At 35.9% G+C, this 60,948-nt stretch overlaps 2 protein-coding genes and 1 pseudogene across 2 annotated transcripts; 2 read left to right on the forward strand and 1 right to left on the reverse strand.

Moving 5' to 3' along the window:
- Positions 1-3,297: 3,297 nt before the first annotated feature.
- Positions 3,298-6,041, reverse strand: LOC100926522 (olfactory receptor 5A1). Its single transcript, XM_031943673.1, has 2 exons — positions 5,124-6,041; positions 3,298-3,378 (listed from the first exon to the last, which is right to left on the reverse strand). Exons 1-2 carry the CDS (start codon positions 6,039-6,041, stop codon positions 3,298-3,300), a joined length of 999 nt encoding a protein of 332 aa, XP_031799533.1.
- A 24,200-nt stretch (positions 6,042-30,241) lies between these two features.
- LOC100928327 (olfactory receptor 5A2) lies at positions 30,242-31,201 on the forward strand. Its single transcript, XM_003774605.1, has one exon. It carries the CDS (start codon positions 30,242-30,244, stop codon positions 31,199-31,201), a length of 960 nt encoding a protein of 319 aa, XP_003774653.1.
- A 7,926-nt stretch (positions 31,202-39,127) lies between these two features.
- LOC100928586 lies at positions 39,128-54,969 on the forward strand (annotated as a pseudogene).
- The last annotated feature ends 5,979 nt before the right edge of the window (positions 54,970-60,948 follow it).

Here is a 60,948-nt window from a genome sequence, read left to right on the forward strand (position 1 = left end):
TTTATACAAGCCTACTATTTACCAGGCACTATGCTACTAAAATTCTTCAATTATTTCCTTTTTCCCCCACTGGACTTCCAATAAATTTTATTATTATTTTATTTGGTAATTATTCGAAATGGTGTTTACCAATTTTTCAAGTCTTTGTAGTGACATAGTGCTCTCTAATATTTGATAAGGCCGGGTTGTTCACTTCCTATGATGTGTGATCATACTGTGTGATCCTGGACAAATCATTAAACCTATATCTAAATGCTTTAGGTAACTAAGATAGAAATTACACTCATCTGAATTAGGAGGATTTCCTCATCTGGAAGCTCCCTATACCACTATAATCTCAGATTCAGTATTTATTTTTAATAATCTTGAGAATAGATATTTTTCTTCATATTCCATGTATGAAAGGTTCTACTCCTTCTCCATTATAAATGACTCAGCTAGTGTAATGGGCTGAGGTTTGAGTTGATGCACTGAGGTCCCTATACTCTTAATATACATGATTGGCTAAAGAATGGCCCCCGCCCACTCTCTGTGCAAGTCCTGATGTGTTGTATAGGAAATGACGATTTTGGTGGGTGGAGGCAGAGAGGGAGACAGGAAGAGAAGCTGGGAAAGATTGAGCCTGAGTTCCATACTCCTAGCAGCTGGTCGTGTGGTTTCTGGTCTAACTAGCTTCTTGACTCAGCTGCACACATTGCTATCGCCGATTCCCTTCCACCTCTGATCTTTCTTCACTGAGAATAAAGACTGACAATTTTCTCCTAACCTGAATTCCTGACTCCGGCTGATTTTAAAATACCCGGTCTTCACAAGCTAGAATAAGTCATGAAAGCCTACCTGACTCAAGACAACTTTCTAACTATGACCCCCAGTCAAATCATTTAATTTCTTCCACCTCCTAGTTTTTAATCTTTTTTCTGTCTTATCTTTTCCTAATTTGCATGCCAAAGATTTTTCCTGAGTAGAGTATCATCTTTATCTCTCTTTGAAAACAGTTGATAAAGGAAGAATTACTTTTTGTTTGTGTCAAAGGAATTTCTTCACCATGAATTCCCTACATCAGTGGAATCATAGGTCCAGAAAAGTTAGCCCAGGGATGCTTCTATTTCTGCCCATTCCAGCCTCCAATCCCACATGACTGAAGATACTAATACCCTTGTGCTATGTATTTAAGATGCAAATCTTAATGCCCAACTCGGAGTGAGTAAAACTAAAAAAACTTCAATTGTTTGTCAAGAGATTTTGACTTAGGTCTCTTTTCTAGTACACCTATTCTATTCCTTCTTTCCTCTACTTTCATAGTTCCCATGCTCCTTTCAGAGGCAGAATTTCAGACTGAAACCTGAATTTTAATCACAAGGATAAGATTATATGCTTCTTGATAAGATAATTCTACTCTAGTATGCACATAAACTGTGATCCAGAGCCCAGGCTGAATTTACAACAAATGGGTTCAATCTTGGATGACATTTGCACAAACTCATCAGCTTGAGTCCTTTCACTGTATTTCCTCTCAAGAAAATAAGTATTTATTTAATATATTTAACATTTATTGGTCTACCTGCCATCTGGAGGAGAGGGTGGGGAGAAGGAGTTTGATAACTTTTTGAGCATAGTTCCAAACTGTGCATACCCTTTGATCCAGCAGTGTTACTACTGGGATTATATCCCAAAGAGATTATAAAGAAGGGAAAGGGACCTGTATGTGCACGAATGTTTGTGGCAGCCCTTTTTGTAGTGGCTAAAAACTGGAAACTGAATGGATGTCCATCAGTTGGAGAATGGTTGAATCAGAACAAAAGGGTTTGCAATTGTCAATGCTGAAAAATTACCCATGCATATAACTTGTAAATAAAAAACTATAATAATAAAAAAATAAGTATTTTTCTCATATTGCTATACAAAATTGGAAATGGGTCCTCAGTTACCATGCTGGTATTCAACGAGACTTTGAATATGACATTTCATTTCATCTAAAATTTAAAAAGGAAATGACTCATCCTCCATCCCATCTTGCTACACTCCAGCTAAATTAGTTGACTTGATGTTCCTCATAATGATATTCCTATATCTCTTGTATATTTGTATAGAATATACTTGAATTATTCTCTCATCTTGCCTCTTAGAATCCTTATATCCATTCAAAGCTCAAATCAAGGTCATTTCTCCATCCAAGGCCTTTGCAGATTTTGTTTAGTTGTTTGAATTTCCCCCTGAAATATTGTATATATAGTGCTTATATATAAGTACTTAATATTTGGATGTATATCTCCCTGAAAGACTATAAGCTTTTTGAGGTCAGGGACTTTCATTTTCCTCTGTATTTTTGGATCTAGCAAAGTGTGAAGTTCTTAATACAGCAGGTTTTTAATGAATTATTTTTGGTTTATTGATTAATTAATTGTTCCAGAATTCCTCCAACAGCTCAGTTAGTTTTGGTTCCAAAGTTTTTGCTTATTCCTCTTCATTTGAGACTGGTTTATCAATGAATTTGTTTCTCCAGAGAGGCTACATGGATATGCAGTTCTCCCTTCAGGTAAGCATGTCCCCATCTTTGTGAAATCCATCTCCTCTTTGAGCTTTTCTGGTTCTTACTCTTCATCCATTAGCCAGTGGAGTCAGAGGACCTGAATTCGTATTTTAAATGTGCTGTTATCTGTGTGATCCTGGGTAAGCCACTTCACTTTTATGGGTCCCAGCTTCTTCATCCATAAAGTGAGGGAGTTTTATAATATGATCTCCAACTATAAATCTATGATCCTCTTTTGCAGAGGAGGAAATTGAGGCACATAAAGGTGACAAATCTCGTAAGTGTGGCACTTTCTCCACTGGAGCATATAACCTTTCTATTGCTTTTCATTCCAAGCTGTTGCTCTCCTTGACTTCCAAACTATGCAAATCAATCATCTCAACTTGTTCTATGTCCTTCTAGTCCTTTAAATATCCCAGGACTTCCAACATCATATTGAAGCTGACTGTCTATTGTTTTTCTTTCTTGCTACATATATGCCCTCCATCTTTCCTTCTCACATGTATGGTAAATAATGGCTTTTATGATGCGTTTCCCAGTAAATTTATTACTATTACTATGCTATAGACCACTTGTTCTCACTTTACATCTTTTGTTCAGTGAAACTGACTCTTCCATATGCCATGATCTACAGTCACAACCTCAGAAAAGAGAAAAACAATTTTTTTCTTTAAGGAAGTGGGCATTGGAAGTACTGTGTGGCAGTCTTCAAAATCTCTGATCTCATCATCAGGGGGATTCTTTCCACAGTGATATTTGCCACTCGTTCATCCTTGCCCACACAGTAAACTTCTGTGTGTATCCAACATGTCTAGAGTCATTATATTAAGTTTTTTTTTTTTTTTTAACTTGGGATTCAAAAGACATAGATGGATAAATATGAGGTCTAAACTTGTTTTTAAGTTTATAAGCATATCTCAATATAATTTGTTTCCTTTGTGATTCTATGCTCTTTATTTTATTATAAAACATTATTCTGAGGAGGGTAGTCTATAGATATTATAGAATTTCACAATGAATTTATGACAAAGTAAAAAAAAAAAAACCTATTCAAAGAGTTTCATTATTTTCTCCTCTGAGAAACTGGTAGGACTGCTGGACAGATGGTTCTAGAAATTCATTATCCTATTCCTCACCTACATACCTGTCTGATAAGAGGAAGAGCTCAGAACTTCTGGAACTATATCTTGGCTCCTCAGTGTCTCAGCAACACATTGAAATACATTGTTTTGCTGAGAGTCTAATATTTGCCTATTGTCACGATGTCCCCAATCTGGATATCTTACAAATGGCAAGTTATTGCATCAAAATACTCTTGTGACACTTGAAGCAATTTTACTTGCGTGTGTAATATGAGTTATCTCTATCTTGATCTTGATCCATTGATATGCTAGGTAAGATCCATTGATGAAGACATCCCTAGTAGAGGGTTTCTTCTTGGGGATGTGTCCTCCACTCTATGGGTATCTTAATGCTGAGTTTCTTAGTTAATTTTCTTTGACTGTGTTCTTGATTCTTGATCTGAAAGACCACTGGGTTTTTTCAGTAGGTACTGTCTGGATGTTCACCATGATATTTCTGCTTTGCTTATTGCTTACTCCTTGCTTTCAGACAGATGGCTAGGCTTTTGTCACCTATTCTTATGGATAGACATTTATATAAATGATTTATTATTCTTGATCCCATTATATAACTGGATTACCTTTTCAGGTTATTCTCTTGGATGTCATTAGACTGTTTCTTGCATCCTTGAGCAAATTGGTGAATGGTCAGAATCCTGGGTTTGGAGACAGGAGGACTTAGCTTGAGGTCAAATTTGAAATTATGTGACCCTAGTCAAGTTACTTAACCTGTCTAGCTCAGCTTTCTTATCTGTTAAATGAGAATGATAATAACACCTACATCTCATGGTTGTCAAAAGGGTCAAGAGATATTTGTAACATGCCTTGAAAACCTATTTTTATGTTACTTTTTGAATATTAGAGTTTTCTAAATGATCTACATAAAGTAAAGATCCAATGAAGTTGTCCACAATTATTTCAAAGAGTGTGACACAAATATTCACACTGGAAGAAAGCTACAAAAGTGAATGTAGAATTCCTCTTTAGATTATGAAATATAGTTGGACAGACACCAATTACAGCTGATACAGCAGTACATTTATCTTGGTCAAATTTGGCAAATGGATGATAAACTGGGCCCCAAATGAAGAAGATCATATTATTTTAGGAAATTATCTAGTGCTTTTAATAATCCTAATTTCTTCCTTAAACAAAAACCCATGTGTTTAAAGTCAATATTGTTCCAAAGATATTATGTGGTTGTAATCATGGAATCCCATAATCTCAAAAAAAATAAAATCTGTGGGTCACCCAAAGCCCAAGGGAGAAACACAAAGGAGAGGCTACAACTTACTTCCAAAGATTAAACTACATACTCTTTGAATGCTAGTCTACATTCGCCAACACACATATGAATAATTTTTGTGTCTAGTTCACAAAGAATCATTGGATTTAGCCCCAGGTACCTATGGGAAAATGTTTCAGTTTGCTAATACACAAAGTTTCTGTTAAAACCTTTTTTCCCCTAGTACCTTTTTCAGAGCAGCTTTGATTTCACTGTTTCTCAGGCTGTAGATGAGGGGATTCAACATGGGGATCACCACTGAATAGAACACAGATACAACTTTATCTCGGCTTAGTGAGTAGCTAGAGCTGGGTCGAAGATACATGAAAAGGGCGGTGCCATAGAGAAGGGTGACTACAGTTAAGTGGGAGGCACAAGTGTTGAAAGCTTTGTATCTGCCTTCAGTAGAATTGATCTTCAGGACAGCAGCGACAATGTACCCATAGGAAATGAGGAGGATGAGGAAAGATGTTCCCCCAACAGTAATCACTACGAGGAAATTAATCATTTGACTGAGAAAGGTATCTGAACAGGAGAGAGCTAGGACTGGGGGGAGATCACAAAAGAAGTGATTGATAAGGTTTGGGCCACAGAAGTAGAGTTGAAATATAGAGCTTGTTTGAGTTAGAGAGCTCAGGAAACCTCCCACATAAGCTCCAACTACCATCTTGGCACAGAGATCTGGAGACATGATGGCTGTGTAGAGCAGTGGATTTGAGATGGCAGCATAGCGGTCATATGCCATAGCAGCCAGAAGGCAGCATTCAGTCAAGCCTGTGCCAACAAAGAAAAAAAACTGGGTGGCACAGCCCACAAAGGAGATGGACTTCTGCTCCTTGAAGAAGTCTGAAAGCATCTTGGGGGCAACGGAGGAAGAGTAGCAGATGTCTATGAAGGACAGGTTGCTGAGAAAGAAGTACATGGGTGTGTGGAGATGGGAGTCAATTTTGATCAGGATTATAAGACTCAGGTTCCAGGCTAAAGTCACCAGATAAATTGCCAAGAAGGTCACAAAGAGGATGATTTGAAGTTCTGGATGATCTGAGAATCCCAGGAGAAAGAAAATAGTCACCGATGTGCTATTCTTTTCCTTGGCTATGGGCATATTCCCCAGGAACCAAAAGATAGGAGGATTCCTAGGATAATGATTAAATCAGGTGTTTTCAGCATGGGATTGTGGTACTTGCTGAAATTTATAATCTCCCAGTTTCATGTAAGGTGTTGTTGGACATCCTTTTCTGTTTTGATGATGACCTTTTTTCCATTGGGCAAGGGAAGAAAAAAATATTGATACAGGTCAAGTTTATATGACTAAGGAAATCAAAGGCTCATAGATGCAAGAGTTGGAAGTTACTTTACAAGTGATATAATCCAATCCCATTATTTCACATATTTTATAACTGAGACCCATATTGGCTATCTTTGATGTATTTGATTCATGCAATTAATTAAAAATTGGGCCTTTTGGGCAAAGAGAATAATATTATAAGGGTTTTATTGATTGGCACAGTTGATACACAGCTTACCTTTGCTTTACTCGTGCAAATTCTTACCTGTAAATTCAAACCTAGAAATTACCAGCTGGGCCAGATGGTCATAGGAATTTCTTAGATCCTCACATTTGGTATTTTTTCTCTCCTGATTCCATCCATGTCTCTTTGAGTCTGTCCCTTCTCTTCTCTGGGACCCTGCATCACTGCCATTTAAATCAGCTCCTTGCTTCTGAGTTCAGGGTTCTATTCCCTGCCTCACTCCCTTGGAGGGAACACAAAAAAAAAAATCCCTCCATTAAATATTTAGGGGAAATTCTACAATTACTCCAAGCTGTCCATAGACCAAGAGAGGTTTGTTGTGTTTTGTAAAGGATACCAGAAGGGGGATTCACTTCATGTAAAAGGAAACTGGCTTGCAGATTCAGCCACCGTGCTGCTGCCCACGTGCCCCCAATGACACTTTTGATTCCCCCAACTCCTATACTCCCTCATAGCTCTCTGAAACAGCCCTTTGCTAAAGAAAGGGGGCACACCTTCTCCTTCTGGGTGGTTTCAAACACCCTTAGGCCAACTTCTAATCCCAGAGGCCAAACAGTGGAAATTTCTTTTTTGCTTATACCAAGTACTCACTTGGGAAAGAATTGCCTCCAATCCCTTGGAAAACCTATTTTCACTGATCAAACAATTATACAGGTCTGCCTCATTCTAGCTTTCTTTTTGTTATTGGCATTATCCTCTATTTTCTCCAAGATAACTGTTTTCTCCCTCACTTTCAGACGCCAGGCCATGAATTTCCCAATTCAATACCACCGGTTACCTAATTCTAAGACTCAACACCTGCTGCATCCATCTTTAAGTTTCCCCTCCTCAGTCCGAACTTGGCTAGGAAACATCAGTTATACATCCCTTGTCAGCCTGAAGCAGCTCCAGAAGATGAGTTCATCACCCTTTGCCTCAAATGAATTTGAGTTTCGATTGCTTGAGGGGGAGAACAATGAGGTGTGAGTAGCAATTCCTGAGAAATCCCAAGGCTTTGGGAATACCACAAGCCATGCTGGCCAATCTGTTGGTCAGTTAAACAATAGAACTCAATGATATGACCCCACCCCATAACCCCTCGATTATACCTCTAAGCCATCATATTAGCATATCAACCTAATCTTTGTTTCTCTTTCCTATAAAATTATCTCCTTGATTCTGACTCTTTGCTAGATTCTCTTGGAACTTTAGCTTGCTTCAATTAGTGTGACAATTATAATAAATCTTTCCCCCTTAACTTGGAGACTGTGTGTGAATTTTTTTTTTCACCAATCCATGACACTGACCATGGGGACCTTATTCTTGTTGGGTGTCTTTTATTTCAAGGTACTAGACGCCAGGTACCAGGGAGAAAAGGCATTGTATAAGTTCTGTAGATGGTATAGGACAAACTTCTATACCAATCATTGTCATCTGCTTGTAAAGAGACATCTGTTTTAATAAAGCAGCTTGAATCCTAGTTTCACTTTTTTAAAAGAAGCTTATTAAATGCCCATTGCATATAAAACTGTACTAGTCAAAATCGAGTGTTGGAGAAATTAAATGCCATTCATCTATTATAGAGAAATCTTATGAAAGTAATTGCCATGGAAAACCTTGAGGTTGAAATATGCTCCTTATGAGGAAATTCATAAAATTGCCTTAACCTCATTTTAAGAAGAAGGAAAGGGAAAAAAGAAAGGAAAGGGGGAGAATGAGGAAAATAGCAACATGCCCCACCTAGAATTGGCCAGATGGTTCTCCAGGGGGCAGTTACTACTAATAGCAAATTGCTTCTATTCAGTTGATTCAGTCATGTCCAGCTTTTTTGTGACCCCATTAGGGGTTTCCTTGGCAAAAATAAAGGCTTTGCCATTTCCCTCGACTCATTTTATGGATGAGGAAACCGAGACAAGGTGAAGTGAATTGTCCAGGGTCATGCAGCTAGCAAGTGTTAATGATGGATTTCAAATTATGTCCTCCTGACTCTATGCCTGATATTTTATTTACTTCACCAACTAGCTGACACATAATAGGTGCTTAATAAGTGACTGTTGCACTGAAACAAATCATAATGCCTTATACTTCTTTCTTCTCTCCCCATTTTAAATATATAACATTTGAATATTCTGCTCTCATCTTTAAGTCACCAAGTACATAACCTCTGGATAGCCTACATATCCTCGAATCTTGTATATCATTTAGAATTATGTGTTCCCTAGCCAACCTTCCTTTAAAGATTTATGAAAAGATGAAAGTGCTCACCATTGGTTCTTTAGAGTCGGGAGAAAATAGCCACCTGCCAAGTTTGAGTTCGACAAGTGGCAGAGGGGATTGATCTGAAGGGGGACCAGCATGAGAAGAGGGATCTGAAAACCAGAAACTAATCCTATGAGGATTAGTTAAAAGAACTGAATGTACTGAACCATGAGAAGGAAATGTTCCATAGGGCTCCTTAATTAGAAGGAACCTCAGAAGTCATCTGAACTAATACCTACCAAATCCTTTTACATCATCTTGAGCAAATAGTCATCCAAGCTCTCCTTAAAGGCCTGTTGGAATGAGAATCTCTTGTCTTCCGAAGCCTGTTCCATACTGGCAGAATTCTCATGATAAGGAACATTTGTTTTCTCTTTTGACATTAGGCTCATCAGCTACTTCTCTCCAGATCCCACTTAGAGTCCTACGACTCCAAGAAGAGCAAGTAGAATCCCTTTTCTCATGACAACTCTTCATGTTCAAAGAATGTTATTCTGAAGTCCCATCCTTCCATCCCTAACTAATCTTCTTTTCTTCCCTAGAGAACAATTAAAATAATTGGAGATGCTCAAATTGGAGAAAATACTTTAGAAAACAGTGGATCTTACCTTGGAGTTTAGACTCTGAAGAGATCCATGCATAGATTTCCAGTGATCTCTAAATTTGGATAAGAAAAATTGCACCTTTATTTTCACCTATCTCTAAATGACATTTAACTTTCTCCAATTATTTGAAAATATTCTTCTGAGAAAGGGTCCATTGGTTTTCCCAGACTGCTGAAAGGAAGCAGGACACAAATTGAAGAACTTTGATTTGCTAGATCATGGGATTTCAGGATTAAAAGGGCCCTCAGATGTTTTCTCTAAGATTATGGTATGATTCCTAGTCCTCTCAATTTATTATTGCCCCTCTCTGGATACTCCCCAGTTGGTCAATTTTTCTTCCAATGTGATCCCCAGAACTGCACATAGTGTTTCATATATTTTCTGACTAGAGTATGATGGGACAATCATCTCTCTATATTTGGACACGAAACTTCTCCAAATGCAGTTTAAGATTACATTTACTTTTTCCAGCTGTCATGATATACTGTCCTATATTGAGGTTTGGTTAACTAAAACCTCAAATCATTTTCAGAAAAAAACTGATACCCAACCATAATTTTACAGTTTCATGATTTAAAAAACCAAGTTACAGTTCACAGATGGTTCCATGAATATAAGACTGAATCTGGAGTCAGGAAAATGAGTTCAAATCTGACTTTAGGAACTTACTAGATCTGTAACCCTGGGCAAGTTATTTAACTGCTTCCTGCTTCAGTTTCCCCATTTGTAAAATGGGGTTGTTGTGAGGATAAAATGAGATAATATTTGTAAAGCACTTTGTAAGCCTTGAAGTAATATATAAATACTAGGTATTATTAGATTTGCCTCTTTTTGTAACTTATCCAAGGCTTTTTGTAGTTTACCATTCTCTCCCAGCTGATGAATGACTCAGATGAAGAACTAAGGCAGGCAGAGTTTAAGTGACTTGTCCAGAGTCACAGAACTAGCAAGTGTCTAAAGCTGCAAGTATGGTAAACTTGCCCCATGCTTTCATTTGAGTCACTGATAAGTGTTGAATAACACAGGACAGACTCGGGGTATTCCATTAGAGACCTTGTTATAATGCTTGTTGATTAGGGGAGAAATGATCACTGTGAAAAGAGCCCAAGTTGGCATCAGACCTACATTCAGCCCCTGATCTGACACTAGCCTGTATTTTGGCTAGAATCAGAGTCTTAAGCCTTGATGGTAAAAACTTTTAGGCATCAGATAAGACTTTCCTGATGTTCCCACAATCACATTTTATAGATTGTGTATTGCCTCAACAATCACAAGAAAGTCACATACTGTCTCCAGACCTCTTGATCTTTATTTGTTAAATAGTAAGAATAATACTTAGTCTATCTCTCTCAGTTGTTTTGAAAAAAGAATCTTGCAAACCTTCAAATGTCATATGTTCAAAGGATGAGTATTTCATGGGGCTTTAGACAATGGAATTGGTTTTGTTGGGTGAACCCTAAAAGGAGGTGGGATGTGGCCATTTGGAAGGAAGAGATAACAGGTTCTTCTGTGAATTTTCTGGGGCAACTAGGGGAAAATATGAATAGAGAGCTCAACCTGGACTCATCTTCCTGAATTCAAATCTGGCTCCAGATACTTCTTAGCTGTATGATCCTGGGCAAGTCCTGTTTACCTCAGTTTCTTCATCTGTAAGATGAACTGGAGAACTAAATGCAAATCTCTCCAATATCTTTGCCAGAAGAACCCAAATGGGGTCATAAAGAATCAAACATGACTGAATTGACTGAACAATAAAAATGAATTTCCTACCACTTAAGCAAAAGCTTAATGACTATGTGCCAGTGATGTAGTAGAGATGTGTGTTAAACTGTGTAGCATCTTCCTGTTCAGAGATTCTGTGTTTCTATGATTTTCAGTCCCTTTGCTAAATTGTGAAGCAATTGAATTTGAAACGGGTATCCACAATCCCTTTGTCCTGGACTTTTATCCCCACCCGGTGGTATCATCCTCTTTATTTTCAGGTACCCGGTGCCCTCAGACTTCTCCCAAATGGATCCTCGCTCATATTGGCAAATTCATATGGTAAATTCCAACTTAGAATGGTTTTATTTTTTCCATATCTATACATCAATATTTGTATTTTGGCTAGAATCAGAGTCTTAAGCCTTGATGGTAAAATTTTTAGGCATCAGATAAAAGTTGTAGAGGGATTTGGGGGAAAAGACTTTCCTGATGTTCCCAGAATCATATTTTATAGAATGTGTATTGCCTCAACAACCATTTCTCATTGGTTCCCTTGTCCACCCGTGGCAAAGCAACTTCAGGTAAAAACCTTTTGAGGAGCCACTTCCATTCTTAAGTTTCTTTTGAATGCAAAAAGGCCAAAGCAATTTGGAAAAGCAATCAGAAGAACAGAAACAGAACCTAGAAGATGCATTGATTTTTGGGAAAAGATGATTTGAATTGAGCAATAAGCAAGGAAGAAAAGTGGGAACAAAGGAAACAGATCTTTATAAGTATTTACTACCTGCCTAGCACTGTGCTAAGCACTTTACAAATGTTATCTCATTTAATATTCACAAAAATCCTGTGAAATAGGTGCTAATATTAACCCTATTTTTCAGTTGAGAAAAGTGAGACAGATAGAAGTAAATGATTTGCTGAAGTCATAATTAGAAAACATGAGTAACCTACTCCCTGTATCTGTTTTCTTTTCCATACAATTAGAAGGTTAGACTGTTTAAGTTAGAACAAAAATATCAGAATTATAATATATGTTCAAAGATCTTTTCTATCTCTAAATTTTTACAGTCTATTTTCTAAAGCCCCTTCCAATTCTAATATTTCATATTATTTGTCTTAAGATCTTTTGAGGATTGATATTCTATGTTCTAAGATCCCTTTCAATTGTGATATTCTATGTTCTAGGATACACTCCATTTTTAAAATTCTGTATTCTGTGTCTCATGATCAGCTTCCAATTTACCATTCAATGTTCCATATTACAAGATTCTTTCTAATTCTGGTCTTGTTTTTATTTAAGGTTCCTTCCAAGTACATTTTTAAAATCTATAATTCTATGAAATTCTTTGCCAAAGCCTTTCCTTGGAGATAGTAGAGGGGTTAGAAGGGTTAAAAAAAAGGGGGGGGGGGAAGCAAGAAGGTTCATAAAGAAAAATAGATTGGCTACACTCACCCTATTATTCTCGGTAATTGGAAGCCATTGTCTTGATTTATTCTAATTCACAAATTGACTAATTCAGTGTCCTTAGCTACTTTTCGCCCTAATGAGCTTTGATGGATCTTCTTATTCATTTATTTATCTACTACTCAAAGTGACTAAATCTGGGTAGGGGAGGGGTCCCCTTCCAAGATTTAATCTTTGCTTATTCCTTCCTATTATCTATAGAAACCTATCACTGAGGTCATTGTGGAAGGGTGGTTTAAAGCAGTTATGCAGGCAAGTTAGTTGTTCACCTTCTCCTTAGAGATGTTCCATTATCCTTGGAGACTTTTTTTAAAAAAGAGACCCAGAGAACACAGGCATTCAAACAGATAAATTTTTAATTGTTCTCAGGGGTGAAAAAGACTCATCTCCTGTACTTTTACAAGTGTGTGGGGTTATTCACCTCTGTCCCAATGGTCAGGTCCCAGACTCAAGATTCCCCTGAACTGAGATCAAATATGTATTGCCTTTTTAGTGTAATAGCATTTTATTTTTTCAAATTATAATAAAGACAATTTTTTGTTGGAATCTTTACAAAGTGTTAAGCCATTAGAGTTGACAGAGGCAATAATTATCTAATTTAGCATGGTTCAATATGATTGATTTGATCTTAGAAGGAGATATTTTGGGCCAGAACTTGAAACAAGGTACTAAGTACAACTGATAGAAACCATGCTTATGTTCACATCTTAAGTTCTTAGAGCCAGAGAGCACTCTGGGAGATAACCCATAATCCCTCTCTCTCAGAGGAGGAGTTAACCTTTGGGAGATCATATATATGGAGGAAGCTCTTAGAGCTTAATAGAATTTCTCCAGAACATTGACTGGGGTCAGAGAGGAGCACTCTGGGAGGAAGCCTACAAGCCTCTCTTGAAGGCAAGAGAGATTCATTGCATCTTCCACTTTGGTGCTGGCTGGAGTCTGAAGAAAGCAGAGGCAGAAGCCAAGGACAAAGCTGCAAGAGCTCTTGGAACCAAGCAGAGAGATAGGCCTCTGAGCTAACTGGGCTATATTGAAGGACACAATAAAAGATCTGAACTTGTATCAGCTGGCTGTGATTTTGGGTGATTATTTACTTGTAACTGAAACTAAAGCTGCCTCCAGAAAACGTCCCCAAGAAACCCTCTCTCCCAGAGAGAACCATCTATTATTTTAAAGAAGAAAAACACCAACAATTTTTAGCATTTGTTTTTATAAAATTGAGTTCCAAATTTTTCCTTTATCCCTCTTATTTTCCTAAACATATTTCCATATTAGTCGCAGTTGTGAAAGAAGAAACAGACTAAAGAGGGAAAAAAAAAACACACAGAAAAATTAAGAAAGCAAATATAGTGTTCCATTTGCAAACAATCCATCAGTTTTTTTCCTCTGGATGTGGATAGTATTTTCCATCATGAGTCCTTTGTAACTGTGTTAGAACATCATATTACTTAGAAGAGCTGACATTCATAGTTAATCATTACACAACATTGTTGTTTACTGTGTATAGTAGTCTCCTGGTTCTGCTCACTTCCCTTTGCATCAGTTCATACATCTCTTTCCAAGTTTTTTCTAAAATTTGCCTGCTTACCATTTCTTATCACACCACAGTATTTTATTACATTTATATATCGCAGCTTGTTCAGCCATTTCTCAGATGATGGGTATCTCCTCAATTTCCACTTATTTGTCATCCCCAAACAAGCTAAATATTTTTTGTGATGATAGGCATCCCCCCTTTTACGATGTCTTTGGGATGTGGACCTAGTAGTAGTATTGCTGGATGAAAGGGTATGTACAGTTTGGTTGCCCTTTGGACATAGTTCCAAATTTCTCTCTAGAAAGGTTAGATCAATTCACAACTCCACCAATTGTCCTTTAGTGTTCCAATTTTCTAACACCCTCTCTGATGTTAATCATTTTCCTTTTCTATCATGTTAGTAAATGTAATATGTATAAGGTGGTACCTCACAGTTATTTTAATTTGCATTTCTCTAATCAAAAATTATTCACAGCATTTCTTCATATGACTATAGATAGCCTTGATTTTCTCATCTGAAAACTGACTATTCATATTCATATTCAATTGATAAATTGAAGAATGTTTTATATTCTTATAAATTTGACTCAATTCTCTCTGTATTTGAAAAGTGAGTTCTTCATTGTAGACACTTAATGTAGATTGTTTTTCAGCTTTCTGATTTCCTTCTACTATCGATTGCATTGATTTTGTTTGTGCAAAAACTTTTTTAAAAAATATAATAAAAATGATCTATTTTACTTTTTATAATGCTCTCTATCTCTTGTTTCTTTCCTTCTCCATGTATCTGACAGGTAGACTATTGTGTTTCTAATTTGATTATGATATCACCCTTTGTGTCCAAATCAAGTTCTCATTTTGATCCTATCTTGGTACAGAGTGTAACATGTTGGTTAATATCTAGTTTCTGTCATATTTGCCTGTTTCTCTAATAGTTTTTTGTCAGATAGTAAGTTCTTATGCCAGAGGCTGAGGTCTTTGGATCTATCAAACACTAGTTTACTTTGATCATTTACTACTGTCTTTTTTTTTTCTAATATTTATTTTTTATTGAACAATCATACTCCAATCCATTCATATAAGGAGTTGTTCAGCCATTTCCAAATCACTAGCCATATACAGTTTTCTTTTTAAAAATTTGTGTATTGGTTTTCAACATTTGCTTTTATAATATTTTGCTTTACATTTTTCTCCTACTCTCCCTACCTTCTCCCCTCCCCAAGATGGTAAAAAATCTGGTATAGGTTATGCATGTACAATTGTGTTAAATATATTTCCACATTGGTCATGTTATGAAAGAGAAAATCATGAGAAAGAAAAATTAACAAAAAGTGAAACTATTAAGCTTTGACATGCATTCAGATTCCATAGTTCTTTCTTTGGAAGTGAATAGCATTTTCCATCATGAGTCTTTTGTTATTGTCTTAGATCACCGTATTGCTGAGGAAAACAAAGTCTCTAAAAATTGATCATCTATATAATGTTGATGTTACTATGTACAATGTTCTTACTTCACTTGGCATTAGTTCATGTAACTCAGGTTTTTCTGAAATCTGCTTGCACATCATTTCTTTTTATGCTTCTCTTGGGCCTTCTATTTAAAGATTGAATTATCTGTTTAGTTTTGGCCTTTTCATCAGAAATTACTGAAAGTCTTCTATTGCATTGAATATCCATCTTTTTCCTAAAAGAAATATGTTCAATTTTGCTGTGCAGTTATGGTTGTAATATAAGTTCCTTTACCTTTTGAAATATCATATTCCAAGCCCTCTGATACTTTAATGTAAAGGCTGCTAAGTCCTAGATAATTCTGACTATGATTCCTCTATATTTGAATTCTTTCTTTCTAGTCACTTGCAGTATAATATCCTCGACCTGCTAAGTCTGGAATTTAGCTACAATATTCCTTGGAGTTTTAATTTTGGGATCTCTTTCAGGGGATAATAGGTGAATTCTTTCAATGACTATTTTACCCTCTAGATTCTATGCTATCAAGGCAGTTTTGTTTAATTGTTCCCTGAAATATAATGCCCACACCCTTTTTTTGATCATGACTTTTAAGTAGTCAAGTGATTTTTAAATTATTTCTCCTGGATCTGTTTTCAAGATTGCTTGATTCCCCCCCACCCCATGGTTTTTTATGTTTTCTTCAATTTTTTCATCCTTTTTATTTTTTATTTTTTTGTTTCTTAATGTCTGATAGTCATTAGCTCAATTAGCTCATTAACTGCTCAATTCTAGTTTTTAAAGGTATGATTTTCTTCAATAAGCTTTGTACCTTCTTTTATATTTGGCTAATTCTATTTTTATTTTTTTTTATTATAGCTTTTTATTTACAAGATATAACATTTTCCAGAGTTCTTTTGCTGGGCGTAATTGATTCTATTCATCATTAAACAAATGGAACTGATTTGGTTCATCTCATTGTTGAAGAGAACCATGTCCATCAGAATTGATCATCATCTAGTATTGTTGTTGAAGTATATAATGATCTCCTGGTCCTGCTCATTTCACTCAGCATCCGTTCATGTCAGTCTCTCCAGGCCTTTCTGAAATCATCCTGTTGGTCATTTCTTACAGAAAGATAACAGTCCATAACATTCATATACCACAATTTGTTCAACTATTCTTCAATTGATGGGCATCCACTCAGTTTCCAGTTTCTGGCCACTACAAAGAGGGCTGCCACAAACATTCTTGTACGTATAGGTCCCTTTCCTTTCTTTAAAATCTCTTTGGGATATAAGCCCAGTAGTAACACTATTGGATCAAAGGGTATGCACAGTTTGATACCTTTTTGAGCATAGTTCCAAATCACTCTCCAGAATGGCTGGATATATTCACAATTCCACCAACAATGTATCAGTGACCCAGTTTTCCCACATCCCCTCCAACATTCATTGGAACATTATCTTTTCCTGTCATCTTAACCAATCTGAGAAGTGTGTAGTGGTATCTCAGAGTTGCCTTAATCTGTACTTCTCTGATTAGTAATGACTTGGAGCATCTTTTCATATAGTTAGAAATAGTTTCAATTTCTTCATCTGAAAATTGTCTATTCATATCCTTTGACCATTTATGAATTGGAGAATGGCTTGATTTCTTATAATTAGAGTCAATAAAAGAGTCAATTCTCTATATATTTTGGAAATGAGGCCTTTATTAGAACCTTTGATTGTAAAAATGTTTTCCCAGTTTGTTTTCCTTCTAATCTTGTCTGCATTAGTTTTGCTTGTACAACATTGTTTTAACTTAATATAATCAAAATTATCTATTTTGTGATCAATAATGATCTCTAGTTCTTCTTTGGTCACAAATTCCTTTGTGACTTCCTCCACAGGTCCAAGAGGTAAACTATGCTATGTTCTTCTAATTTATTCATAATCTCATTATTTATGCCTAGATCATGAATCCATTTTTGACCTTATCTTGGTGTAATGGTGTTAAATGTGGGTCAATGCCTAATTTCTGCCATACTAATTTCCAATTTTCCCAGAAGTTTTTGTCAAACAGTGAATTCTTATCCCAAAAGCTGGGGACTTTGGGTTTCTCAAACACTAGATTATTAAAGTTATTGACTATTTTGTCCTATGAACCTAATCTATTCCACTGATCAACTAGTCTATTTCTTAGCCAATACCAAATGGTTTCAGTGACTGCTGCTTTATAATATAGTTTTAGATATGGTACAACTAGGCCACCTTCATTTGATTTTTTTTTTTCATTAGTTCCTTTGAAAGTCTTGAGGTTTTATTCTTCCAGATGAATTTTGTTGTTATTTTTTCTAGGTCATTAAAATAGTTTTTTGGGAGTCTGATTGGTATAGCATTAATGAATAGATTAGTTTAGGTAGTGTGTCATCTTTATTATATTTGCTCAACCTATCTAAGAGCACTTAATATTTTTCTATTTGGTTAGATCTGACTTTATTTGTGTGGAAAGTGTTTTGTAGTTTTGCTCATATGGTTCCTGACTTTCCCTGGCAGATAGATTCCCAAATATTTTATACTATCAGCAGTTACTTTAAATTGAATTTCTCTTTGTATCTCTAATTGTTGGATTTTGTTAGTGATATATAAGAATGCTGATGACTTATGTGGGTTTATTTTTTATCCTGCAACTTTGCTAAAGGTGTGGATTATTTCTAATAGCTTTTTAGTAGTATCTCTGGGGTTCTCTAAGTATATCATCATATCATCTTCAAAGAGTGATAATTTGGTTTCCTTGTTACCTACTCTAATTCCTTTAATCTCTCTCTCAACTCTTATTGCCGAAGCTAGCATTTCTAATACAATATTGAATAGTAATGGTGGGCAACCTTGTTTCACTCCTGATCTTACTGGGAATGGTTCCAGTTTATCCCCATTACATATGATGCTTACTGATGGTTTTGAATAGATGCTATTGATTATTTTAAAGAAAAGACCATTTACTCCTATACTCTCAAGTGTTTTTAATAGGAATGGATGTTGGATGTTATCAAATGCTTTTTCTGCACCTATTGAGCTAATCATATGGTTTTTGTTAATTTGGCTATTAATATAGTAAATTATGCTAATAGTTTTCCTAATATGAGCCAGCTCTACATTCCTGGTATAAATCCGACTTGGGCATGGTGTATTATCCTGGGGATGATTTTCTGTAATCTTTTTGCTAATATTTATTTAAGTTTTTAGCATCAATATTCATTAGGGAGATTGTTCTATAATTTCATTTCTCTATTTTTAACCTACCTGGTTTAGGTATCAGTACCATGTCTGTGTCATAAAAGGAATTTGGTAGGCGTCCTTCATTCCCTATTTTTTCAAATAGTTTACCTAACATTGGAGTTAATTGTTCTTTAAATGTTTGCTAGAATTCACATGTAAATCTATCTGGTCCTGGGGATTTTTTCTTAGGTAGTTGATTAATAGCTTGTTCTATTTCTTTTTCTAAAAGGGGACTATTTAAGCAAACTAATTCTATTTTTAAATGAATTGTTTTCTTCAGTCATTTTTTGTCATTTCTTTTCCAAGTTGTTAATTTTATCTTGTATACCTATCATTCCTTTCCAAGTTTTCTTCTACTTCTCTTATTTAACTTTTAAAATACTTGTTGAGTTCTTTCAAGAAGACTTTTAGGCCCTGAGATCAATTCATATCTCCCTTTGATGTTTCAGATGTAGGCCTTTGGAAATCGGAAAATAATATCTACAAATTTCTGTTTTCTCAAATAGCAAATGAGGTCATTAGATTAGATAGTCACTTTGGTCACTTCCATATTTAAATTGATGATACCTTTGTAATAAAAGACTTATTTGATACCTTATTTTTTAGTTATTTCTCATTTATTGAATTTTATAAAACTTAGATTTTTGAAAATGTCAAATTGTTATTACAAAGTATTTTGTAAAACAAACACTGCTTTAATGAGTATGGGCTGTGTGCCAAGCAGTATGCTAGGCAAAAATTAAAGACTCCCTTCCCTCAAAAAAGCTTATTTTCAACTGGGAGAAAATTGTGCAAACCCCCAATTGTGCAATTGGTGCAAATCATCAGTAATTTTCAAATTAATGAGGGGAAGAGAAACATTAACAACTAGAGGGAGATCAGAAAGACCTCTTAGAAGAGGAAGTATTTGAGTTGAACCTTGATGGATCTAAGAATTCCAAGAGATGGGAAATAAAGAGGGAAAGAATTCCAGGGATAGCATACAATTATTTATACAATGGCATGGAGGTGAAAGGTAGATGGAAGAGTAAGTGTAAGGAACATCAAGTAAACCACCTTGCTGGAAAGAAACATGAAAGAAATTAATGTGCAATCAGGCTCAATAAAGATCTAAGAAATGATGCATAAAACAATGGTTCACTTGCAGAGTACTGTGGAAGCAATATATCAGACTTATAGATAAACAAAATTGAATAATGAATGAGTTTTAGTTAGTTTTCTTAAACCTCTACATTTCTAAGCTATAAGGTGATGAAACAAAATAGCTAAGTGCAAATTGTAGTAAACACTGTAAAATGCCAGAAAGCATTTAACATTTACATCATAGGTTAGCATTCATTTTATTCTTATAAAGTTTCTTTTGTTTGAGTTCCTATTTAGAGGTTTTAGAAACTATATAAAATGACATTTTGATATAACAAAATATTGTTTTCCCTTCTATTTAATAAACACTCTAAGTTGAACTACTGTAAAACTCTTCAGTATGAGATTATTTCTATAGATTTCCATGAAGATTCCTACAAGATCATCACACCCAAACTTCTTGTGTAAAATGTAGGGCACTTACTGGTAAAGAAGATCAGTGTTGAACAACTATCCTCCAAAGTGGTTTGAATATGTTTTTCTAATTCTATTCTTTCATAATCTATAGATCTGATTGTTGAACACAACACAGAATGAACCAGTCTGTGTGTTTCAATAGGGCATAGAACATGTCTCAGAACACAGAGACTAGGAAGGGCTTTACAAGGAATAATTTTCTATGGAGGGACCTGACAATGAAACAAGAATGTCAGAGCTGGCTGTGTGAGACATTTAGAATGTTGAACACAGAATGTCAGAACTGGGTAGAGACTTTAGAAATTGCCTAGTATATCTTGTACATTTTATAGATGACAAAAATGAGACCCAAAGAGGTTGGTTAGAAAAATCCCTTGATATTTTTTTTCTGTTAGTAGACAGATCATGGAGAAGGGAGAGAACCACTTTTTAGTCATATCTTCTCATTTATTCCAAATCCAAGAAATGAAAGTCAGAAAAGAAATGGTGCAGGAGGGTATGTAAATCCATGCATTTGCAATTTCCCTAAAGAAGGGATGCTCTAAAAAATAACTTGTATTTGAATCTTTCATAGCTTTCCCCTTCTTCTCAGTCTAGGACAATCATTAACCTTTATCTAATTAACATTATAATGAGCACTATTCATTAAGGAACATTCTGGGAATCCTACATCTGGAAATCATCTGCTTGTCACTTGTAAATAGTGGAGGATATCTGGGAATTACTAGACCAGACTTCAATCTGAAATGAATCATTAGAAAACTTCAAAGCATTTTTCATAAACAAAAGGAAATTACTAAATGAAGCTAATGAGTCATGAAATCTTTTAGGACTGAAATGTAAACATGAAACATACTTGATTTTTTCAAAAGGCATTAAAGATTACATTTGGACTCTATATAATGTTATTAACATTCCAAGAGATTCTTGCCTATTCCCAAACTGAAAACTCTTTTTAAAGTTCTGAATGTTCTCATGCCTGTTATAACAATCTACATCAAAATTAGAGATCATAGATTTGCAGTTAGAAGGAAGAGGCCCTCCTGATTGAACTTAAAGACATTGTTCTTTTCACTAGTTGCTGCTCATACATGATGCTGATGATGTATGTTCTTTAGTTGATTTTCTAAGACCAGGGAGAAAGCTTCTGTCTTTTATCTGATCTCTCCTCAGATAAGGATGTGCACTAGAGTGATGGCTGATGGTATCAGAATCACATTTTGACTGCATTAAAGAGAAAACATCAGATTCCAGTAAGGGATCTGGATCTCATCTTGTCTTCCTTCCAACACCCTTCTTGCTAATTTAATTATCCAACCATCTACTCTCTAGATAGAGATTTACTTCTGTACATCTCTGAGCAAGACATTTAATTTCATTGTGACTCAGGTTCTTCTGCTGTAAAATATAGGGTTTGAACTCCAGGATTCTTTCTAGCTCTTCTGAGTTTCCTTTTAGCTTTTCTAAAAGTTTCATTTTTCTTTTCAAAAAATTGATTTCTGAATGGTCTTCAACATTGGGACTTCACTAAACTAATAAAAATAAAGGTCTGTAACAAAAAAAACCCAATGCATGTACATCACTATTATTTGTCATAAATATTTCACCCAATGAGATGCTGAGCTCCATTGGTTTGGGGAGGTCATTGTGGTACAATGCAAAGGACACTGAATGTAGTGGTAGAGGAGTTGGCTTTGAATCCCCAACCAAGATGCTTCCCACCTGTGTGATCTTGCCTAAATCATTTAACCTCATTAAGTCTCAATTTGTCCATTAAAAAATGGGTGAGGGGAGAAATACATGGCTCTTGGGGTCTCTTCCAGCTCCAAGTCTATGATTTTGTGATCCTGTGAACAGTGTTTCATTAACTCTCTGTTGGAAAATAGAGAAGTGATGGGCAGAATTCTAGTCTGGGAATTAAAAGAGAAGGGTAATACAAAGGTTAAGGTGTCAGGAAAGAGGACTTCTAATTCTCACTCCTGTAGCCACCACTCCTGAGAACAATTAATTTCCAAGATTACACAGCATTAAGGAGTTCCTTGTCTGGGGCCAGAAATGAGAGGCTAGTTATCCCTGAGGAATAGCTTGGCTACCTGTCACATTAAAACTAACTCTGGCAGAGCCTGATCTAAGAGCAGCAGCCAAGTCTTTGTGAGGAGACTCTATTATCCATTGGCTGGTAGTTTATGAGAAAATGAAATAACTAAAAATCACCTACATGTTTTAGGAATTGCATCTAAGTCACTGTCAGAAGATGTGAATTGAAAAATCTCACTAGTATCTCCACTCCTTTGGAAGGAAGGACAGCAAGATATTCTTGACCCAGAATAAGGGGGTGAGTCCAACTGGTTCCTTCTTTCCTAACTCCCTTCTCCTTTTCTTTCCTCTGCCTCCTTTTCTTCCTTTCTTCTTCCTTCTCTCTTTTCCTTTCTCCTTCCCTCCCTTCCTTTCTTCCTTCCTTATTTCCTCTCCTCTCCTCTCAGCTCTCCTCTCCTCTCAGCTCTTCTCTCCTCTCAGCTCTCCTCTCCTCTCAGCTCTCCTCTCCTCTCAGCTCTCCTCTCTCCTCCTTTTCTCTCTCTTCCTTTTCTCTCTCTTCCTTCTTCTTTTCTTTTCTCTTTCTTTTCCTTTTCTTTTCCTGCCTCTTATCTCTCTGGCTCTCTCTCCCTCCTTTCCTCCTTCCCACTTTGCTTCCTTCTTTTCCTTTCACTGCCTTTTGTCACTCTGGCTCCTTCACTCTTTTTCCTTCCTGACTTCTTGCTTTTCTCTTTCCTCTCTTGACAAGGATTAAAATCAAATAAACTACAGTTTATAGTTTAAGAAAAATAAAATATAAATCCAGCCCACTGAGTTCTAAACACCACAGAATCAGTGTGGCTAGACAGAAACTTGTCTGAAAAAAATCTGGAGTTTTTATTGTACTATAAATTCAATGTGTCAATGGAATAAGATGGTCAAAAATCTAATATGGTTTTAGACTCCATTAATATAGTCCAGAAAGAGAAAGATTAGAGTTAATTTTCCTCTGCTCTAGTCAAATTGATGGTGATGATGATGATGTTGCTGCTATCTGATATGCTTCTGGTCTTTTAAGGTTTGCAAAGCCTTTTACTCACATTATCTCATCAATATCTTTAAGGATATTGTTGAAAATATTGATGCGCAGGTCCATTTTAAACTAAATGGCCTCTAAGCTCTTTTTCAATTCTGAGTCTGTAATTCTATTTAACTTTATTATATTTCTAACAGTGATTCCTACGATCCCTTCCATCTATCTATTGCCACAATTCCTTCCTTATTTACTGATCCCCAAGATCAGAGGATGAAGCTCTCCTCCATGGGGAAAGATTGATTTTAAGATGCAAATAATTCTTCAGAAAGGGAACAAGGGCCTGGTTATCACAATGTCTTTGACATCATGTCAAAGACTCTTAATTTCCTAAGGCTGTTTTCTTAACTAACCATACAAGGGTATGAGGGTCTAAGCTAGAGAAAAAAGAAGAGAGAGGAAAAACAGAGTAGGAAGAAAGCACAAAAAAATAGATTAGGGACTTTGGGGCATAGTCACTGAGCCTTAGAGAAGAGGCTTGGTCCAGTGACAATCCTATATAAGCTCTCAACTGATGATTTCATTCCACACTGTCTTTTGTCTTGCACATTGGAAAAGATTTGACATGATTCAATCAAGCAATTCAAGTCACTTATTATTTTACTTGTGTCATATGATCTCTGGAAGTGCTGAATGCATTCCTTACCATTTCCTTTACAAAGTTCTGTTTTCTATTTTAGTGGTCACAAACTTTAGAATTAAAAGAGACCTTAGAACATAAACTGTCAGAGCTAGGATGACCCTTAGAAAAAAGAAAATAGAAAATCACAGCAGAGGGGCCTAAAATATAGACTATAAGTTCTAGAAATGGCCTTATAATCTAGAATGTGGAAGGAACCTTAAATCAGAAGATAAAAATTTCTTGAATTAGAGTGCTTAAAACAGAATGTTGTAACTGGAAAGGATGGGCAGTTAGGTGGCTTAGTGGAGAGTACTCCACCAGGTCTGGAGTTAAGAAGATCCTATTCTGGAATTCAAAAATGGTCAGAGATACTCCCTGTGTGACTCTAAGCAAGACTATTTGGCTCAGTTTCCTCATCTATCAAATGACCTTGAGAAGAAAATGGCAAATCCTTACAATGTTTTTACCAAGAAAGTTCCAAATAGGAGCATTAAGAGTTGAACACAACTGAAAAATGATTGAACAAAAACTTGAGTCTTAATTATGTTCTCTGACAGTCATACAAACATAGAATTTTCAAGTTAGAAGGGACCTCAGTGTCCATCATGAAGCAAGACCTAAAAAAGAGTTTTCCTCCCAATAGACCAAATATAAATATGATAATTAGACCTCTCATTAAAGATGCCCAGTGAAGGGAAACACTGCCTTGGAGGCAGTGCATCCCATTTTTGGACAGTTCTAATTGATGGCAAGTTTCTTTTGAAAGTAAGCCTAAATTTTGGCCATTGCAACTTGGACTCATTGTTTCTGGCTCTTTGGTGAGCCAAGTGTAATTCCTATTCTACATCACCTCCTTTTGAATGCTTAAAAATGGCTATCTAGTCACACATACCACCCACCCTTCCAACTTCCCAATTCCTATTTTTTCAAAACAATAATAACTAACATTTGTATAATGTTGTAAAATTGAAAAGCACTTTAAAAGTATTTAGCTAATTTGATCCTCATAAAATCCCAAATAGGCAGGTATTATTATTCTCTCCTTTTACAAAGGGGAAAACTAAAGCAAATAGAGAAGAAGAGGAAAGAGTGAAAAAGAATAAAGTGCAAAGCAGAGAACAAAAGAAAACCTATAGGGAATAAAAGATGGACAGCTCCAAGAACAATGTATAAGATTTATTATATAGACATTCTTGAAATGGATGTTTATTGTCATATTTTGAATACTCTCTCTTGTTTTGTGCACATGGCATTTTTTTTATTTTTCTATTTTGAATTTAAATTCTAAATTAATCATTCTTTTAAATTGATTTGCCCAAGATCATTGAGCTTAATTATCTGAGGCAAGATTTGAATTCAGTCTTTCCTGATTCTAAGTCTAGTACTCTATGCATTGTACCACCTGGCTACCAATCCTCATATGACTAAAACCCTGCACTATCCTGCATATTCTCTAGCTTCTTAACATCTTACTTAAAATGTGTTGAAGGACTGAAAAGGCAGTAAATCCCTTATTTTCTGGATGGAGAAACTGAGGGCCAGAGAAGGGAATTTACTTGAGATGGGTTATGCATATGATTAGTAGTAGAACAGAAATTGGAATCCAGATCTTTTTATTCCTCATCCTGTGATTTTTTTCCTGTATTTTTTTTTTTACCCAGAGCTATTGAAGGTGGCAGTTGAAGGGTAAATGGAGAAGATGAGACCACTACCTTTATTTTGTGGTGGTTCTGGACTACTAGAATGCAGGCCATTTTATTTGCCCTTTCATTAAGGAGAGTTAATAATTCAAGAGAGACTGATAACAGGAATGAGATCTTCATCAAGAAGACCTTGGGGGATTCCTTCCCCTCCATTCTTCTGGGCAAGCTTGATTAACTAATTCAGCGGGCTCTGAGATCACAAAGAATACCCCATATCTCATGCAAATGTGGTAGCAAATCGGTAAAATCCCTTAACCATTTCCCTCTCTGGATTTTTCCATGCTAATGGGATGTTAACAGAGTTCCAATTCTGTAACTCCAAAGATTAAAGAAGGAAAAGTAGAAAGTCAAAGAATATACTTTAAGGCACAGGTAGCCTTTCAATTGAGGCACTGTGACATAGTAAAACATAACAGTGCTAGGCTTGCAAGCAGGAGATTTTAGATGGCCTCCTGCCTCAAACATGATTCCTGATCTTCTTGACTTCAAAGAGAACTTCAGTCCATTATAGACATATCACAGTGTTGACATGACATTGATAGTCTACCTCAGAGCTGCTATGGTGAAAATATTTTGCATACCTGGCAACCCAACTTCTTAAAACTATGATTCTCAACCTAATATGAGGTCATATACCAGAATGTTGGGGTTGCGAAATTTTAACTTATCAGTAAATATTTGACTTTGTATACTTATTTGATATACTTATATACCTGGAGGCTTATGGAAATTTCTCAGATAAAAAAAGGGTAACAAGTAGAAGTTTGAGAAGTCTTACCTTAAAACTCTATATCAAAGTGAATTTTTCTATTTCAAAGACTCCATCAGTAGCATTTTTGCTGACATAATGGAGATTTGGTGGCAAATTTCCCATCCTCTAAATAAGTACACTTTATACAAATCACAGAGATACAGAATGTTTCAGAGGTAAACTAGTTCAATCCCCTAACAGGTAAGGAAATTGAGGTACTGGGAAATGAAGTGATTTGCCCCAAATAATATAGGAAACAAAAGATCCTAAAATTTGATGCTCATATTTTGTTTAGCTCAGAATTAGTCTACCAAATAGTGACAATCACATCAAGAAACGGAACAATTCTCCTACTACAATGATCAAACCCAATATTATTGCTAAATACACCTGCCTATGTGAAAATTCCCAAATGAGATTTTGGTTGGATATAATAGAACTCAGACCAAAGTATCCAAACAGGCGCCACACTCCCAGAGTAATGGAAAAATAATGAATTTCAATCTAGACTCGCTTACTTTCTATCTATGTAACCAAGGGCAAACCAAAACTTTCTGAATTTCCTTTTCCATGTCTGTTAGATAAGAGGTTGAGCTAAATGACTTTCAGGATTCCATCCAACTCTAAATCTATGATCTAAAAGCTTATTTTATGATTAAACTCTACTTCCCCCACTCCCTTTTGTTTTCTCTACTTTCCAAAGTTAGGCTATTAAAAACCATGCTTTAAATTTAAGATCTGAATACATAGTGCGACAAAAAGGAAACTGGACTTAGAATCAGCAGCTTGAAATTCAGCTTTAACATGTAATAGCCATGTGACAAAGAAAGAAGGAATATCCTCTTCTCTGAACCTCAAGGTAGAAGGGATATGGAGAAACTTTTCTTTAAGGTTGTTGGAAAATAGAATGAACTACCTCATGGGACAGAGGTGAAAGGGGAATCCCAAGAAGGAGAGAGTAACCTCAGAGGCTTATGGGATAGAACGTAGGAACTGGGAGGCAGCTAAACTTGATCTAAGGCCATTATCACTTACAAGATAAGGATAGAGACTATTATAGCCAACAGACCTTGAAGCAAGATTTCCAGAGAGGTTAATTTTGTTGAAGTTTCTCTTAGGAATTGCCAAATGAGATCTCCTAAGAATTCCTGTAAATCTACAGTTTCACTGAATCTCAGGGTCAGGCTAGAAGTGTCTTTTGAGTCCAACTAGTCCAATTCCTACCTCAACCTAGAACTATAAGGTTATAAATTTAAAAGTGGGAGGGGCTTTCAGAGATCATCTTCTTCAACACCCTCATTTTACAGATGAGGAAACTGAGGCCCATAGAAGGTAAACGATTTAGCTAACATCATGCAGGCAATGGATAGAAGACCTATGATCCAGTATCTTCTGCCTCCATATTTAGTATCCTGCTCACTGTACCACACTGCCTTAAAAATTCACTCAACAATATATATTCCCAGAAGACTGTTTCTCTAACCTTCAATTAAAATCTGCCACTGATAGAAAATTTGCTTTCATAAATTAATGACTTAGATCTGAGTCAGGATCTCAGAGGCCATCTGGTCTAATTCATCTATTTTCGGTTCAGGAAACTGAGACCAGAAGTAAGTCAATTATCTACAGTTGCATAGTAAATGGAGGAGCTGGGATCCAAAATCAGACCTTCTGCTTCCAAATCAAGTGTTTTTTCCACTTTACTGTGCTGCCTCTCTCAATATCACCCTCCCAAAAGTAGCCTGTCTCTCTTCAAATTAAACAATTGTTTATTAAATGGCTACTATGTGCCAGACACTGTGCTAAGATCTGGAAATACAAAAAGAGACAAGACAGTCTCTTTCCTCAAAGAATTTAAAATCTAACTTTGGGCTAACTCTCCTTTTTTAGAAAGTCTTCCCTTATGTTGAGCCTAAATTTGTTTCTCTGCAGCTCTAGGCTAGGGGTTATCCTTTTGAGTATTAAACAGGTGATACAGTGATTTTTTTTGGGGGGGGAGCACCATGGAATCTATATTTGGTGAGTTTCTCAACTAATAGCCAGATTGACTATTAGTTGGTTTTTCAATGTGCTAGTTGTCCCACATTGGAAACATTTCAAGTTTGGTAGGACTTTCCATAGTTTGTACTGAAAGAGTACAGCCCTGCAGAGCCCCGAACCCTATACACTATCAAGAAGCATCAGGGGAAGGTCTTTGTGCGATACATTTATATGTAGATATGTTTGCATGCACTCAACAAAAACAGCAAATGCCCACAATATGCTTGATGAGATCGAAGGGGAGTAATAACAATAACTCCCATTTCTACAGCCACTTATGTTATGATCTATCTTTTGTTTATGACTCCAAAAAAGTATGTGGAACAAATATGATTGTTCCCATTTTGAAGATAAGCAAACTGAGGCTCTCAGGTGTGAACCTACTCAGAGTTGCAGAGCTAGGTTGTGTCTGCAGTATGATTTGAAGCCATAGAGATGACTTTCCCATCGGCACTTTTTCTCCTATGTCCCTACAACTCTCAAGAATAGAAGACCCAGTCCCTATTCTTAAGGAGATAACACACTCATTGTAAGAGGCAACCTAGGAATCTGGAAAATGCTCAAGACTTTGAGTCAGAATCCTGATGTTGTAGTCTCAGCTCCACTATTTATTTGGCATTTCTGCAACATTAGGCAATATTAAAATAATATTCTGGGTCTCAGGTTATTCATCTATGAAATGGGAATAATACCTGCAAGTATTGTGATTGTGAAGCTCAAGAAAAATTATCTGCAACTTGTCATAATGTGAAGAGTTGTGTTATCTGTCACCTAGAAGTGGGGGCCTCCAAAAATGTAATACAAAGTGTAAAGCTGTGTAATGTATTGGGTTCCTATGGATAAACTCAGATTGGCAGAGAATTTCTGAAGGCATAGGAATGAAGGTCTTTGGACATCTACATGAAGGAAAAGTCATCTCTCTCCAGGAAATGTGGATCCTATTGTAAGATGTCACACGGGAGCCCAAGTATGGCCCTATCCTACCTATGGCTCTGGTGAAAAACTGTGGGATTTGAAATTAGAAGACTAGAATTCTAATAGAATGTAAGCTCTTTGAGGGAAGGTATTATTTTTTTTGCTTTGTTTTTGTATCTTTAGCACTTAGCACTCTTCCTGGCACGTGGTAAGTACCCAATAAGTAACTTCAACGGCTTTCATCCCTGTGACTGAACAACGGGAAGGTGGATCAAAAAATTCTTCCATAAGGACCTGAGTTCAAATCTGGCTTCAAACACTTAACCCTCCTAGCTGTGTGACCCTAGGCAAATCACTTAACCCTAATTGCCTCAGCAAAATAAAAAAAAATAATAATTCTTCCATTGATTCCTTTTTCAGCAGGCTCAGAATGCCAGCTATCTCTTCATTTATTACCAACTGTTCTGCGTAGTTTGGTTCTTCTATGATTGTATATTTTTATGTTTTCATTCCTTTTCAGCTTTCTTTTAAAGTTTAAGTTCCTGAAGGGCAAGAATTGTCTTTCTTTTCCTTACTTGTGTTCCCCAGTTCTTATCACAGTTCCTGGAAAATAGTAAGTGTTTAATAAATGTCAATCATATTGTAAGTGGTTTATAAATGTTTGTTGGTTGATTGATTACATGACCCTCACAGAGAGGGCAGGATTAGATTTGCCCCTTAGATTCATATGTCTTCTCAAAAAAGGCTAAATCAGGAGAAATACAAAGAACTTCCCAGGAATAGCTCTTTGTGTCTCTATAATTTCAGGGATCAGGGCAATGGCTGGGAACAGAAATACCACCACTGTGACTGTATTTATCTTCCTGGGCTTTTCTGATCATCCCCAAATACAAATGATCCTCTTTGTGCTATTTCTGGGGATCTACCTCCTGACTCTGACCTGGAATCTGGGGCTCATCACCCTGATCCGGATGGACTCCCACCTCCAGACACCTATGTATTTCTTCCTCAGCAACCTATCCTTTCTGGACATCTGCTACAGCTCCTCTACCACTCCCAAGATGCTGGCCTGTACCATTGCAGATCAGAAAACCATTTCCTTCCTGGGTTGTGCTGTTCAATATTTTGTCTTTTGTGCCATGGGGCTGACTGAGTGCTTTCTCCTGGCTGCCATGGCTTACGACCGCTATGCTGCTGTGTGTAATCCATTGCTCTACACGGCCATCATGTCCCCCACACTCTGTATCAAAATGGTGGCAGGCGCATTTATGAGTGGGTTTTTTAGCTCTCTGATTGAAACCTACTCTATCTACAATCATCAGTTCTGTGGACCGAATATCATCAATCATTTCTTCTGTGACCTTCCTCCCGTTCTAGCTTTAGTTTGCTCTGACACCTCCGCAAGTCAGATCGTGATCTTTCTTGTGGGGGTCGTTGTCGGGATAATGTCTGTCCTTGTGATCCTCATCTCTTATGTTTATATTGCTGCTGCTGTGCTGAAGATCAGCTCCACCAAAGGTAGGTCTAAGGCCTTTAGCACCTGTGCATCTCACCTGACTGCAGTGACATTGTTCTATGGTTCTGGCCTTTTCATGTACATGCGTCCCAGCTCCAGCTACTCCCCGAGTAGGGATAAGATGGTGTCGGTCTTCTATGCACTGGTGATCCCTATGGTGAATCCTATGATATATAGTCTTCGAAACAAGGAGATTAAAAATGCCATGAAGAAAATAATTGAGAGGAAATGGGGAATTTCTCATCACCCTATCTACTTTTGAACCAGTCAGGGTTAGCATTTGAGCTGTGAACTGAAAATGCCATGCAGAAGATGACGAGTAGTGGGCAAAACCATCCACAGGTTATTAAATTTAAGAAATAAGCACCAGCCCTGAAGTCAGGAGGATCTGAGTTCAAATCTGGTCTTAGACACTTAATACTTCCTAACTGTGATCCTGGGCAAGTCACTTAATCCCAATTGCTTTAGCAAAAAAAAAAAAAAAAAAAAAAAAAAGAAATTTAGGAAACAATTATTAAATGTCTATTGTCCAAAGAGTACTCTACTAAAGTCAGAGGAAATACAAAGTTTAAGACATAGTCCCTGACTTCATGGAACTTACAGATGGCATCAATTAAACTCTTTCCTTCCCTGAATCTCCCTCATTCCACTTGCTTCACTGGTAGGGAAGACTACTGTGTAATTAGAATTGCCTTTATTTGATTTTTTATTTATTATTATTTATTTATAACATTTATTATTATTATTATTTATTAATGAATATATAGGGTATTCTATATTCTGAGAGCTCTTTGCCCTCCAAGACAATGAACTAGAAATTGCTTCATGAGATCAGTGTTGCAGAACATTTAAATGTTTCTGATAAATTAGAATGAGGAAAAGGAAAGGGAACATTGAAAGGATCAAGAAATAGCCAAGACTAATGACAAACAAAGGCCACATGGACAGCAATGTTTATAACAGCAGAAAAGTCATAATAAGGATATAAAGCAGAGGCAATGTGGTATACTGGGAAAAGGGCTGGACTTGGAAGCAAGAAAATGTGAGATCTTACCTCAGATACATGTTAATTTGGTAATTCTGGGTAAGAGACTGGACTTCTCTGGACCCCAGGAAAGGGGTGATGAGACAAGTCCTGTGGATGAGATTGAATTTGATGGTCTTTAACTTCTTTTAACTTTAACTTCTCTTCCATCTCTAAATCTATGGAAATTAAAGAAATCACACATGAGCAGGAAATCCTTCCAAAGCTAAAATCCAAGAAGAACAACAATGGTCCATTATAAAAACAATATTTTCTTGCTAATGTATGAAGACTACAAATCTCTCTGTCTCTGTCTCTGTCTCTCTCTCTCTCTCTCTCTCTCTCTCTGTATCTTTGTGTCTGTCTGTCTGTCTGTCTCTCTCTCTTTCTGTGTGTGTGTGTGTGTGTGTGTGTGTGTGTGTTAGGGAGTTGGGTATATCTATATATAACACAAGGTTGAAAAATGACCATAGAGACATTAGTTACCCACAAACCCAAAGCTAGAGATGAAACATGTGCTTTAAGTTTATGGCTCACTGTTATGTGTCTATGCTCATTTTTAGCCAGTTTCTTAGTCAAACAAGCATGCCTTTATTCAATATCTTTCTAGAAGAAAGTGCTTCTTTCCATAAATCCTTCATGGAGCTTTCACCCAGCATATGAACTTTCATCTTTAAAAAAAGCATATATATATATATATATATATATATATATATATATATATATATATATATATATATATTGCCTTTTGAAATTTCATTCTTCCAATGTAACTTATGTTGTCTGTCATAGTATGCTTCTCTCCATCTCTGTGGTCAGACCACCTCCTTTTTTTGGCCATGAATTAATTAATTAATCTAGCACTAATTTATTAAGAACATATTTGTATCAACACTACATGTGGCTCAAGGTCACAGAGAATAAATGAAAATTAGTCCTGCCTTTAAGGATTTTATATTATCCTGGGAAGGATATAGTATTTTTGCAGATATATATGAAAATAATTTGAGAAAGGTGAGAGCATTGACACTGTCATTTATGTCTAGGCCATTGTTGATAAGATGTTAGAAGCCATTTATACTCACTAAGCTTCTTTTTGCAGCCTTCTGAGTCATCTGTAACTTGTAATTCTTCTGAGGTCATGGCATTATGTCATTTCAGCCTTGAAAGGTATTTCCAAAGACATTTAATCTGATCCGTACCTGAGCAAAAATCCCTCCACAACAGTGCCAACAAGGGGTCAATTCAGCCCCTATCAGAAGATCTTTAGTGAAGAGAAATTCTCTACTTCCTGAAGCATTTGGACAGCTCCACTTGAAAGGAAGTTTGTCTAACATCTAGCCAAAATCTATTTCTTATGGCCACCCTCTGTTTTTCCTCCTTCTTTACTTTGGGGCCAAGTAGAGCACATCTAATTATTTTCATGCCAATTTTTTTGAAGTCTCTTCAAAAATTTATTTATTTATTTATTTACTTGTTTGTCTTAAATTTATTTATTTAATTTATTTTAAATTATTAATTTTAAAATTATTTTAAATGCTATATACTTTTTTTTTATTTAATAGCCTTTTATTTACAGGATATGTACATGGGTAACTTTACAGCATTAACAATTGCCAAACCTCTTGTTCCAATTTTTCACCTCTTACCCCCCTCCCCTCCCTAGATGGCAGGATGACCAGTAGATGTTAAATATATTAAAATATAAATTAGATACACAATAAGTATACCCGACCAAAATGTTATTTTGCTGTAGAAAAAGAATCAGACTGAAATATTGTACAATTAGCTTGTGAAGGAAATCAAAAATGCAGGTGTGCATAAATATAGGGATTGGGAATTCAATGTAATGGTTTTTAGTCATCTCCCAGAGTTCTTTTTCTGGGCATAGCTAGTTCAGTTCATTACTGCTCCATTAGAAATGATTTGGTTGATCTCGTTCTGAGGATGGCCTGATCCATCAGAACTGGTCATCATATAGTATTGTTGTTGAAGTATATAATGATCTCCTGGTCCTGCTCATTTCACTCAGTATCAGTTCATGTAAGTCTCTCCGGCCTTTCTGAAATTATCCTGTTGGTCATTTCTTACAGAACAGTAATATTCCATAATTTTCATATACCACAATTTATTCAACCATTCTCAACTGATGGACATCCACTCAGTTTCCAGTTTTAGCCACTACAAAAGGGCTGCCACAAACATTCGTGCACATACAGGTCCCTTTCCCTTCTTTATAATCTCTTTGGGATATAATCCCAGTAGTAACACTGCTGGATCAAAGGGTATGCACAGTTTGATAACTTTTTGAGCATAGTTCAAACTACTCTTCAAAATGGTTGGATTCGTTCACAACTCTACCAACAATGCATCAATGTCCCAGTTTTCCCGCATCCCTCAACAATCATCATTATTTTTCCCTGTCATCTTAGCCAATCTGACAGGTGTGTGATAGTATCTTAGAGTTGTCTTAATTTGCATTTCTCTGATTAATAATGACTTGGAGCATCTTTTCATATGACTAGAAATAGTTTCAATTTCTTCATCTGAGAATTGTCTGTTCATATCCTTTGACCATTTTCAATTGGAGAATGAGCTTGATTTTTATAAATTAGAGTTAATTCTCTATATATTTTGGAAATGAGGCCTTTATCAGAACCTTTGACTGTAAAATATTTTCCCAGTTTATTGCTTCCTCTAATCTTGTCTGCATTAGTTTTGTTTGTACAAAAACTTTTCAGTTTGGTATAATCGAAATTTTCTATTTTGTGATCAGTAATGATCTCTAGTTCTGCTTTGGTCATAAAGACCTTCCCCTTCCACAGGTCTGAGAGGTAAACTATCCTATGTTCCTCTAATTTATTAATAATTTCATTCTTTATGCTAGGTCATGAACCCATTTTGACCTTATCTTGGCGTACGGCGTTAAGTATGGATCAATGCCTAGTTTCTGCCATATTAGTTTCCAATTTTCCCAGCAATTTTTATCAAACAGTAAGTTCTTATCCCAAAAGCTGGGATCTTTGGGTTTGTCAAGACTAGGTTGCTATATTTGTTGACTGTTTTATCCCTTGAACCTAATCTATTTCACTGATCAACTAATCTATTCCTTAGCCAATACCAAATAGTTTTGGTAACTGCTGCTCTATAATATAATTTTAGATCTGGTACAGCTAAGCCACCATCATTTGATTTTTTTTTTTCATTAATTCCCTTGAAATTCTTGACCTTTTGTTTTTCCATATGAACTTTGTTGTTATTTTTTCTAGGTCATTAAAATAGTTTTTGGGAGTCTGATTGGTATAGCGCTAAATAAATAGATTAGTTTAGGTAATATTGTCATCTTTATTATATTTGCTCGCCCTATCCAAGAGCATTAAATGCTATATACTTAATGGCACTTATAATTCCTCTTCCCTTAACTTTACCCCCTCTTCCCATTTTCTTCTTCAGGATAAATGTGCTTGATTCTTCAAAGAGTTCTCATATTGCATGTTTCTAGTCTTTCACCATTCTCATCTTCCTCTTGTGGATGCACATCAACTTGTCTAACTCCTTCTTAACTGTGCTGCCCATATGAACACGTACCTCACATGTGACCTCACAAGGACAGAGTACCACAGGACTAGTACTTCCTCATTCTGGACATTATAACTTTTTTACGACCTCTCAAGAGCACATTCTCCCTTTTTTGGCTGCCATATCACTCTGTAGACTTACATTGAGCTTAGAGTCCATTAAGTTTTCCTCCTCTTTTTAAAAATATGCACATTAATTTTTTTGAAAAGCAAATAATGGGGGACAGCTAGGTGGCACAGTGGATAGAGCACCACCCTGAAGTCAAGAGGACTTCAGTTCAAATCTGACTTCAGACACACAATACTTCCTAGCTGTGTGACAAGTCACACAGGAGCAAATCACTTAACCCCTTTGCCTCAGCAAAAAAAAACAAATAATCAATATGCAAGATGAGAGGTAATGTTCCAGAGACACCACCCCAAGAACAGAAAAGATTATGACTTAGTACTGCTCCACTTGGCTTCTCAGACCATACACTAAGGCGGCAAAGGGGGTGGGGGGTGGGAAAAGGAAGGGGGAAGATCTCAGGCAAAGCATAATTGCTGACCTGACTAGGGCTTCAGAGAGAAGACTGAATTATAAAAGGGCCAGGGCCTCAGGCCATAGAACTGGTACAGAGTCAAGTACATGTTTCATGTATGGAAGCAAATCATCACCTACCATCTTATATTATCAAAGCTGGTCCTATGTGCAAGTTAAGTTAACTTTCTAGGACCTAAGACCTTTTGTCTGAACATCCTTCTACCATTTTCAGATTCTTCAAGGCATGAAGAGCTTCCTTCCATCATCTTCTATTATCTTCCAAAATCCATATAATACAAAATGCAACTCTACCTTAATCACCCAAGGGATGGTAACAGCTTAAATCTTACTATTATCTATAACTATTCTACCTTGATAATTTCGAATTCTCTAGTTTCCCCGTGCTCCAAACATCCTGGTTTTCTCTCTCTCTCTCTTCCCCATTCTTGACCTATTTTGTTCTCAATAAAATCTCCCATTCCTCCAGCTATCAAATAACATACACTTAAATGACTATTATGTGCCAGGCACTGAGCTATATAATAGAGATACAAAAACAAAAATGAATGGACCTACAGGTAGGTAGCTTGCATCTTATCATGAATCCATCCATGTTCTTCATTTTTCCTCTGTTTTTCCAACCCATCAACACTTACTTGGACTCCTTTCCTCTCTTCACAGTCTTAAATTGCTTATTGACCAGCTCAACTGTATACTGTCCTTCAGCCTAGAAACTTTGGGTTCCCATATCCCCTTGTCTGACCATGAGCCACAGCCTGTTAATTAGTAGTCCTAGATATGTCCACCACTTATCTTTTCACTGATTCTACCAAGCTCTAGAAGATATTGTGAGGAAATCATCCCCAGGGCTTACTAGACCCAATACAAACATTTTATTTGGTATAATGTTATTTTTCCTTGGTTATTTCTCTGTCCTTATCAACAATTCCAATGCTTGCCTCTTTAAGCCTCTATCATCTCCCTCTCCTTCCATTAGTTGTGCTATTAGAAAACTAGAAGTGATCGACTGAATTCCTCTTCCCATTTTCTACATATCTCAAATTTCTTCTAGATCTTCCCTTGCATTCCACTCCTTTCCTCTCTGCTTTAATAAAGGATGGCCCTTGTTCTTGCCAAAATTCCCAACATTTTGTAAATTCCATTCTCTTTTGAACCAACAAGGAGCTTGCTTCATCAACTTATAATTATTCTGTGATTGTTGTGTATCTATGTGCATCTGTCTCTATCTCTATAGATGTTTGCCTGCTTTTTGGTGTTTCTATGTTCTTTATTCCTAATTTTCTTCTATATACCTTCTCATTTTCTTACAAAAAAAATTCTTCACTCAACACTCTCAAACTCTCAGAAAAATTAAAATAGCATTGGGTGTAATGGGCTGAAAACTCTGAGCAGATGCACTGAGGTCAGAGCACTTAAAGCCAATTACCAATTAGACAATACTCTATCAGTATATGCTTGGAGAAAGACTGGCCCTTCCCACTATGTTGTAGGGTTGATTTGTTGTATAGGAGATTGGGTGGAAGAGTTGGTGGGTGGAGTGAGAAAACCAGAGTCACTCCTGGCACTCCTGTCACAATTGCTCTCACTTCCTATGGCTATTCGGTTCACCTCCACAAAGAATAAAGATCAAGGACTTTTGTGGATCCTGACTTCAGCTGATTCTAAAATATCCAAGGTGCTAACATGGGCTTTACAATTGGGGAGGAGAGTTGGGGGGAAGAGGAAACAAATAAGTATTTATTAAACACTTCAAATGTGTTAATACTTTTTTCTAAATCCTTTACAAATATTTCATTTGATTCTCATAGCAATCTTGTCAGGTAGGTGCTATAACTGTTTTAATTTTGCAATTGAGGAAATTGAGGTATATGAAAATTAAATTACTTGTCCATAGGCATAGAACCAGTAAGTATCAGAGGTCAAATTCGAACTCGGTTCTTTCTGAATCTAGGGTCCAATGTTTTATTCACTATGCCACCTAGCTAAATTTACCCTCACTGTTTCCATTTCCACAGCTCCTATGGGGTCACATATCATCCTAAATAGATGAATGGCAAACATATTTATATCTATATCTATTTATATCACCTATATGTATATTTCTACCTATATCTCTGTCCCTTTATCTCTAGCTCTCCTCCCTTCATCTTTTTACTGAACCTCTGTCATTTACCATTGATTGCTCACTAGCTATCTTCTTCTTTGTATCACATAGCAACCTTAAACAGAAATTGTCTTCACACCTGGATCTGCCCTCTTTCAAATTTTCTATTTTTGTTGAGGGTGATGTCATTTCTGCAGTTACCCAGATCTGTTAACTTTGTCATTCTCACATCATCCCTGTGTTCTGTTTAAAAATTTGAGGAGACATAAATTGTGGGTAATTTAATCATTTTATTAACAGTGGCAGCATGTTTATTACTAAAAATATAACCATTTGGCTATCTCTGACTTAGACCAAAGATAATCTTGGAAACTGGCTCATGATTTGCACACTCCCTGGAAGATGAGTGTTGCCCAGAGGGTGGTAATCAACTCTGATTGTAGTATTCATTCTCTCATTAATTGTTAACCAATGAGAGACTGAATCTTTTCAAATGAACTTGAAACTCAGATAAACCAGTCCTCTGAATAATATAATATGAAGGACAATGAACCAATAATATTTAGTGAAAAACAGAATTCTGTGGTCAGAGGTGTCAAACTCAAATAGAAATGAGGTCACCAAATCACACACAGCTATCATTATAGGATGTCTTTTGACTTAGAAAATTAATATTATTTATGTTTTATTGTATTTTACTTAATAGATTAAATGTTTTCTAATTTAATCTGCTTTGAATCATGCTCCAAACCTTAAGTTTCATGTTTGGCACTTTTGCTGTGGACTGCCAGAGATCATGAGACAATAAGAAATCTCAGAGAGCTAGGACAAAACTCATAAAAGAAGAGATTAGGAATTAATTAGGTCAAACATTTGAGCTTGTGAGATAAAACAAATCTAAAGGAGCAAAAGCTAAAATCTTACAACTTTAAGTAAAAATGGCGTAAACCTTCTGATAAAATGAAGAAGAATGAAAATGGCTAAGAAAACAAAAGCCAATCATCTGTTGTATATAAGAAATCCATCTTAAGAATAAAGACACATATAATTTAAAATTGTAGACAGGAGAGAAATTTACTCCAAGAGAATAAATTGGTATATATATATGAGATGAATCCAGAAAAAAGGAGGAGTTGCATTCATGATATTAGATAAAACAAAAATAAAAATCAATACTATCAAGAGAGATAAATGAAGACTAAATTAAGTTTAAAGGAACCACAAATAGTGAATTGACAGCAACATTAAAGCAAATATCTATCAAATAATATAGTATTTGTATGTATAAAGGAGAAATTTACTGAAGTGCCAAAAAAGAATTATCAGTCATTATATCAATTTTGCTCTCTCAGATCTAGACAAATTTAGGAGAAAAGTAATCAAAAAGGAAAACTAACAGAGCTGTTGAGCTGCAAGAGTTATGGTGTTTTATGTAAGGGAACAATAAATAATATATACATTTTAGCATTCTAGGGTGCAACTACAAAATAGATCACATTCAACATCATAGATATTATAAATGTATAAATATAAAATAAATGTAAGAAAGCAGAAACATTAAACATCCTTTATAAATCATAAAATAGTAATTAATAATGAGGAAAAAGAAAAAGATACAGACCTAAATGGAGAATTAATCTCATCATTAATAACATTAATAATTATATAGAAGACAATGATAGCAATGAAATAAAATACCACAATCTCTGGACTAGAGATAAATTAGTCCTTGGAAGAAAAAACTGTATTCTCAGAACAAATATCAAAATGGAAAAAGGATATTTATGAACTGAATATATAATTTAAAAAATAGAAAATAAACCAAACATTAGAAATAAGTGAGCCCAAAATTTAAGTGAAGAAAATTAGAAAAGAAATGGATAACATATTTAAACATTATAGAAAGTATAAACAAAACTAAAATGGGCCTGTTAAAAAGACTAACAAAATTGGGCAACATTTAAAACCCAATTAAAAAGATGAGAGAGGAAAATGAACTCAGGATAGAAATCAAGAAAGTAAAGTAATGATAAAGAGAAGATATAAAATGAATAATCAGGACCTTCTCTATATAATTATGTATTAGCAAAACCAAGAATTTAAACGAAATTTCCATCAATTATGGAATAGCTAAACAAGTTATAGTGAAGGAATATATTACTGTGCTGAAGAAAATGATGATTCTAAACAATTCAGAGACGTATGAAAGGATGAGTTAAATAATGTGAAATTAAATAAATAGAATTAGGACAAAAATATACATTTGGGCAACAAAAAATAGGAGAAAAGATAAAAACAAAACAAAATTGAAATCTTTGAGAGTATCGTGACCAAGACTCTTCCCCACCCTTAAATGAGAAAATGAAGCTCCTTTTCTTATTTGCAGAGATGAGAGACTTTATGGAAACTCATGTTATGGTAAAAAATACCTTAGTTTACATGTAATTTGGGTCAAGTTTAGATAGAAAAATGTATGGTTTTAATCAACTATAGCAATGAGAGTTTGAATGACTGCATTCTTCTGTTAGCTAGTGAGCTTTAAATACAAATAATTTCCTGCCAGTACAAATATAATTCATGAAGTATAAGAAATATGGAAAAGAGTCCATTTTAGTTGGGTATGGTAGGTTTTGGAGGTAGGTCAAGAGTTTACTAATCTATCATTGTCTTTGGAGGATCAGAGCAAAGCAATTTGGCTCTGTTCCATGGCTAATTTGTCAGGAAAACTGGGGAGGAGCAGAAACAGAAACACGGGAGTATATTGGATGTTATTATTTATTTATCCTTGCAAGAAGGAAATGCTCCATTCAGCCCCTTAGACATATTCCCTGATTCTCAGTGATGAGAATTCAGACTTCTCTTGTTCCCATACCTAACCCTAAAATAAGGAATAAAAATTGACTTCTCATACTGTTTAGGCAATCTGGGAATTCCTAACTACAATGGTAAGATGGAGGTGAATGAGGTATGACTCCAAAAGTCTGCATCAAAAGGCCATTGGGGTATGAGAGCTATGAGCAGTTTCATTTTATTAGGGAATCTGGTCATTCCCAAGAAATTGTATCCCAGACTCTTTTCTGTAGTCAAGAAACTTTCTGCCCAAGCACCAGGCATAATCTAAAAATAGAATGGAGTAGTACAATTCATTTTATTGGTCAATTCCAAAAGAGTAAAAGCTGCATGACTGGTCAAAGGAAAGAAATGGAATTCCATATTTTGTCAATAATCATGTACTGCAGTCACCTGCTTGCTTAGTCAGTGACTAGGCAATAAGAGATCATAATGAAAGACTCTCTTTTTTAATTAGTGAGTGACCAGGAAATGGAAGTCTGGGACTTTTCTACTGTTTAGTCAGTACATTGGTAACCAAATTCTTGGGACTTTCCAATGTTTGTTACAGCCATGTGGTGCATGAAAAACAGAAAGTTGTGGTTTTCTGGAACGTGGCAACCAACAGGGACATCAGTGGAATGGGAGTGAATTGGGGTAAGAGGACAAAGTGCAATTCAGCAGATCTCTTATCTTTAACATTGGTCAATATATAAATCATTTAAACAGCATAATCAACACATGAACATTGCTGCTAATATGTAGTAGATTAATTAATCGTGGATCTTATCCTAACAGTTTTAACTGATATAACTAATTCAAATTTAATCACTTGCTTCAATCACTGATTCATCAAGTCACAACTAACTGAATAAATGCTGATTAAATTGGGTATGTGTATCAAAATTATTGTCACACAAGTCTTACCAGCTGCACTACCACAGTGCCTTCCATACCCCTAGGCACTGTCATCAACCTGTTAGTGTACCCTAAGGATGCCCGTCCCTTATTATTTGCTTTACTGACAAACTTTTGGAACTGTTTTTTGGGGGTTTTTTTGTTTGTTTGTTTTTGTTTTTGTATTTTCTCATCTACCCTGAAGTTCAGCTGTGTCATTTTTCCCAATTAAATTTTGAGTACTTGGTGTTCAAAGACTCTTATTTTTCTCTTTTTTTCAGCACTTAACAAATGCTTTTTCTTAATTAATTTAATTTATTAAATTATTATTTATTAATTTATTAAATTAATTAATTAATTTAAAAATCAAATAATGGAAGAAGTAATTAATTTGTAAAGAAGGCATTAGTGAAGATAATAGCTTATATATGGGTGTTATTAACAATGTATGACATCAGGGAGGTCCCTGTTTTGATTAACTATTCTTGTAAGTAAGTGCTAAATTTGGTGGTTTCTGTGCTATTAGGGGAGGGATAGTCTTTTATTTATTTTTTATTAAAGCTTTTTATTTTCAAAATATATGTATGGGTAATTTCCAACATTCACCCTTGCAAAACCTTTTGCATCCTGGAATTCCCTCACATTGGAATACATTTTTCCTTTCCTCCTCTCCATCCCCTCCCAGAGATGGCAAGTAATGTAATATATACCAAATGTGAAATTTTCTGTACATATTTTTACAATTATCATGCTATACAAGAAAAATCAGATTAAAAAGAAAAAAAATAAGGAAAGCAAAATTCAAGCAGACAGCAACATGTGTTGTGATCCACATTCAGTTCCCATACTCCTCTCTCTGGATGTCGATGGCTTTCTTCATCACAAGATCATTGGAACTGGCCTGAATCATCTCATTGTTCAAAAAGAGCAATCAGAATTGATCATCTTATAATCTTGCTGTTGCCGTGTATAATGATCTCCTGGTTCTGCTCACTTCATTTAGCATCAGTTCATGTCAGTCTCTCCATTTCTCTCTGAAATCATCCTGCTGATCATTTCTCATAGAACAATAATACTCTGTAACATTCATATACCATGGCTTATTCAGCCATTCTCCAATTGATGGGCATCCACTCAGTTTCCAGTTTCTTGCTACTACAAAAAGGGCTGCCACAAACATTTTCACAAATGTGGATCCCTTTCCCTCCTTGATGATCTTTTTAGGATACAAGCCCAGTAGAGATGCTGCTGGATCAAAGGCTATGTGTAATTTGATAGTCCTTTGGGCTCAGGGGGAAAGTCTTTTATATATAAATGTAACAAAATGTAAAATTGCATCATCTTTTAAAATCATTATTTATTTATTTTTCCTTTTTTTAAAATTTTGGTATCCTGGGACAAGCACTTGGTTATCCTGCTCTAGTTACAGCTCTGATTATCAGGGAAAATCAGGGAAAATATTTATCAAAAATTGCATTCCCCTCCCTCTATCTCTCTTTCCTTCTTTAGAAGGACTTCTTTACTCTCACCTTTTTCACCCTAGCTCAGCACACTCAGACAACAAAGTGTAGTCTTTATTCCAATATGAACGAATTCTAATATGCAAATTAGCTACAATGAAAACAAATCACTTGGACAGTCTTGCCTTAATCTGACAATCCTTTCCACATACTCTCCCATTCTGTTTTCCATTTGGCCTACACACCCATTTCCCAGAAACTGCTGTGCCTCCTTACCCCACCAGTTTCAAGGCCTGCTTTGATTTGGCTACCCTTTCCTAGGACACCAGTTAACATAAGCCTTCTTTTTGTTTCTGAAGGAACAAGGCATACATTGGGGTATGGTATTAAGTTCATTGCATGTGGAATTAATAGACCTTGTTTTGAATCCTGAATTTGCTGCTTGCTAGTTAAATCACTTAAACTGCCTTAGTCTTAATTAGGGGAATGGTCTCTTAAGTGCTTTGATCCTAAGGAGTTATATTATATGAGCCCCATGTAAGAGATATACCAGTTTTAGGCTAACTTATACACATCTTCCAAATTAATTTAGCCTCTTCAAGCATTAGTTTCCATATTTATAAAATGATGAGGTTGGATTTCAAATGACCTTGTATTATATATTTTTGTGTGTTGTGTGGGTCTGTGTGTGTGCAAGTTGTTCCCCCTTCTATAAGTTCCTTGGGGATGACTAATTCATTTTTTGGCTTTTATTTCTCCAGATTCTAGCACAGTGAATAAAACATAATAGGTCAGTAGTAGGCATAAATGCATGATGATTGATTGGACACATTGATAGAAATTTGTCATCCCAATGCTTGCTTGCAGGTTCTATAGACAGAGTTCTGGACTTCTAGCTTCATTGCAGGGCCAGGATTGGGCTAGATGCACAATTTTCTAGCCCAGAAGAATTGGGAGGTACTTTAGTTTACAACATAAGAGTTAGAAATATGTGTTATGAATGTGTTTTCCTGATTTTCTCTTAAGTGAATTATTCATTTTTCTCTAACCCTGTGTGATTGATGATGATATTTTTTTAATTCACTTTTTGCGTGAAGAAATTCAGGAAGATTGCAGATTTGTGAGCATTAATTAGAAAAGACTGCACCCCATATAGGCATAAGAAGTTTGGGAGTAACCAGAGAACCATAAGACTATATTATCTCATTTGAGCATCACAATAACCCTATGAGATAGGTATCATAATAAAACAAATATTATCATTCCCATTTTGAATTCCCAACTTGCGGTGGGAGACTTGGCTGCAAGATTTATCAAATCCTCCCTTTGACATTTATTAATTGTGTTGATATGGATAAAACCTTTCATTGTGAACTCTCATTTCCTCATCTCCTCTATATTCCTCCTGGTCTTATCTCTAACTTTTTGGACTTCAAATCCATGCCTTCTCTAGTCCTGGCTCACCCTCGATCTTCCTTGAGTGCTTGGGACTTCCTCACATTGGACCTTTCCTTGGAATCTCCATTTTCTGGCTAAATCTAAGTTGGCTTGTTTTCATTCTTTTCCAGGCCCTATTTCTGACTTTCACAACCATGTCACCTCCCCAGATACCTTTCCTCCTCCACTTTTACCTTCCTTTTCTTGTGATATTTTCCCCTATTAGAGTATAATAGGGGGGAAAAAACAGAAAAAAGTGAACATAGCATTGTTGATTTACATTCAGTCTCTTTAATTCTTTCTCTGGTTCAACTCTTAACTCAGTACCTGCCACATAGGAAGTACTTAATAAATGCCTGTTTTCTTCCATCCTTTCTCATCTGTCAAATAGAAATATTAATGGTTATAGTTACAATGTCTCTGGTTGACTATAAGAAAAACATTTTGAAAAATATATAGTGCTCCAGAAATATGAATTACCCCCAATAGACATGTGTGATCTCATTAAATGCTGTAGGATACTGTCTACATATTTTCTAGAGAAGATCTACTCACTGGATTAGTGGGTGTCTCTGTTTCTTTTTTATATCTTGAAGAAATCAATTCAGCTCCGGCTTTCCTACTTTATCCTGTCATTAAATGATGGGCCAAATTAATTTTTCAGTAAAAAAAAAGTGAAATTAACTTTTATAAGAGCCAGATCTCTGGGAAGGGAAAGGAAGAAATATGGGGAGGGGGAAATTAAGCAATGTAAAAACAAGATATTAATAAAAATTACTTTTTGAAAAAAAAGACCTCTTTATATATTTTAATTCACTCCTCACACAAAATTTGCCACTGGTAATTTTGGGAATAATTGCATAGATTATTATTATTAGAATTATTCTAAACAAGTTTAATTTAGTAAATAGAAGACTAGCCTAGATAATCTGGGTTAATACTACTTGGTCATGGGCAAGTCATTTAACCTTTTAGTGACCCAGGAAACATTCTAAAACCAATTTTATAAGTATATAGCTCACCTGTTTTAACGAACAGAGTTTCAGCCTAATCAGTTTCATCAATGCCAATGATATCAGTGGCTTTCACTTCCCCCAATGGTTACTAAGGTGATCAGAATCAATTCAAAGTAATAAAGATAAAGCTAAATATTATTATTAAGGGGAAATGTCTCTTTTTATCCACCTCTTCAGGGCATCTTTGATCTTCTTGTTCATGAAATTGTAGATCAGGGGTTTCAATACAGGGGTAAGGATGACATAGAAGACAATTTTGCCCAATTTTGGAAAGTGATCAGAGATGGAAAGGAAGTCCACAACAAAGTAGTGTCATAGAAGAATATCACAACTGTCAAATAGGAAGCAAAAGATTTTGAAGGCTTTGAGTTTTCCTTTGGGGGAGGTCATTTTCAGAATTATAACTGCTATGTATCATAGGACACAATGATAATGAAGAATGAGAACAACACAATGCAAATTATAAATATATCATTCTTTATTTCATTAATGAAGGAATTGAAGCAGGATAAGGCTATGATATGTGGCACATCACAGACAATGATTAGCTATGTTTGTTCCACTAAAATAGAGTTGGATATTGTTTGTTTGAATAAGTCTGTTAAAAAAAAATCCAACCATGTGAGTCCCAACCACCATTTTCCCTCAGACTTAGAAATCCATGATAGTGGAGTATCTCCATGGACTACAGATGATCATAAGTCATAATTGCCAAGAGATGGCACTGTACCAGTCCCATGAATGCCCTAAAGAAATACTTAGTAGCACACGTCAGGAAGGAAATATTCTCCTTGTGGAAGAAGTCAGAGAACATTCTTGAGGTAATAGCAGATATCTGTGAAGGTCAAGAAACCAAGGAAACAGCATATTGGAGAGTGAAGATGGAAGTCTTTTTTTTTTAAACTTAGGTTATTTATTTATAATATACATTGTTTTATGAATTATGTTGGGAAAGAAAAATCATAGCAAATGGGAGAAGCCATGGGGGAGGAACAAAAACAGAAAAAAGTGAACATAGCATTGTTGATTTACATTTAGTCTCTTTAGTTCTTTCTCTGGTTGCAGATGACATTGAGTTGCTGAACTACTGAGAAGAACCAAATCTTTCATAGTTGATCATCACACATTCTTCTTGTTATTGTGTACAATGTATTCTTGGTTCTGCTTGTTTCAGTCAGCATCAGTTCATGTAAATATTTCCAGGCCTTTCTATAATCAGCTTGTTCATCATTTTTATAGAACAATATATTCATTATCTTCATATCCATTCCCCAACTGATGAGCATCCACTCCTTTTCCAGTTCTTTGCTACCAAAAAAAAGAGCTGCTACAAATATTTTTGCACATATAGGTCCTTTTCCTTCCTTTATGATTTCCTTGGGATACAGACCCAGTAATGGCACTGCTGGGAGAGTACACAGTTTTATAGCCCTTTGGACATAGTTCCAGATTGCTCTCCAGATTGATTGGATCATTTCACAGCTCCACCAATGATGTATTAGTGTCCCAGTTTTCCCATATCCCCTCCAATATTTATCGTTATCCTTTCCTTTCATCTTAACCAATCTGAGAGGTGTGAGGTGGGACCTCAGAGTTATTTTAATTTGCATTTATCTAATCAATAGTGATTTAGAGCATTTTGTATAGCTATAAACGACTAATTTCATCACCTGAAAATTGTTCATGTTGTTTGACTTTTTTATCAATTGATGAATAATATATATTATAAATTTGACACAGTTCTTTCTATATTTTAGAAATGAGACCTTTATCAGAAATACTGGCTGTAAAGATATTTTCCCAGCTTTGTAGTTCAAAATTTGTTTCTGTTGGTTTTATTTGTGCAAAAAATTTTTAATTTAATATAATCAAAGTTGTCCATTTGCCTTTCATAATGTTCCTCTGAAAATGGGAGTCTTAATGCAAATGATTAAACCCAGCTACCAGGTCATGGTTTCAGAGTCATTAGATAGATTTCTAGAAATATTAAAAAGAGATTCACTTGTAGCTCAGATTGGTCTGAGAATCCCTGGACAATGGCCACTGTCACAGAAGTCTCGTTTCCCCTTCTCTATATCTATAGAAGTACTAAAGGAAAAACCGAAAGGAAGACAATATTTGTAGGGTTTTTTCTTTCAGGTGTCATTCCTCTATTCAAGAGACTCCTGATTTCCTCTAGAATAAGATTCAAAATCAGCCTGGTATTCAAAACTCTCCACAATCTAGATACTCCTATCTTTCCAAATTTATTTTGGGTGAGTTTCCTCTATTCCTTGTTCTAGCCAAGTTGGCATAGTTTCTATTCCTTCCTTAACAGTCTAACTCCTGACTCAGTGCTTTACTCAATTAGTCTCCCATACCTAGGAACATTTCTCTTCTCACTTCAACCTCTTACCGTCCCTGACTGCCTTCGAAGTATAGCTCAGTTATAGTCACAATGAATAAAATCAAGAATTTATCTCTAGTCTCAACTACTGTATAACATATAACCTTTGTTTTTCTCTATTTCCTCAATTGTAAAATGGGATAATAATAGTACTTATCTTGTTAGGTTGTTGTAAGAATCAAATGAAATAATATTTTTAAATTAGCACAGTTTCTGATACATAGTGAGTGTTGTACACATGATTATTCCCTCTCCTCCCCCTCAGGTTGTCCATTCTATGTAAAAACTTTTCAGATCACTCCACTTTTCTCTCTTTTTGAAATGACTTTGCATAAGGGCCAAGAGATCATTATATACTTCAACAACAATACTATATGATGACCAATTCTGATGGACTTGGCCATCCTCAGCAATGAGATCAACCAAATCATTTCCAGTGGAGCAGTAATGAACTGAACCAGTTACGCCCAGCGAAAGAACTCTGGGAGATGACTAAAAACCATTACATTGAATTCCCAATCCCTATATTTTTGCCCACCTGCATTTTTTATTTCCTTTACAGGCTAATTGTACAAAATTTCAGAGTCTGATTCTTTTTGTACAGCAAAATAATGGTTTGCTCATGTATAATTATTGTGTATCTAATTTATATTTTAATATATTTAACATCTACTGGTCACCCTGCCATCTGGGGGATGGGGAGGCAAAAAGGAACAAATTGGAACAAGAGGTTTGGCAATTGTCAATGCTGTAAAGTTACCCATACATATAACCTGTAAATAAAAGGCTATTAAAAAAAAAGAAATGACTTTGCATAAAATTATATTACAGATCTGCTCACATATCATATTATCTCTTAAAATGTCAGCTCCTTTAAGGCCAGAGCTGTTGCATTTTTATCTTTATTTCTGGTCCCAAGATATTTAATTTATTGCCTAATTGTTTATTACTTAACTGTTATGTAACTTTAAAAAGGTCTTTTTACTTCTCTGCCTCAATAAAGTTAACTTTAAAATATTTGACCATGATTGGCCCACATCCCTTTGATATGATAAAAGTACACTGTAACTGACTAAAGAAATATGATCAATTGATCAGCATTTATTAATCATCAAGCCTGGGATCTTTTCTTTTTAATATGTGGGAGAAGAAATTTAGTGCATGAATTATGCCTTTAAATACATCCTAATTCCATTGCTTCATATTTCTGAAATAGAAAAGAAAACTCATTTTTAATAGAAATATAATCACTTTGGATCTCACCATTCCAGAACCAGACTGAGAACAGAATAAATGAGTTTTATTAATGCCATTTTGCCTAATGAGGGAGAATTTTGCTTCAGGCTTTTGACTTTTTAAAATTCTCATGACTTTGGAGATTTATGTTTAGCTAAAGAAGGGGAGCTTTAGTAAAAACTGAGAATCAGAAATATTAAGTGATCTGCCTGTAGTGACACTGCAACACTGCCCTCTTTGGGCATCAAATGAGAGGTTCTAATATTCCTTTTAAATATAGCATCCTTTAGTCTGTGCATTTTGACCACTTTGAAATCTGACATCCTATCATCCTATAGTGCAATTATATCCTATTCAGACTCAGTTTCCTTAATTGCCAAATGAAGAAATTAAACTAGATAGTCTCCAAAATTTTAAAATTCTATGGATTCTACATAACTTGAAGCATGGGAAAGCTTGGACTCAGATCCCATCTATGTTACTAGATATGAGATTATTATTGTTGTTATTCAGTCATTGTCAGTTTGGTTCTATCTGGCAATTAAATTCTATGTTCTGTGTCTTCCCAAATAAATATTTTCTGTTCTGTTTTTGATGTTAGTCATAATTATTAAGATGTGTATAACTTTGATGGATATTATCTAATTTGATCCTCAAAACAATTTTGGAAAGAAGATTCTATTAGTACCTTCTCCCTATGTTCCCTCTCCTCTTCCCCCATGAGGAAATGGAGACTGAGACAGTTTAAGTAAGTTGTCCAAGATCTCACAGTTAAGTGTTTAAGGCCGGATTGGAATTCAGATATTCCTGGCTCCACAACTATAAAACTCCATCCACTCTAGCCATCTAGCTTCATCTAAGGTCTTTGCCATAATGATTCTTTCTACTCTAGTGTTTTACACTCCAAAGTCCCTTGTAACACTGTGATCTTTAATATTCTATATTATGACTGGTATTGCTCACTCCTAAAATCAGGAAGATATGGGGGGGGGGAGTATTATGAGCCAAATAATTGCTATCTTGAGCTTTGAACAAAAGCATATACTAATTCAGAATCAGGAAATCCTGCTAGGGATATCAATGAATGACTCCATTAGCTGAGAATCATGATTCCCACGAGGCCAACAGAATAGCTCTACTTTGTTTTCCATTGCTTTTTGGGTCCCCTGAGATTATGCGTATTGATGAGGATTTTATCCTTTCATTAATGCATAATGCACTCTGAGAATATTTTCCTACTCTGTTCCCCTTCCTCAGATCTCTGGGATGGAACAGCAGATTCAATGATATTACAAGGACTCACAGCCATATGGACCACAATATCAATGATATTATCTTGGTAGCCTGGAAGAAGTATTCTTTCATTGACCCATTTTAGAGACTATCTCTTAAAATAACTAAGGAGGGACATCATAAAGTATGAAAATTTTGAAGTTTTAAGATCCTTTTGACTATTCTTAGGACAGCTACATTAGAGTTTTGTTATGTTTTCCAAAGTTGGAAAACATTAAAGTCATTCTTAAAAAAAAAGCATGAAGAGTTAGCAGTAGTAGACTTAAAAAAACAAACAGATCGTGAAAAGAAAATAGAATCCAAGTGATCTAGTATTCTCATTTTACAGATGAGGAAATTGAGGCTCAGAGATGTTAAATAATTTTTCCATAGCTTCACAGTAAATGGATAAGCCAGAATTTTAATTTGTATTTTTGATTTTCAATCCAGGACTCCTTCCACTGGACCACATTGTTATCTTCTCACTGGTAGGACTAAGAAATAGACAAATTTTGGTCAGTAAGTAGTATGTAACCCTTTGCTAAGTTATATGCAATATAGTAATAGGAATAAGTAGGTGTTTTGCCATTGGTAAATTAATTAGAGCTTCCTCCTGGGACAGCTTGCTCTGATGCCTCATTGTGGATCCTGGCTTCTCTAAGCCTGTGCCATGTGAACCCCCCCCAAAAAAATCATTTTTTTTAATTTCTCATTTCCCTGAGAAAGTATTCCCAGAAAAATTTAGTGACTTGGATAGTTCAGTGCTACAATGGGTGAAGGGTTGAACCTGAAGTTCAGAAGATTCATCTTCCTAAATTCAAATCCACCTTCAGACACTACTTCTATCATCCTCGGCAAGTCATTTAATTGGTTTTGCCTTAGTTTATTCATTTGTAAAATGAGCTGGAGAAGGAAATGACAAATGACCATCTTTGCCAAGAAAACCCCAAATGGGGTCAAACCAAACAGACAATGACTGAATAACAACAATAATAATCTCATATCTAGTAACATAGATGGGATCTGAGTCCAAGCTTTCACATGCTTCAAGTTATGTAGAATCCATAGAATTTTAAAATTTTGAAGACTATCTAGTTTAATTTCTTCATTTTGCAATTGAGGAAACTGAGTCTGAAATAGGTTAAAGGACCTGGCTGTTATATCACAGGTAGAATTTAAACTCATATCTTCTAGACTCCAAGCCAATTATCTTTAAGATTATTACCTGCTGCTTGGTACTATACCTCTAAAATTGCCTATTGTGATTTGGGTGAAAGTGTTTACTTTTGATCTCTCCTTGTTCTTTCTGTCTCCACATCCTGGCATAACTAATTCTTCTCAGCAAAGAAGGCTAAGAAGAAGGAAAGAGGAAGAGTATCCTTATTTAATGAATGTTTTTGCACAACTGGAATCCAGAAGTAGCAGCAGCAATTAATCAACCATTTTTGGTGCATCCATATTCCTTTTCTTTTCTTTGAAATTTAAAAGTATTCAAAGCTTTAAATAAAAAAAAAATAAGGAAGTCAATAACAGAGGGCTGGCTTCAGAGACATGGATATTGGTTTAAGTCTGTCCTCTGACAAATACTGAATATATGACCCAATTCCCATTGCTGCCGATGGTACAACAGAAATAATGGCAGACCTATATTTCCCAGGCAATTTCATTATTAAATGAGTTGTTGTCTGGTGATGGTAACCTTAGTGCCAGTGGGTAACCAACTTGAACGAAGCATTCGCTGGACAAGAGGATCTTCTCTGTCCCATGTCTCCTGTGGACCCGTCAGGTGAAATGTGGAGAGGAGGAGACTATGGGGAAAGAGGGCATCAGGATAGGGAGGAGGGGAGTGGAAGTGGGGGGGGGGGAAGCTGACAGGCAGAGAGGGAGCCGCAGTTGGTTCTGCTGCTGTTGCTGTTGCCGCCTCTGTGATCCCAGCCCAGGCTCCACTCTTCCCCACAATCAGCCTGGAGCTAGCAGTTCGGGTGCTTGTGGAGAGATGAGGAGTCTCCACGTCCGGGGCACAACAGAGATCACTCCCTGAGCCCAGGGAGGAGGATTGGAGAAGGAGGAAAAAGAGGAGATATTTGGGAGAGGTTAAAAAGAAGAGAAAAGACTCCCATCTTTTCACCCTACTCCACGACCGGAGAGCAGGAGTCTTCACCAATGTCACTGCCTGGAGAGAGCTGGGGGGAAGGCGATTGATCCTAACTTCGGAACTGGGGCAAGCTGGGCAGAGAGGAAAGAGACAGCTGCATCCTCTTGCCCAGTTGTGCTTCTCAGGAACGGCATCGGATCTCCCTAGGATCCTGGGGGAGTTGCTGTTGCACCAAAAATTGCAAAACCTTCTTTCTTATTTGATGCCTTCATCCAACAAAATGGTGATGATATCTAATAGCTCTACAAAGCCAGAGAAGAGTTCTGGGAAAGCACAGCCCCTGGTGCGCATTGCTAGCAAGCCCCTTCACCTCAGAAGGTTAGAGAAGGCTTTGAGGGGCTGCGATCCAAACCCTAACCTGATAAAACAGCCTCTGACTTCCTTGCCTGTCGGCACCCTAATTTATGAATTTTCAGAGACTTCTCCTGTATGGATGGGGAATATCCTATAGTGCTTACAAAAGGGAACCCATTTAAAGATTCAAAATATGTGCAGAGCTTGGGACCCAGGTAAGCGGGATGCTGTGGAGGGGCTCCAGAAAGCCTGCCACGCCATCCCAGACTTTGGCACGCTAGGGAAGTGAGCACAGCCTCTGTCCAGCAGACTTTGGCTCCCCAGGCTCACCAAGAGGAAACAGCGATTCGAGATGCAGCCACTGCTTTGTCTGTGCTTAAGGGTGTGAAATGAACAGCTCCCCACTCCCCCAAACCGACAAGAAATTCTCTAAAATGATTGGCCGTGGTTTTGAGCTGAATGATGACGACTCTGCCCAAGGAGGAGGAGATTCGGAGATATAGTGCAATGATATAGGGGAGATTCAACTCAAAAAGGAAAAGATGGCAAACATCTTACACTTCATGAGCTGACTGTTAATGAAGCAGCCTCTCGGCTCTGAGCAAAAGACAATGTCCTTTTGACAAGAAAAGAGAGATACCCTTTCTTGGCAGATTTCTCAAAAGCTCACTTACAAACACATTTATAAAACAACCAAGTCTGGGATGGAAGAGCAGATTCAAGACAGGAGCCTTGAATGTGGAGGAAGAGATGAATTATCCTCCAAGGGAATTAAAATAGAGGATGGATTCTCAGATTTCCAGGATACTGGGCAGACCCTTTCCCAGCAGGAAGCTGTAAAAATACAGTTAACAGTGGACAAAGCTAAATGTGAAGGATTTGCAGTATTTGATTTGCAATAGGCTGAAAAGGTGATGGCAAAAGAGATGGAGTTCCTTTGCATCCAAACTGGTAATGAGAGATGACAACATTCAGAAAAGTGATTGTCCGCTGGATTTTACAGCAGAGTTCCGAGGACCACACCCATGTGGCTTGACAGCAGGACAAACAGGACAAAGACAATTTACAAAATTGCCAGCCTCCACATTTGGGGTTGGATGGGATGCTGAGTAGAGTTTATTCCACTCATGAAGCCAAATTTCAGTCATCAGAAAACCCTGGGATTTTAAAAGATTTTCCAAAATCAGCTTTTAACTTGGAATGGAAGATTTTTAAACTAGAGCCTGAAGGTCCATTGTAGTCATGATTCTCCCACTGCACCTTGGGGATGGAGGGGATGGCATCAGATCTGAGGATACATTACAAAAACAAGCCTTAATAACCAATATTGTCTCATTCAAGTCAAACAGATTTCATAGCCAAAGCTTAAGGACTGGTATGTCAGTCTGTGGAAACTGAATGGGAACATTAGGGGAAGGGATGAAGGTATAGAGAAAACCACAATCTGGAATTGTTATATTAATAAATTCATATTTCTGTGTAAGTTGTTTCATTATGTGAGGAAGCTTACAAATTAATATTGTAGCTATACATTATTTAAGAATGTAAAGTGTGTTTGTATAACTTATAAAAGTAAAATCTGAATGTTGGGATATGTCTTGGGTTCAGTAGATTTAGATATAGTTTGTTTCATTTAAAATTTTAATGTCTACTTTAAATTTAATTCTAAATATGATTGTTATACATCAGAATTTAGAAATCTATGGAATTATAGGAAAGAAAGCTAAGGAAAGTGACAGGTCTATTTGTGAAAATAGAAAATAAGCACTTCATATTTTTTTTAATTTTAAATTTATTTTTATTTTATTTTATTTCATATTTTGAAGGAAGTTTGAGTGGCTATTACCTTAAGTAAAGCTGGGCTTTTTTAGAGGATGTATGTGGTATGTGTAAATATATGTAGAGAAGTGTAAATATATTTGTATAGCTATAGATATATAAATACATATATAGACTGATAAATAGCTATAATGGTATCTGGATTTATCTATGTTTCTACATTTTACTTGGGGAAGGAAGGAAAAACCCTCTTTTAATAATTAAAAGTTCTTGACTGACGTTTCTACTATAAAACTTCCACAAATTTTATATATTTACATACATATTAGTAATTTTGACATGATAAGAATACATATCTGCCTTTCTGCTTAAGAATAAGAATTTCACATTTGGATCCTTCCCCCTGATAAAATGAATAGAGGGCTTTTATCAAAACCTATTTTCCCTATTGATTTGACAGGCAGTAACAAGACATGGGTAGTAGACAGATCTCCGTACTTGTTGCAAAGTAATTCAGTCCTTGGTTGAGAACCTGACAGATACCATGAAATGTACCTTTTCTGTCTCTATTTCAGTAGATATGTAATCATTACTCAGTTATCTTACATGTCATACTAAAATCTGTCAGCCCGGTGTTAAATAAGGTTATGATCTCTGCTTAGTGTATAATTGTTTTATCATTTTTCATCTGTGGAACAGCTATATAGTAGAAACACTAGTCCACTTTTCTATTATTAAAATAGTTGATTTTTATTCCTTCCCACCCCCATCAAAGTTAAATATAGAAAGTAGTCAAACCAGATAAAGTGTTTCTGCTAAAATCTTATTCTGGAACTGAGTGATCTATTTGACCTTCGACAGTGATCAAATCAGCCCATTAATTCCTAAAATCCACCTCCTACTTTGCATAAAGAATAGAATTCAATGATTTGGAAAATGTTTTTGTTTAGTTATTGCTTAACTATTGTCTGGTGGTGGTAACTTTAGTGGTTGGTTGGTACTGTTGCTATGAAAATAAGCCAGTTAAGGTCTGGGTTAGAACCATGTAGAGCCATGCCCTTTGTGAAGTATTGTGTAGCAGCCTGGAACCACTGGATCACGAGATCTTTCTTTTAAAGCTGAAAGAGACCATAGTGCTAACATAGTCTAAGCCTCTCATTTTTCAGAGGAAAGTGAGACCCAAGTAAGTTATGTTACATATAGCATTAGCTCACAGAGTTAGTGGTCTAGTTGATATTTGAATGAATATCCTCTTTTCCCAAATCCAACACATATCTTTCCCTCCTCCCTATACACACTATGCTGCCCTGTAAATAAGCAGCTAATACTTTTAAATATCAAGAAGGAAGGGGCAGGTAGGTGGGCAGTGGTTAGAATACCAGTTCTTGAGTGAGGAACACCTAAGTTCAAATCTGACTGATAGCTACTTACTATCTGTGTGACTTTGGGCATTTAACAACAACAAGAGCAAGTGTCAGGAAGGGAAAGCCTATCTTGGTCTCAATTCTAAGTATTATCAATTCTCTTTTTTTTCAGTTCTTAGTCTTTATTATTTTTTTATTATAGCTTTTTATTTACAAAATATATACATGGGTAATTTTTCAGCATTGACAATTGCAAAACGTTTTGTTCCAATTTTTCCCCTCCTTTCCCCTACCCCCTCCCGCAGATGGCAGGTTGACCAAGTATTATCAATTCTCATTGATCCATGATTAGTTTATCTGGGACATATCCTTTTTGTTGTCTAGTTATTTCAGTCATGTCTCACTCTTTGTGACTCAATTTGGATTTTTTTTCAAAGATTTGGCATTTTCCTCTTCTCACTTTATAGATGAGGAAACTGAGGCAAAAAAAGTTAAATGACTTGCCTGGAGTCACACAACTGGTAAATGTCTAAGGCCAAATTTGAACTTAGGAATGTGAGTCTTCCTGATTATAAGCCCAGCCCTCTATCCTTTGTGCCACCTACCTGTCCTGCATTTCTTTTACCAAGTTGTTAATCCTTTTTTCATAATTTTCCTGCATCACTCTCATTTCTCTCCCCAATTTTTCTTTATTATGCATCTCTTTCTTTAACACTTCTAGGAATTCTTGTTGAGTTTAAGTCCAATTGGCATTTTTCCTCTAGATTTGTAGCTATTTTCACGTTGATGTCTTCTTCTGAGTTTATGTCTGTCTTTCCTGACATCATAGTAGCTTTTTATGATCAGATTCTTCTTTGTTGTTGTTGATTGCTTATTTTCTAGCCTATTTCTTGACTGATCTTTATGTTAAAGTTGGGTTCTGTTCACCGGGGAGTGGGAAGACACTCTCCTAAGCTTTAGGATTTCTGGTGCTCCTGTTTTCAGAGCTAGTTCTGAGAGTTTGCAAGTTTTTGTTGCTTCCAATATAGTGTGATCCTGAGAAAGGTTTGGTCACTGCTCTACTACTTTGTGTTCTGATATTTTCTCAGGAAGGGAACCTGGTACCTTGCAACTACAAGTATGAATGTTCTCTTTGCTTTGTAACCATGACCAGGACCCCTATTCCCTTGTGGCTGATTATCAGCACTCATCTCTACCCTGGAACCAATTCCAAACTATGTATGGGCAATAGAATTGCCAAGCAGCACCAGATGTACTCAGTGCCAGCAAAAGGTTCATTGTATTCTTTTTCTGACCAGTTGTCTTTCCCTCTTACTGGCTCTGAGCTGAGAGCATTCAAAACTACTATGGTCAATATTGTTACCAGTGTGTTTGTGGGCTCCAGACAGGCTTCTACTCTGGTGTCACAAACTTCTGTCAATCTTTTAAATTTTCTTAGGCTGGAAAAATGTACCACCCCAATCATTTGTTGGCTCTGCCACTCCAAAGTTTAACCTAAGATATTATTTTAAAGTTGTTTGGAAGGGAACATTGGGAGAGTTTAGCTGGATGGCTGCCCCCAATCCACCATCTTGGTTTTTTCCTAATTATTTTTATAATTAGGAAGTGGACCAATGGGAGGAAAATAGTTTTTATACACTAAGAAGGTAGTCTTGCTTTGAATCTGCTTTTCAATCCCAGAGATTTGAAGAAGGAGAATAAAGTAGGAAAGAATTCTCCCAGAGTTTACAGTGTTGTCTGATTTTCCCTCTAAGATGCTCTCTAGTGTTCCCTCTGGAGAATTTCCCAGAATTGAAAGAATCCCTAGAGGAGGCTCTGGTTGATGAGGAAACTAGACAAAGAAATAGATCAGTTGTTTAAACATCCTTATGCGGAGACCGAGGATAGTAATGGGATGAATCTTATGGGAGCAATTGTAGTAATTAGCAAAAAGAATGATCATGAAGGAAGTGAAATGTAGTAGAAAAGTCACTCAATTACTGAATTTGAAATCAAATGATTAGGGTCTGAAATCCTCTCTTTGCTTCTTCTCAGCTATGGTATTTATACATACATACATACATACACACACACACACACACACACACACACACGAAATATTGAGCAAGTAATTTCCTTTATATGCCTCTATTTCTTAATATGTAAAATGAGAAACGAGCTATATATATAACTTCTAAATCCTTGTTCAGGTGCAAATATTAGGAGCCTAAGCATGGGAAGAATAGTGCCCACATTTCATCATGTGTATATTGTGAATGATTTAGCTTAAGAAATCCCCTTTATTTCTACGTGTCATTAAGCTTCAATTGCAAAGAGCTTCTGATTGTCTGCAGAAGCATTGTTGATGTATGTGGTGAGGGAATTAATTCCCTCGGCATTAAGCATTGGGTCAGGAGACCCAAAGAGCAATGAAAAGTAAGTAGGAGAGTAATACAGCTTCCTGGAAATGAATTGACATTCTTAGAAATATTTTAGAAATAGACAGCACTGGACAGAGTTTTAAACTTTGTGTTATGAAAACTGCAGTAAATAATCTATTAATTCAGACAAGAGTTGTGTAGTTGTGAGCAAATCACTTAATTTTCTTGGTTTTAGTTTCCTATCTATAAGATGAAGATAATAGCACTTAGTAACAGTTCACAGAGTTGCTGTGATGATTAAATGGGAATTGACATATGAGATGTTATGCAAATCTTAAAATGTTGTAAGTACTATGATTTATTGTTTTCAGGGTAGAATATACTTTTGCTCAGGTCAAGATAGCAAATATAACTTTCTCTTTGGGACCCAGGATGTCACTGTGAGTCTATTGACATCTTCTTGGTCAGGGAGGTAAGAAGTCCTAGTAATAGTATTGAATCTTAATGATCCCAAGACTGAAAAGTATCTTGGGATATAGAATGTTAGAATAAAAAAAATCATAGAACATTAAATGCTAGATTGGAAGCTTCTTTAGAACTTAAAATGGAAGAGTTCAAATAAACTTTAGAACATAATGTTTACAGCCAGAAGATCCTCAGAACCTAGAACATCAGACCAGAAAAAAAAACACAAAAACTTGGAGCATAGAGTATAAGATGGAAGGGGCTATAGTATATGAAGAGAAATATACATTTGGCAGAGACAACCGAAACGGGCTTCCTCATTTTATCTTATTCTTTTTAATGAAACAATAAATTTCCATTTCAAGAAACCTTATACAATAAATACTACACATTATATTAGAGCTGTCTTTCCACCTCCCCATAGTTTTTTTTTTGGTTCTCTGCTATCACTTTCTACCCTACTCTTTTTTTCTCCTTTCCTCTCCTCACACCTCCCTCAAAAAGGCCATGATTAAACATATATAATGTTTGTGTGTGTGTGTGTGTATAGTGTGTGTGTGTATACACACTTTTCTAAATCCACCAACTCATCATTTCTCATACTTATACATACATCATACTCCCATACATCATTTCCCATTTCCCAAAATTTCATCCCTATATTATCTGTTCAAGTGGCCTAAAACAATAATGATCAATATGCCTGACATATGGTACAGCTTCCATATCCTTTTTCTTTAACCAAATTCATTTTTTTTAACTTTGTCTGAGACTAATGATTACTATCCCTCCTTTTTTTCTAATAAATTCTATTCCTGATCATTAAAATTGTTTGTTTCTATCTCCCATTTCCCATCCTTGTTGACTTTTCTTATTCACTTCTACCCACTACCCTGCCTTGTTATCATTTAACATATCAGCCTCTGCCAAGAATCCCTCCACTATCCTTTCCCCCTAATCCTTTTCCTCCTTCTTTATCCCATTCCTATTTAACTATACTCTTATCCCATTCCCATTGATCTATACCCATTTATATATATTCCCTCTCCTTTATTTTTTATAAATTTGAAGATTTTTATATATCCTTCTAGATATATATGTACTGTTTTCTCTTGAACCCATTCCTGATGTGAGTATTGTTATAGAACTATGACCTCTCCTCCCCTAATTTCTCTGTCATTTTTTTCCACACCTCATTCTTATAGCATATTTTTTTTTACCTTTTCCTACATAGTAGTGCTTTTTATAATCATGTTATACTCAACTCTAATCCAATCTTTCTTTCAAACTACTCAATTACTATTGACAATCATATGGTTTACATTTCCACATAAAAATATAAACAGTTTGTTTTTATTGATTCCCTTGAAATTAGTCTTTGATGTTTACCTTAATAGTTCTCTTGCATCCTATATATCAATTTTTTTAAAAAAATTAATTTTATCTCTTTTTGCAACAAAATCCTAAATCTGGCAATTTATTGAATGTCTTTTTTTCTGCTCAAGAATATGCTTAACTTTGTTGGGTATGATCTTTTTGGCTGCAACCCAAGTTTTTTTGCTCTTTGCTTTATAGTGTTCCAATATGTGTGATCTTTTAGTGTAACCATTACTAATTCTTGTGTGATTCTAATTGTGACTCTGACATATTTGAATTGTTTTCATCTTTTGATCATAATATTTTCTCTTTATCCTGGAGTTAGGTTTGGAAATTGGGTTATGATGTTCCTTTCAGTTTTTCCTTGTATGAACTCCCATAAAGTGCCCAATTGCTTCTTCACTCACAGAGTATTCTTATTCTTCCGGGATC

The sequence above is a fragment of the Sarcophilus harrisii genome, chromosome 6 (genome assembly GCF_902635505.1).
Source record: "Sarcophilus harrisii chromosome 6, mSarHar1.11, whole genome shotgun sequence".
NCBI classification, from domain to species: domain Eukaryota; kingdom Metazoa; phylum Chordata; class Mammalia; order Dasyuromorphia; family Dasyuridae; genus Sarcophilus; species Sarcophilus harrisii.

Bases quoted from the DNA above. Each gene is read 5' to 3' on its own strand.
- LOC100928327 (XM_003774605.1), top strand. From the start codon at position 30,242: ATGGCTGGGAACAGAAATACCACCACTGTGACTGTATTTATCTTCCTG.
- LOC100926522 (XM_031943673.1), bottom strand. From the start codon at position 6,041: ATGCCCATAGCCAAGGAAAAGAATAGCACATCGGTGACTATTTTCTTT. The intron at 3,379-5,123 runs GTACTAGGGGAA...TTGAATCCCAAG, and splicing joins TCAAAGCTGCTCTGAAAAAG to TTAAAAAAAAAAAAAAAACT.